The following is a 63460-nucleotide window of genomic DNA, read 5'->3' on the forward strand; positions in this document are numbered from 1 at the left end:
ATTTATAGTTATTATTAAGATATTGGCTATATTCTCTGTGTTATACAATGTATCCTTGTAGCTTATTTTATAAATAATAGTTTGTACCTCTTAATCACCAACTGCTATATTGCCCCTACCCCCTTCCTTCTCCCCACTGGTAATCACTAGTTTGTTCTCTATATCTGTGAGTCTCTTTCTTTTTTGTTATATTCACTAATTTGTTGTATTTTTTAGGTTCCACATATAAGTGATATCATATAGTATTCGTCTTTCTCTGTCTTATTTCACTTAGTATAATACCCTCTAAATCTATCCATGCAATTCACTCGTGGGTATATATCTGAAAAAAACAAAAACACTGATTTGAAAAGATACATGCACACCAATGTTCATAGCAGCACTATTTACAATTGCCAAGATATGGAAGCAACCTAAGTGTCTATCAACAGGTGAATGGGTAAAGAAGATGTGCCATACATATATTCAGATCCTTTGCTCATTTTTCAATTGAGTTATTTGTATTTTTATATACAGACATAAATACACCCAATGGAATATTACTCAGCTGTAAAAAAGAATGAAATTTTTCCATTTCAACAACATGCAGAATACTTTTATTGCACTATAAAGAAATCCTGTATCCTTTAATACTCATTCTGCATTGCTTCTCCTTCTAGTTCCTGGCAGCTACTAGTCTACTTTCTGTCTCTGGATTTGCCTATTTTGGACATTTCATATAAATGAAATGATACAATAAGTGGTCTCTTGTGTGTGACTTCTTTCACACAGCATAATCTTTTAAACGTTCATTCATGTTGCAGTACCTATTGGTACTCCATTCTTATTAATGGCCGAATAATATTATGTTGTTTGGATATACCACATTTTGTTTATCCCTTTATCAATTGATAGACATTTGGGTTGTTTCTACTTTTTGATGATTTCAAATAATGCTGCTATGAACATTTGTGTATGAGTTATTACATGGACATATGTTATCATTACTACTGGATATATACCTAGGAGCAGAATTGCTAGGTCCTGTAGTAACTATATCTTTATCTTTGAGGAACTACCAAGCAGTACTCCAAAGTGTCTGTATCATTTTATAAGCCTACAAGCAAAGTATGAGAGTTCCAGTTTCCCCACATTCTTGTTATCATCTGTCCTATTGATTTTAGCCATCAGGTGGATGTGAAGTGGTATTTCACTGCAGTTTTGATTTGACTTTCCCTGATGGCTAATGATGTTGGACATTTTCTCATGTGTTTATTGGCTATTTATATATCTTTTTTCAAGACATGTCTATTTGCTCATTTTTCAACTGAATTATTTGTATTTTTATTATAGAGTTGTAAGATTTCTTTTATATTTTAAATATAAATCCCTTATCAGATATGTGATCCACAAATAGTTTCTGTAACTCTTTGGGTTGTGTTAACACATCACTTTTTTGATGGTGTGATTTGCAACTAAAGTTTTTAATTTTAATAAAGTCCAATTTATTTTCTTTGTTGCTTGTGCTTTTGGTGTCATTATTTAAGAAACTCTGGCCTACCCAAGATCACAAAGATATATTCCTATTTTCTTCTAAGTGTCTTACAGCTTTAGCCCTTATATTTAGGTCTGTGCTCAATTTGGAGTTAATTTTTGCATGTGGTGTGAGGTAGGGGTCCAAATTAGTTTCTTTCTGTGTGGATACCCATTTGTTCTAGTACCATTTGTTGAAAAGATTATTTCCCCCATTTTAATGGGACCTTCAGCTTTGTTCTTCTCTAAGATTGTTTTGGCTATTCTTGGCCCCTTGAATTTCTATATAAATTTTAGGATAAACTTATCAATTCTTGCAAAAATGCCAGTTGTGATTTGGGTAGAGATTGCGTTGAATCTGTAGATTAGTTAGGGAAATATTGCTGCTAATAATAATTGTCTTCCAATCCATGAAAATAAAATGTTTTTTTAATTTATGTAGGTTTTCATTAATTTCTCTTAATAACGTTTTATAGTTTTCAGAGTACATGTATTTAATTTCTTTTGTTAAATGTATTCCTAATTACTGTTATTTTTTGTGATGCTATTGTCAATGGAATTTTTTTCTCCATTTCATTTTTGAACTGTTCATTGCTGTGTATAGAATTCAAGTTGGTATTTTATCGATTGTGTATTCCATAACTTCGCTGAACTTGTTTATTAGCTGTATTTTTTTGGTGGATTTTTATGATTTTCTATATATAAGATTGCATGATCTACAAATAGAGATGGCTTTATTGCTTCCTTTCAAATCTGGGAGCCCCCCCCCCCACCTTTTTTTCTTTTCTATTTTTCCTGGATAAAACTTCCAGTACGATGTTGAATAGAAGTGGTGATATCCTTGTATTGTTTCTTGTTTTTAGGGGGAAAGCAAACAGTCTTCTACTGTTAAGTATGTCAGCTATGGGTTTTCTGTAAACGTCCTATATAAAGGTAAGGAAGTTTCATGTATTCGTAGTTTAAGTGTTTTTTTTTTTTTAATTATGAAAGTGGTTGGGTTTTATCAAATCCTTTTTCTGTGTCTATTGAGACCTCCATGTGGTTTTAATCTTCATTCTATTAATTAATTTGGTGTTTTACACTGATTTTGGGATGTTGAATCAACCTTGCATTCCTAGAATAACTCCTACTTGGCCATGGTGTGTAATCTCTTTTTTTTACGTATTGCTGGATTCATTTGCTAGTATATTGTTGAAGCTTTTTGCATCTGTATTCATTAACAATAATGGTCTGTCATTTTCTTTTATTGTGGCATCTTAATCATTTTTTTCCATCTTAATCTAGTTTTATTGTGGCATCTTAATCTAGTTTTGGAATCATAAAACAAGTTGGGAAGTATTCTCATATTTCTTGGAAGATTTGTGAAGAATTGGTATCAGTTTTTCTCTAATTGTCAAGTAGAATTTATCACTGAAGCTATCTATCTGGGTCGGGCTTTTCTTTGCAGGAAGTTTTATAATTACTATTTCAATCTCTTTGCTTGTTACAGTTCTAGTCAGATTTTCTGTTTCTCCTTGAATCAGTTTTTTTTAGGTTGTATCTTTTTAGGAATTTGTCCATTTCATCTAAGTTGTCTAATTTGTTGACAGAATATTTTCATACTACTTTCTTAGAACATTTTATTTTTGGCAAATATCCAGGGTATAAGGCTTTCCTCACTGAGGAAATTTTCAATTAAATGAAATAAAGACAATCTCTGTGAATGGGACTTTCTTAGGGAGCTGCCAAATAAATCTAATACTGATAGCTCTCTGGGATGGGACTTTTGGGGAAGCTCCAAACCCATTTTGTTTCCTCCAAATGGCTGCTAGGCTGCTGGTTTTTTATAACTACCCTGGTTCTAAGACTACTGGTTTATAAACCTATAATGCAGCTGGGAGAGAAGCATGGGAATAGCACAAGTTAAAATGTCATGAAGTTTGTTATTCTTGAGATTCAACCATTTTTCTTGATGGAACACTCCTCAGATTGGTGAAAGCCTTTTCTTACTTTCCAGAGTTAAAAAAAGTTGATATTTACAATTTTTGCCAGTATTCTTGTTCTTTTTTTAGAGGAACTTTTATGGAGGAGTAGATTTTCAGAGGTCCTTACTCTTCCAGTCTAGATGTGCTTCTCTTAGCTGTACTTTTCAACCACCACTTTTTCACAGAGCCAGGAAGAAGCCCAAGAAAAGATTTTATCAGCTAAACATATACAAGCTTTGGACACAAACAAAAGAAGATCAACCTGCATATGATTTTCTTTGGTGTTCAAAATTTTTGTTTATGGTGTGTTTTTTAAGCTTTTTCCATGTGCCAACTTTTGTGTCATGGTAAGCAAATCACAGTCTTGGCTTTCTTCTAGGGCCCAAAGAATACGTAAGGTAACTTTAGGTAAGAAAGATGATAGCAGCTAAGAAATTTGAACTTGTAAGACATAGGGAAGTAGTGGAAGATTCCAAACAGAAAGACACATCTGAATTTAGTAAAGAGCCATGATGACAATTATGATCATGATTAAACATGGTGTTTGTAGAAGCAAGAAGAATCAAAGTAGCACATTGACATTTGATATAGCTGCTTTTATGCTAATCAAAGATATTTTGAGGTAATATGAAGGAAATATATAAATATTTTTAAAATATTTATTTATTCTTTTGGATGCATTGGGTCTTAGTTGTGGCACGTGGGCTCTTCCGTTGTGGCACGTGGGCTCTTCGTTGTGGTATGTGGGCTTTTCTCTTGTTGTGACGTGTGGTCTTCTTTCTAGTTGTGGTGCATGGGCTCCAGAGCATATGGGCTCAGTAGTTGCGGCACATGGGCTCTGTAGTTGTGGCTCATGGGCTCCAGAGTGTGCGAGTTCTGTAGTTGTGGCGCACAGGCTCCAGAGCACATGGGCTCTGTAGTTGCGACATGCAGACTCTCTAGTTGTGGTGCTCAGCCTCAGTAGTTGTGGCATGTGGGCTTAGTTGTCCCATGGCCTGTGGGATCTTAGTTTCCTGACCAGGGATCGAACCAGCATCCCCTGTATGGCAAGATGGATTCTTAACCGCTGCACCACTACAGAAATCCCAGAAATATATTTTTTTCTGCCTTGTTTTCCTTACCATAGATAAGGGAAAGTTTTGGAGTTAAGAGATGAATACGTGAAACCACTGGCTTCTACTGATTCCACCTAGAGTTAATCAACCCATGCGAATTCAAATATATCTCGGATATGTGACACACCTCCTTTTATAAGTGATGAGCTTCATTCAGAAACATGAGAAAAGGTTTTCTTTTTAAAGGCAAGATGAAACAAAAGAAGAGTCCCACCTAGGAAACAGTTTATTTCTATGCTGTTGCAAAATAAAAAACACTTAAGAACCTTATTTCCTTTCCTATGGTATAACTCACCTATGAATTTAAAATGTTTTGCAAAGATTAGTGGAGAGAACCTGTTCACTTTTAATCTCAATTCTGCTCCTGTTTCCATAGTACAAAGGGAGTCTGGGGAAAGTCACATGGCCATATTTGTTGGTCTCACTATTACTTGGTTTCTCTGAATGTAGTTGGTGCCTCATAGTTCTTGAGTAATCTTTTATTCATCTAAGTTGACTCCTTTTCACATTGATCTCATTTAGCCATGCAAATCTTTTTTGTTCTGCCAGGCTTGTATACTCATTCCTGATTGTTTAAGTGTGAGCTGACACAATTGATTAACTCTTAATGAAGGAAACTGTACATACTTATTATGAAATTTCCCAACTTCTAAACTATCCTTCTAAACTATCTTTGTGCTTTTATGCACCATCTAAACTGTCTTTGAAGTTTTATCTTCTGATTTTTCCTATTTCAAAAATACGTGTTTCTTTTCCTCTTCAAGACTGCCTAGGATGCCATAACCTCCATCTTTTTGGGGGCCTTGTCTAAACAACCACTCTGTTGCATTTTTTTAGCCATCTTTTTTTGTGTTTACTTTCTCCTAGACCTATACATTTCATTAAATTTCGCCCATCCGAAATTATAAACAAAGAACTACAAACAACTACTAGGATAAAAACGTTCCCCTCAAGTGTTTTATATTTTTGCTTTGTTTCATGGCCTAATCTTATTTTGAAGAGCATGTTTTTCTGATTACAAAAGTAATGTATGTACAGTTTAGAACATTTGGAAAACAGAATTTAAAGTAAAAAATTCACAGTTGAAAAATAATAATTATTAATATTTTAGGGTATATTCTTGCATCATTCTTTTCATACTACGCCTTTTTTTCTTTGATAAACATGGTACAATTCAGTTTATATACGTGTCTTTTATTGCATGTTACAAATGGCAATATAGTGGAAATATCTTCCTACGTCAATTTTTTTTCCCCCTGCAATTTGATTTTAATGACTACATAGCATGCTATTGTATAAATGTACCAAATTTACTTGGTGAATTCACAAATTTTCTATTGCTACTGGAAATTATATCATATATTTATTTATTTTTTAATTGTTGGTTTTCCCTACGATTATGGAAGTAAGGAACTTGATTGTCTTACTCCTCCCCGTTCAGTGCCTAGAGCAGTTCTTGGTACATAGTACTCAATGAAGGGATATTTATTTGTTATGAGTTAATATATTGATACATATTTAAATTATTTCTAGTTTTTACCGTTGTAATAATACTTCAAGATAATTCTTATACATATTTTTGTGCAGGTTTCTTATGATTTATTTAGTATTAGTTTTTACAAGGTGAATTTCTAAGTCAAATTTTGCAAAATTTAAGGTTTGTAATAAATTGTTTGATAAATTCTCTTGACTGTACCAATGTACACTCCCATTAGCAGTGTGTATTCTAGCAGTCTTTTCCAAGATTGTATTTTAGTATTAAAAAAATCATTTCCAAGTGAGTAGGTAGAAAATGTTATCTTTATTTTTAATTGCGTTTCTTTGATTATATGTGAGGTTTGAGGATCTAATCTGTGTAATTCCAATTCTTTTGTATTTGTTAAATTACTCAGAAGATGGCTTATCTTGTTGAATGTTTCATGTGGTCTTGAAAATCGTGTGTATTCTGCTGGTGTTTAGTAGTGTATTGTATAAATATAAATGAAGTTAAATAAGGTTGATAGGTCTTCTATTATATATCTGTATTGATTTTTTGCCTAATTATTTTTTCAATTAATGAGAGAGACATAAATCTCCAACTGTAATTGTGAATTCGTTTATTTCTCCTTTTATTTGTATTAGTTTTTGCCTTATGTATTTTAAGCTTTGTTGTTAAGTCCATAAACATTTTGGATTATTATTTGTCTTCTTGGAGAATTAACCCCTTTATTGTTATTTAACGTTTCTCCTCATCCCTAACAATATTCTTTGTTCTCATGTCTACTTTATCTGGTATTAATATTGGTACTCCAGATTTCTATCTTTAGCATTTGCATGATATATATATTTTTTTCCATTTCCTTTTTAAACTTATTTATTTTTGCAGTATGCGGGCCTCTCACTGCTGTGGCCTCTCCCGCTGCGGAGCACAGGCTCCGGATGCACAGGCCCAGCGGCCATGGCTTACAGGCCCAGCCACTCCGTGGCATGTGGGATCCTCCTGGCGCGGGGCATGAACCCGCGTCCCCTGCACCGGCAGGCGGACTCTCAACCACTGCACCACCAGGGAAGCCCTCCATTTCCTTTTAATCCATCTATGGCTTTATATTTAAAGTGGGTATCCTTTAGACAGCATATATTTGTGTTTTGCTCTTTTATCTTAATTTGACAATTTGTCTTTTAAATGGATGTGTTTGAACCCTTTACATTTAATGAAATTATTTATAAGGTTAGACTAAAATCTATCATCTTGCCAGTTGTTTTCTATTTATTACTTTCCATTTATTGTTTTACCCCTTTTCTGCCTTATTTTAGACTATTTTTATAAGCCCATTTAAAAATCACTATTGGCTTATTATTTTGTATTTTTCTTAAAGATTGTTTAATGGTTGTCCTAGCAGTTATAATGTTCATTTTAAAATAGAGTCTCTATTACAGCACTTTCCATGTAGTGTAAGGACCTTACAACAGTTTACCCCCTATTTCTCTTTCTCACTGTGCTATTGTCATACATTTTATTTTTACATATGCTATGAGCATACAATAGATTGCTACTGTTTTTGCTTTAGGCAGTCAGTTATCATTTAGAGCAATTAAAAATAAGAAACATATTTCATATTTTCATTTGTCATTCAAATTCTAGTGCTCTTCATTTATTTCTGTATATCCAAGTTTATGACTGGTATCATATTCCTTCTGCCTGAAGAACTTTCTTAACATTTTGTATAGTGCAGGTCTGCTGGCCATTAATTCTCTCTTAGTTTATTTATCTGAGGAAAGTCTTATTTCTCTTTTATTTTGATAAAAATTTCACTGGGTATAGAATTGTGGGTTAACAGGGATTTTTTTCAGCACCTTTTTGATGCCAGTCAGCCTTCTTCTTCCCTGTATTGTTTCTGATGAGCAGTTTGCTGTAATTCTTAACTCTGTTCTTCTGTATATATCTTTTCCTCCCTCTGGTTGTGTTCAAGACTTTTTCTTTTTCTTTTTCAACAGTTTTAATATTATACATGTAGTTGTTTTCTTTTGTGTTTTTGCATTTATCCTGCTTGGTGATCTCTGAGCTTCTTGGATCTATAGTTTGATGTCTGTCATTAATTTGGGAAACTGCCCAGTCATTGTTTCTTTAAGGTGTTTTTTTTTGTTGTTTGTTTGTTTTTTTCTGCCCTGTCCTCTCTCTCTTCTTCTGGCATTTTTGTTACACATATGTTAGACTAATAGTGTCCCAAGGCTCTTGGATACTCCGTTCATTGTTTGTCCAGCCATTTTCCTTTTTTTGTGCTTCATTTTGTTAATTTTTTTGACTTATCTTAAATTTCACTTATTCTTTCTCTGCAGAGTCAGGTCTGTTATTGAGCCCATTGATGGCATTCTTCATCCATGTTATTATATTTTTATTTCTAGCATTTCCATTTGATTTTCTTTGTTATGGTTTCAGTTTCTGAAAGTCTCCCTCCATGATCTTGCTTGTTTCCCAAAAGCATACTGGTGTTCCTTGCTACTCACCTCTAGTTGCATGTTGGGGTGTGTGTGTGTGTGGTTGTGGTGGCATATTCTCTGTTGTTTTGATTAAGATTTAGTTTTAGACAGGTACTGTGTACTGTGTCATAGGAGTGAGACCTCACGATATTGTTGCTCACCTAGCTGAAGAAGAGCTTCTGTGGTCTGGGCCAGCACTTGTTCTTACTCCTCCTTTAAAGGTAGAGAGTTGTTTTTCTATTTCAGTCCCTTAGCTACAGTGGGTTTCAACAGTGCCTTAGGGGAAGGGAGACAGGGCTTGTTTCCCTTCTTCAACAGTTGAAGGCCTTTGATCCTAGGAGAGATTGGAGAAAAGGATCCAAGTAGGGGTGTGCTTTTCCAACAGACTGTTCCCTCACCAGGCGTGCATCTCAAGGGAAGCTTACTTAATACTCTCACAGTGTTTTTGTGAAAATTCTGCAAGGTCTCTGCAGAGTGGGTCTGCAAGTGGGGGCAATTACCCCTTATGTTTGCAGCCCATAGGGGTTTTATATTCTCCGACTAGCCAACACTCAGCCTGTAACAATTCTTTAAATATTTTAGATGAATTCTTATTACATGTGTCCAGGAGCATCTACCCCCAGCTCATCAAGTTCTTGTTTTCCATTTATCCTTGGAGTGCATTTTTTTTTTTTAGATTTCAGGTTAGTTTGTTGCCCTCTAACCTCAGCCAAATGATGGGTTCAAGTATTGTAGATTTTCCAGCATCTATTGTTGCATACTCAGTGTGAGATTATATGGAACTTAAAAATTGAACCACCACACCTTGAGTATAGAATTGAAGCAGGTATTGAAGGCATAAGGACTCAAGCAGGACAGCCAATCTATACTGTTGTTCTATTCATAGCACTTGGCTGTTGGAGTGCTCCCAAACTGAAAATTCTTATTCCTCTTCTGGTAGAGAAGATACTTCTATTTAAGGCTCTGTGTTTAAGAGGTTGGAATAGTGATTCTTGACCTCTTTAGAGTAGAAACAGTGTAGTAAAAGAGTTGGATTTTGCAATATTCCTTGTTTTCAAGTATCCTTGATAGGAGATTTTTAAAAAAGCATAAAAATAAAAAAGAACAATGGTAAAAAGACAACTGAGTTCAGAAGTGTGCTGAACAGTGCTGGAAAACCTGCTGGCCATCTCAGTTCTCTCATATCATGGCATCCATTTACTGATAGTCTTAAAGGGTATTTGACCAATTGAACATTGATAATACATGGTGAGACTGCTGACTTTTTGGTCTGTTCATTTATATCATCTGATTTTACAAGCATGGAGCCTGGTTGGATCAGAGGATGGAGCAGCTATTATTTATTGCAAAATTTAGCCATCTCATTATAAGTGAATGAAACTCAAATTGTCAGAGTATCAAGTACAATAAAAGCTTTATCTGCTTTCCTGTCCTTCCTGCCAAATACACATGACAAACACACATTTCACTTTTGGAAAAGACTTAAAAGTACTCTGAGGTGAAAACTATTCAAAGGTCTCCAGTTTCTGCAGAAAGAACTCACAACAGCAAGGCAATTGCAGATCAGACTGATCTTCAAGGTAATAGGATACCCTTTAAATCCCTTGAACTATGTCTCTTTTGTATAAAACACTACAGAATTGTCAGAGAAGAGAAAGGAGAATCCCATAGTACCTTTGAACCTTAAGCTTTAAAAAGCTACTTCATTTTATATTCAGTTATTAAAAAATGTAGGTCCTTAAATCCTGATCTGTAGTTTTCTTGATGGGATTGTATTGCCACTGAACACTGACAATGACACTGTTTAAATAGTGTTCTTCTTTGTTCTACCTGCTCTCTCTTGCTTTTCTGTCACACCAAGGCCCCTCCTTTGTGGCTTAAAAATTCTATACAAACTCATCATTTTTATGCAGCTTTCACAGATAGATGTCCCCAGGGCCTGGTCTCTCAGCAACAGTACAGACCTCATGTCTGGTTCTTTGCACAGCTGAAACTAGCTGTGTGTGTAAGTATATGTTTTTATATATTCATATATTTATGTTTATCCTGTAAGACAGTAAGTCATATGCTTTTCAGATACCTAAAACATATCTACTTCCTTCACACCTCTGTACAACATCTAGTATACTGTTCTGCTTTATAGTGTTAGGAGTAGAATTACGAATAGAATGATATAAAATCAAGCTATGAAAGTACTGATATTTGAAAAAAATCTTACTTGCCAATTATAATTGCAAACTGGTTGGAGTGTAATATGCAAAGGAAAGATGCTAATTTTTATTGAGCAAAGGGTTATGGACAGGCAATGATTTAATATATATATATTTCTCTTTAAATTCTCTCTCTCTCTCTCCATATATATGTGGTGTTTGTGTATATGTGCATAATGCAGGCAGAATTAGAATTATTCCAGTTCTTATAGATGGGAAAAAATGAGCTCAAAAATTGAAGAGAGAATTTAAACATAGGAGTGTCTGCCTATAAAGCTAGTGGTGTAGTCAACCACTGACTCTGACTCCCCATATAGACTCACCAGTGAATCTCTTGACATCCGGATGGGCTTCCGTGAAATGAATAACCCATTAACTACCCCCCAGGGTAAGACTTTGGCACTCTTGGTACTTAAGTACCAATTTTACAAGAGCCCATATCGTGATACCAATTATGGAGCAATGTCCAGTTGGTCTTATTATTGAGATCTGATGGCTGATAAAGTCCACCTGGATTTAGAAATACCTGCTAAAGATAATACTTATTTTTTCTTCTCCCAAACAAACAATTTTTTGTTGATTTACAATGTTGTATTAGTTTCAGGGAAACTATAGCACAGTGATTCAGTTTTATATATATATGTGTGTATATATATATATATATATATATATTCTTTTTCAGATTCTTTTCCATTATAGGTTATTACAAGATATTGAATATAGTTCCCTATGCCATACAGTAGGTCCTTGTTGTTTATCTAGTTTATATATAGTAATGTGTATCTGTTAATCCCAAATTCCTACTAATTTATCCCTCCCCCCCTTTCCCCTTTGGTGACCATAAATTTGTTTTCTATATCTGAGTCTATTTCTGTTTTGTAAGTTCATTTGTATCATTTTTTAGATTCCACATATAAGTGATACCACATGATATTTTCTTTCTCTGACTTACTTCACTTAGTACAATAATCTCTAGGTCCATACATGTTGCTGCAAATGGCATTATTTAATTCTTTTTTATGGGTGAGTAATATTTCATTGTATATATATAACACATCTTCTTTATCCATTTATCTAACAATGGGTATTTATGTTGCTCCTATGTCCTAGCTATTGTAATAGTGCTGCTATGAACTTTGGGGTGTATGTATCTTTTCAAATTAGAGGTTTTGAATTTGTATGCCCAGGATTGGGATTGTTGGATCATATGGTAACTCTATTTTTAATTTTTAAAGGAACTTCCATACTGTTCTCCATAGTGGCTGCTCCAATTTACATTCCCACAGACATTGCAGGAGGGTTCCCTTTTCTCCACACCCTCTCCAGCGTTTATTATTTGTGGACTTTCTCATGATGGCCATTCTGACTGGTATAAGGTGATACCTCAGTGTAGTTTTGATTTGCATTTCTCTAATAGTGACGTTGAGCATCTTTTTATGTGCCTGTTGTCCATCTGTATGTCTTCTTTGGAGAAATGTCTATTTAGGTAAAGATATACTCAAAGGTGTTATTGTATTGGGTCTTTGCATATAAATTCCTAGTGGACAGTAACTAATACTAGTTAATAAATAGTTGTCCTAGACACACGTACAGCATTCTTTAACTGGGATGGAAAAATGCTGTTTAAAATAAGAGCCAACTACAAAAGCTTTTGCACACAAGGGGAATAGCCAGATCGATATTGGAAAGATGGCTTTGGTTTGGAAATGGAAGAGATAACAGATATGACAGACTCACTCTTCCTGAATTCATGGTCTAAAACAGGGGTTTGGAAACACCTAGAAAACTAAAAATTCTGATGGCTGGGGTGAGGGCCCAGGCATCAGTTTTTAAAACTCCCCGCATGATTTCAGTGTGCCACAAGTTTGGAAATTACTGGTCTAGAATCTTGCTACTAGGGTAGTATGGGGTGCTTATTAGAAATGCAGAATCTTGGGCCTTCACTTCACATCTACTGATCAGAATCTGTATTTTAACAAGATCCCCCAGTGGTTTCTATGCACATTAAAGCCCAAGAGGCACTGGGCTAGAAAAGTTTTCAACTTTGGCTGTACATTAGAATCACTTGGGGAACTTTTAAAGTGTAATGATATTCTGGTCTCACCCACAGAGTTGGTAATTCATTTGGTATAGGATGGGACCTGGTCTTTGGTATGCTATATGTTTCTCAGGTGATTCCAATGTACAGTCACTGTTGTGAAATAGAAGGCAAAGCTGAGTGCTGAATAACTTTGCATAAAAGAGAATCTAGTGGTAACTCAGGTAGCCTGGGAGATAGAAGTTAGGGACAGTATGAAAGGTGAGATTTAAGGATGCTTTTGCTGGTTGATGCAGCAATGTGTTAGGAAGCTGGGCTTTTTGAGAGGAAAGTTTTTCCAATGAGAGATTTCCATGGTGGTAGGGAGGGAAGAATAGAGGTTGATTGAAGGACTTTAAAAACAAAGATGTGTAATATTTGGTTTCAGGTTGTTGACTTTGCTATGAATCAGCATAAGAGGTGACCATGAGAGCATTTGACCCTAGTAGTTCTCAGAATTCTTGTGAAATATGTAAAATCCTCCGAGGATTATGAAGGATGAAGCCTTGACCTACTTAAAATATAAACTACAGGAAGAGTGACCCCAGAAAATTGGAGAACTTAAAGAGGGAGGCATCTTGTTATCAGTCATTTGGGAAATAAACTTATCGTATAAGGATAGTTTATACTTTGATCACCAGCTGCTTCTTCAGGAATGAGTAATATCTTTCCAGTTTGAATCTAGGTCAGTATATCATTCTTGCTTTTTTGTCATCTAGCCTTCTTTTTGCTCAATCATGCTGCCTTCTTCTTGAGTTTCAGGTTGTCCATTTATTGTTATATGTTGTCCAATAGTTGGAGGGACTTTCAGATTCTCATGTCTAGTTATTAAGGCAGTAAAACTTTTCATTCTCTTTTTAATTGAAGTAAAATTGACTTACAAGATTATATTAGTTTCAGGTGTACAACATAGTGAATTGATATTTTTATGCATTATGAAATGATCACCACGATGTCTAGTTACCATTTGTCAGCATACAAAGTTATTACCTTATTATTGACTATATTCCCTATGCCATACCTTACATCCCTGTGACTTACATTTATTTTGTAATTGGAAGTTAGTACCTCTTAATCCCTTTTGCCTATTTAGCTTATCTCTCCACTCCCCTACCTGCTAGCAACCACCAGTTTGATCTCTGTACCTATGAATCTATTTCTGTTTTATTATTTTTGTTCATTTGTTTTGTTTTTTAGATTCAACGTATAAGTAAATCATATGCTTTTTATCATTCTTTGTCTGACATATTTCACTTACCCTCTAGGTCCATCCATGTTGTTACAAATGGCAAGATTTCATTCTTTTTTAATGGCTGAGTAATATTCTATTGTATGTATATACCACATCTTCTTTTTCCATTCATTTCTCTGTGGACAGTTAGGTTGCTTCCATATCCTGGTTATTGTAACTAATGCTATAATGAACACTGGGGTACATATATCTTTTCAAATTGGTGTTTTCATTTCTTTCAGATAAATATCCAGAAGTGGAGTTGCTGGATCATATAGTAGTTCTATTTTTAATCTGAAGAAACTTCATACCGTTTTCCATAGTGGTTGTACATATTTACATTTCCACCAAGAATGCACAAGGGTTCCCTTTTGTCCATATCCTTGCCAACACTTGTTCTTTCTTTTTGTGTTTTTGATAATAGCCATTCTGACAGGTGTGATGTGGTACCTCATTGTGATTTTGACTTGCATTTTCCGGGTGATCAGTCATGTTGACAACCTTTACATGTGCCTGTTGGCCATTAGTATGTCTTCTTTGGAAAAATGCAGGCATGGGGTCTTGTGGTGCCTTTTGCTGGGGCCACCTTTAGGGGATTGCTGTAGCTGGTATGATCGAAGGGCTTGGGGTGCACTGGGGCAGCCTTGGCAGACCACCTAGAGTGTGAGCCATATTTCCACCTTGCTATCAAGGTGGAGGAGGAATGCAAAATATGGGGCTCTCTGGAACCTTTGACCACAGAGAGAGTTCCAGCAGTTCCCCACTTTTTTGGCAGATCCTCTGGGGTTAGTAAATGGATTTCCTTAATGTATAGTCTAGGTGCCCTTTAAAATCACTGTTTTTTCACTGTGTCCCAGGGCGAGTCTACAACCTGGCTTCTCAGTGATATCCCTCCCTAATGCAGATTGCTGTGTTGGGTGTGGGATTCCCATTGGTACCATGTCTCTGTCTTTCCTACCCATCTCTGTGTAGTCCCTCTATTGTTTGCTGTGCAGAATCTGTTATCAGCTCTCAGTTCTTCTTCAGGAAGAACTGCTTTATGTGTAGGTGTATATTCACTGTGTCTGTGGTAGGAGGTGAGTTCAAGGTCTTCTACACCACCATTTTTAAACTGGAAAACCCAAGACTTTTCATTCTAACTTTTTATCTCTGATTCTTTGTCATTACATCCAGTCACCCCTAAGCAGTGAAGAAACTTTTCTGATTGCTGAGTGAAGGATATATGCCCCTCCCTTTTTTTTGAAGGCAGGAAGGAAAAGCTTATTCTTGTTTGTCTTAAGTATTTGATATATGATTGAGTTAATCCTTTTCAGATAACATCTCTAGTTAATTCAATCAAAATGAGACTCACTTTAAAAAAATTTTTTATATCTTTATTGGAGCATAATTGCTTTACAATGTTGTGTTAGTTTCTGCTTTATAACAAAGTGAATCAGCTATACATATACATGTATCCCCATATCCCCTCCCTCCCTTTTAAGCACTTTAGATCTACACAATTCCAAGAAGCCATCTGTGTATTTTCTCAAAGCAGACAAATGGGGAGTGTATTACTTCTTTTAAATAATGAGACAAACATAAAAAAAGCCAAATGACAAACCTAGAACTCTCTTTCCCTCTGAAATAAGAGGGGTCATTTATCTACACCTTCTTATTTCAGAGGGAAGTATAAAAAACTCCCCTTGAGGCATCCAGGTCATCTGTATTAAGCTTAGGTATGCATTCATGTTTAGTGTAGCTGTATCTTATATCTATGACATTTAATCCAAAGGAAATATTAAGTATAGTTGCAAGGTTAAGATATTGAGCAAGCAGATTCTCAAGGGAGGAAATGCTTACTTCATTTCATCTAACCTCTCCTGCCTCCTTTCTGAAAGAAGGAACCATGGACTAGACATAGGAGTTGGGAAAGATTTTGTGTTTAAGGTGGTGACATGTTTTCCAAAAAATGCTATTTTTGTGTCTATCTTATCTTGAAGCACATAATAGAGTGGGACTTCTTCGGAGCCTTTGCTCTTGCACAGAAGTGTCAATGTGAAAAATTGGCTAAAGGCTGAGTGTGGACAGTATGCACAAGGGTGAGTGTAAGGCAAAAATCAGATGAGAGAAGGCAAGATGATAATGGCAAGGCACTCTCCCGCTACCTGTCAAGTAGTATATAATTTTCACTATCAAAATTTAGCATAAAATTTCTCTAAATCAGAATCAGCCTATGCATGAATCTCATACATTGTGCTGTTTAGCCGAGTAGAACCACATTTTTCCTTTGTGAGTCAGTATGACACAAAATGACTAAAACGAATTTTTCCTCTATCAGTCTTTATTACTTCATGTTAGGTTCCACCCAGAAAGTGAGCAAAGGATGTCTAGGAAGCCAGCCTAGGGATAAAGGAAGAAACTGCTTAAATAACTAGAGCAGCAGTCTGTGGACATTTAGTGAAGAGGCTGCCCTCCATATCATTAGACTTGCCACAGAGGAAGAGATGCTAAAAATTGGCATCTAGGCTAACTTAGTAGGTGGGAGGAATTCAGTGGGTCCGTTCTGAAATCCGAAGTCCTCAATTGCTATGCGACATCCAGAACATCAGCAGGATGCTCATGGTAAGATTTCTGTGTTACCAAGAAAAGGGTAAATCCTATTGTGTATGTTATTTGAGCAGGGAGGAGTCCTATATATCTCAGTGAGCTTTTCAACAAAATGATTGCGTTGTTTGTAATCACATGTAACGGGTTAAGATTTCATTACTCTAAATATTCACTTACTTGGATGACCTACCCTCCATCTTCCTGGATACTACTTTGGGTAACTTAGATGTCATGATATAAATATTTAGTTCTCTCTTAGTTACCAAATAGCATGCTTCTTCCTCATCTAATCTTCTGCTTGCATCTGTCCTTTTGACAGTGGACTAATATCACCATGGCAAGTTAATTTAAAATTATATTTATTTGGTTGCTTGTTAAAGTGTGTTGGTATGAACTTCTCCCTCTTTCCTTCCCTTTCTCAGGCACGTACTTCTTAAACGCGACCAAACATAATTTGATCAGACTGTTTCCCTGCTTCCTCTCTAGACTCTCCGTTCTGTTTCTCATCTCCTATATTGACACTAACACCTAGAGAGTTTGTTTCTCGGTCATTGTCACTGCTCACCTCCAATTTTAGCTCTTCAAATGATATCACCCTCCTCTCTCAACACATATGCAACTAATTTAGCTGCTCGACGTGTTTACTCCTTACATTTATACAAAACACATTGAAACTTTCACTTTTCATTTGCATCTGCATTTCATCCTCTTTAGAAGAAAGCTCACACAAGAGAAGCATCTGCCAGAGCTGCAGTTCTTCCTTCAATTTCATTGGGCTTGTTTTTTTCTTTTCTTTTTTCAACTCATCTAGTAACGAGAGAAACTACACCGGGGTTGCATAATACTTGGCTCTTAACATCTCAAACAAGGTCCTAGTACCTCCTTAATAAGTTTATACCTGTGTAAATATTTTGGGGAGTGATATTTCTCCATGTGTATGTATTTCACATGGATGGATGCACATGGTCATGTATATAACATATATTTATTATAAGGTTAGAAGATTGGCAACTTAGCTTTCTATTCCTGTTAAGCAGGAAACAAACCGGTCTCTTCTTTAGCACAAAACCACTAAAGAGTTAGTGTTGTCTGGCAGTTGCTTTCAGGTGAATGATCAATTGTTCCTCTGCTTCCAGTTCTACTAGTGAAATCTCTATCATGAACCAGAAATACTCCAAAGCCACAGTTTACCCTTTCAGTACTTTCAGACTCTAGCTCAGGCCCCAGATTTTATCTTAAACACTCAAGAGTTTTTTTCATTTAATTGTATCCATATAATAATTTCTTGGTCTCTACTTCAGAATTTGCTCCAGTATAAATAACTGCAAATGCCGCTGCTGCGGGCAGTATAAGGGTAAGAAGACAGGCTGGTGTGGTAGCCAAGCCACACGCCTAGAAGTGATCATTTATAATATGCAGTGCTTTGTGACCCTCAGCTACTTTTTGCCTAGTTTCGTTTTTGGTAAGCTGGGGCCAGTGTGGGTTGATAGTGAGTATTGACACGGCTTATATTAAATAAATAGACAAAAATATTATGTACTTCTTAAATCACAGAATCCTACTTTGTTCTAACCTTACTTCTTAAATCACAGAATCCTACTTTGTTCTAACCTTCGGTGACACTTTCTCAGATTATCTGGATTTTATGTTCATGGCTCCTTTTGTGCCTGAAGGATTTCTAAAAGTCATTCTACATGTCATTGTTTTTTTCTTCTTTGGATGTAGGGTTAGCCATTGATTCTATATGCTACTAACCTCATCTGTGTGACCTCAGGAAATTCATTAACCAGTCCACACCTTCGGGCTAGTATAGCTCCTGTACAATAAAATACACAAATCAATCTTTTTTTTCTGTGTACTTGCTTCTGTTCATTTGTCTTTCAAAGCACCTCAGTTTCTCTTTTCCCAGGTCTGTACTTATTCAGACCCTGGGTAACTTGTTGAGTGGAGGCTTTAACTTCTGCTCCCCTTCATAAAATATGAAAAGCTTCTCTTGCCCAGTCAACATAGCCTGTTATTAAGAATCTGTGTTGCAAGTATCTATTATACTCTACCTTGGTTTGGAAGAAAAGTTACCTTTTGGAAATGTAGGCACCTGGTGAACAAGAATTTTAGTGAGGGATTTTTAACATTTCACACCAATGGTATTAATAGAGGTAGGAAACACTGCCTTAGCTAGAAGGGAATTAAAAGCCTTCCAGTAAAGCTTGCTGCACTTTTCTCCTCAGGAAATTCTTGTACTGTAGCTCACAGTGCCTGTCAAACATGGTAATGTGTCTGTAAATTTCAGTTGACAGAAAACACATCATTTAATCAGCAACCTCAGAAAGTAAACAAAGCTGAGCCACAGAGAGCGACTGCTAAGCAGCCAGTGTGGTTCCTAGAGGTGATGTTAGGAAAAGCATACGGAGACCAGAAGGAACACCAAAGATAATTCTCTTTATCCTGGGTGGGAAACCAACTGCCCTCCAGTCACTCCCAGAACGCTGTGACATTAAATACTTGCCTGTCTCACATGGCTGGTAATTAGCTGGTAGGCAGTGTACCTTAATGCTCTACACCAGGGGTCCCCGACCCCTGGGCCTAGGACCACTGATGGTCCTCAGTCCTCGGTCCGTTAGGAACCAGGCTGCACAGCAGGAGGTGAGTGGTGGCCTGAGCAAGCGAAGCTTCATCTGCCGCTCCCCATCGCCCCCCATCACTCGCATTACAGCCTGAACCCTCCCCCGGCCCCCACCCCGTCAGTGGAAAAACTGTCTTCCGCGAAACCGGTCCCTGGTGCCAAAATGGTTGGGGACCACTGCTCTATACTTTGTCATCAAAACCTGTCCATTTTTCTCTTTTTTCTTTTTCTGTTTTAAAAAAGTACACACACCATCATTACCATAAAACTGCTGAGAATATAACAAATACACATGTACCTGCCTGGAATTAAAAAATGGGGCCATATTCATTCGCATTGTTTTGAACTTAAAGCACAGATAAAGTTGACTTTCTTTCCTCCACCTAACCAGTTCCATTTTCCTCCCTGCTTCCCTCACAGAGAGAACCATTTTCTGAACCTGATGTGATCTTTCCAGTCAGTTTTTTTAAACTACTTATAAATATAGCCCTGATACATATAATTTTTTTGTATGTGTAAAAAGGTACACGAATGTTAGCCTTGTGTTCTTTACCTAACTAATTATTTCCCTGCTCTCTATATTATACTTTTGTAGCCCTGTCTTTCCTTTTATTTTTTCTTACATATTCTTTCTCCTCATTTATACTTATATCTGTCTCATTCCAGTCCCTTCACTTTTCTCCTTCCTCATCCTTGCGCTATTATCTTACTTATAGCATGCACACACACACATACACACGCACACGCACATGACTATCTAAACTGTACACTAAAAAAAACCCCTTCATAGCAAGCCCTACCCATCTGCTTGCTGGTGGACCTTCCCATATGTACCAAAAGAGCAGTAAGTCTACACCACCAAAGGAGGATAAGTAAAGGAGCATGAAGTCTTCAACCTCTTGACTAACTCAAGTCTCTAATAAATCTTCTTATGGAAAATGACCACTTCGAGAGTGATATATAAGCCTTGTTGAGGATTGACCACTGCAGTGACTAGTGCGTTAAAATTAATGTGGCTGCCTCAGTCTTATCTTAATTTGCGTCTTCCCTGGTTATGGAAGCAGCTGAGTTTCTGACTACAACTTGCATAGGGTTGTAAGGGATTCGACATCTAAAAGGAGTTCACTTTTTCCCCAGTGATTTTGTGACTAGGTCTTAGAATTTCCCTAGAGAATAATCTCTGTACTGTATACACCTCCTGTTGTAATTTTCTGGTCCACTTACTGAACTCCCACTCAGATCAAAGGGCCATATGTATTGACTCACTAAATTCTTGACCAACTCCTGTCCTCTCCCAGGTTACCTGATGCTTTTACCATGTGTCTTCTTTACCACATGTTCCTACCCTCAGTCAAATACTGACACTCACTTGTATTTCCTTGTGCACTTTTGATTTACCTCTTCCTCTTGCAAGAGAACCAAAGAGCATGCTTATACTCAGACAAATGGCAAACCTCTTCCAAGGAGCCATTATGAATATCCTCCTCTCATTTTCACAAAACTTTCACATGCACAAGGGATACTGAAGAGGGGAGGCAGAGAAGTAAGGTATCGTTTCCCCCACCACTGATTTGCTCTTCTTAGAATACTTCTTTTCTGTGTAGTTGGTCCTTGATTCATTCACAGTTTAGTTTTGTCTGTCCAAGTGGATTTAATGTCTTTGAGCGTAAGGCTCATGGCTATGTCATTCAATGTAGTTGTGTGAAGCAGGTCCTACCTAAGGAGCCCTCTGTGCCACAGGCATACTGAACTTTTTTTTTTTTTTTTTTAGTTTCTTGAATACAGTATGAATATACCATAGGTCCTTGAACACACAGTTTCCCGTGCTTGGAGCATCCCTAAAATAAACCCTTCCCCCACTCCAACTCCCATCCCAGTTCACCCCAAATTTTCATCTGGATAACTCATCCTCATATATCATGTCTTAGCTTAGACAATGCTGTTTCCAAGGGATCTTCCTAGATATTCCAAGTCTGAAAAATATCCTCATCACTTACCGTATTCTGTCCTTATTGCTGATTTACTTTTGTGCTGTCCTGACGAGATTGCAAGCTCTGTGTCTGTCATGTTCAGATTGTACCTTGAACGCCTGGCACAGAGTCTGGTACATAGTAAAAATCTTCCAATGAACCAGTGGTCTAGATTGCGGGGGCTCTTATTTTTCTCTGTCCAACGACCTGGCAAAAGCATTTACCTTTTTCCCACTTCCCCTTTTTTCTTTTCCTAGACAGTTTTCTTGAGCGAACTGCAGAGGAAGGAAAGTTGTTTTGCTCTTAACCTTTCTATGAGTTAATACATTGTACCTCTGCCCACTTTAACCAAGGGAGAAAAACATCTTTACATGTTCTTAGCTACTTGGGTTTACCTGGCTTAAAACCTTGAGTTTAAGGAGTATGAAACTTACCTTGCTAAAACCCTCATCCTAAGAAATATGAAGCACCTTTAGCAGAACTCATATTTCATTTTAAGAAAACTCAAATAATGCTCCTGATGACACATTCACCAATGTCTCCTGTGTATAATATATATACTTTTTATCTTAGGATTTCACATGGCTTTATCAATACTAATTAACTGATGGAAACAAGGTCCCGTGTGTAGAGGTAAAGAGATGGCATCAATAGCTCCTTTTATCATTGTGAACTAAGAAACCCCTAGATTCTTATCCACTAATGAGAAAATGCACATCAAAAGTTATATTAGTCCAAGGCTTTTCTTTATCCAGGAGGCTTTCCTGTCTTCTGACAGTCATTCCTATGTAGACTATCCATGTAATTATTATTTGAATACTTTTGAAACTTTGACCCCTGAGTGGGTAGCCAAGCTGAACAACTTCTCGAATAGTTAAACAATTATTTTTTCCTGCAAGGTCCTTTGTACGTGAAAGGGGAAAAAAATCTGGTAGCTCATGTCAAAAAAGTAAAGAAAGGCCCTGAAATGTACAAAATGGCAGTATACTGACTTATCACATTTACACTTACATTGTAGCTTATTTTAATATAAATTCAAGCTGCTAAAAATTACTCCCACAGGCAGCTTGTGTAAAGTCATTTTTTTCCCTACACATTTCCTTGTAATAAACAGTCTTAGAGTAATTCCTTTAAATAGCTGTAGAGGAGAAAATGAAGATTGTGTGCAAATTTCCAAATTAGGAAACTTCACCTCAGTGCGGTGACTATTTCCTGAAGAGGGACTCCAGAGAGCTGAGCCTCCTCTCGCTTGGGAGATCCTGCTCTTGTCCAGCGTTAAGGCCTTGCCTCCTGCAAGGCCAGTCTCCTTACTGTGTAGAATAGGTGCCTTGGGGGAGCCTGGCACAAAAGGCTAGGTTCTGGAATCAGAGAATATTTGCTCAGATATTCTCTCTGCTGCCTTCTAGCTGTGTCACTTATAGTGATTTATTTGTCACTTCTACTTACCTCCCAGGCTTGCTGTGAGTGTCACATTAGATAATATAAGTGAGGTATGAAGTACTCTGACCAGCACATAGCAGTTACTCAATAAATATTAGTTCCTTCCTCTCTCCTCTGCTTGTGACTTTGCACATTATCTCTTTCGCTTGGTATATTCTCTTCTATCTTCTCACCTTCAAGGAACAGCACTTATAACACTCACTCTAAGAACTTCTTTATGAGTCCAGTCCACACTGAGTCACATCCTGCTTTAAGATGCACTTAATTTTAGTTGGGGTCACTGGTTTATTATTGCATTTTTCTAGTTATACATGTAAGTATATACTGAATACACAACAAAAATGTCTATAGACTTGTGGTGTTTTATTTTTATATAGTTACCCTAATATCTAACATTGTGGGTAGGTAATCTAGGAGTTCCAAACTATGTAATTGATTATTATTATCTAGGACTCAGGCAGATATGTCGAAGATGTCGAAAAGATGTCGAAAAAGCTAATCTCTAAAAAGACAAACACAGTGGTTTACCCACTTTGGGGTTTCAAGCTTCTAGTTAATTAAACAGTCATCCTTTCATTCTGTGAGCTGACCTACTTTTTATGATAAACTATCAGCTTGTTGAGTTTTCTTTTTTTCCCACATTTTTTTTCTGGAAAGATCAAAACAAACCTCAAATTTCTCAGCCTGTTATTGCATTTGAATTTCAGTGACTTCGGATAGCTAAGCAATTATTGTACAGTCCCTTACTCTATTCATAAGGATTTAGATGATGGGTTTAACTTTGGTGGTGTGAGAAACAAGCTTCAGGGAAGATAACCAGTAACATTCCTGCCAACTGTGATCAAATACACTGAGGGAAGACAACATAGAGAAGGTTCTTTGGGAGCTGCTAACCAACATAAATTGAAGATGAGAGTCAGGCTTAAATTTAGCTAAGTCTATTTATAAGTGCATAAAAAAGTTCGCAGCAAAAAGTTACAGATTGTTAGATAAACTAAAACACCTCAACACTTATAAACATATAAACAATTTCTTTCAATTGTTTATTTCTCTAAAGAAATTATCATCCATCATTAAATACACAAATCCCTGTGTGCCCCACCCCAGAGCACCTTAATTATATGGAGTTGCCCATTTGAGAAGCAACTTAAATGCAAAATGATACTTGTGATTCAAGAGTCGGGTACTGTGATTTTTCCCTTTAGGACTAAGGCAAATATATATTACAGTTTGTTCAGGATAGTGCTGGTTTATATCTGTTGTCTTGGCATAATCATTCATCGCACCCACTTTCACTATCGAATGTATTTTAGTTTGGACAATAAATTTTTAAAAATTCTTTTTAGGGTCCTAGTTGCAGCTTTGTTTGGTTTCTGTGTTCATAGCATCTTATAGCCCGGGTCCTGTCTCTCCAGATGGATATTTAAGCGCCTGGCACAAGCAGCGTTCTCCACCCATGTTGGTTAATGGTTCCTGTTTGTCGAATTTTGTCCCTCCAAAAGAAAGTTTAATGTTCTAACCTCAGTACCTTATTTGGAAATCAGGTATTTACAGATGTAATCAAGTTAAATGAGGTGATATTGGATTAGGGTGGGCCCTAAATCCAGTGACTGGTGTCTTTATGAGGAGAGAGAGATTTGAAGACACGGAGAAGACACAGTAAGAAGGCCATGTGAATGCTGAGGCAGAGACTGGAGTTAGGCTGCCACAAACTAAGGAATGCAAAGGATTGCCAGCAACCACCAAATGCTAGAAGAGGCAAGGAAGGATCCCTCCCTAGTGTGTTTACGGGGAACGTGGGCCTGCCCACACCCTGATTTCACTAGTCTCCAAGCCTGTGAGAGAATAATTTCTATTGTTTTAGGCCACTCAGATTGTACTAATAAGTTACAGGAGCCCTAGCAAACTAACACATTTTTTCAATTCACCTGTTCTGGAAGATGACCGATAGGTTCTTTGGGGTTCACAAAGTGAAATTTGTATATCCTATATAACCCGAGTCTTAAGTCAGGCCATCCAAAATGTATACTTCAAATGAGGTGAAAATATATCCTCAATTTTGGCTACCTTAGAAAGTCTCCCAGATTGAACTTTGCATTTGACACAGAGTCTGTATTTTAAGTCAGATCATCCCAATCATACCTTTCAAATTTGGTGAAAATCTCATATAGTATGGCAACTTCAGGTAAACTGACAAGTTGTCAGAAACTCTTTAAAAATGTTTGTATAGACAGATAAATATGGATACAGATTTATTTATTATAACTTTTTAAACAGGGTGTCTATCTAGTTGTTTGAAAAATTTTATATCTCTGTATAGATGCAGCTATAGATATGGATATCTATCTGTCTCATCTATCTGTCTTTATGTCTATATCTCTATATATGGCATTTTTCAAACAATTTCCATCCATCTGTTACTCTGACATATCTGTTTATCTGTCAATTGATAGATGGATCAATAGATGTTGATAGACATTCATATATAGATGTAGAGGTCATTATATATGTAGGAAATGCCATGAATAAAAACCAACTTTCAGAATACTTCACAATTGGATCTTGCTATTTACATTGTATAAAGATATTGTACTGTTTCTGAAGCTGTCTTCCTTCTATTGCCGACTTCTATTCCATGGGAATAAAATCTACATGCTTTACTAATCTGCTGTTAGGATTTAGGGAAAACATTCAAGGCCTGGTGGCATTAATGGCAGAGAGACCAGGAAGGGGTGGATGCTGCTGAAACCCTGCTGGGGAATAAGGAATGAGCCATCTGGACCTCCAGCTGAGGACAATTGGATCCAGACAAGAGCTGCCAGCAGGGATGGTCTGGATCTGGATGAGGGCCATCCCTGCCTAAGGAAGTGGGTTGGTCCTCGAGCAGAGGGAAAGGGATGCTCTTCTCAGGAGAAAGGATTTGGAAGATAAGTTCTTTCAGAGGTCACAGCAGGGACAGACATGCTATAATTATTAACTCTGACTGAAGGCAGCAAGATGATGAGCACTGTTGAGAACATAGAAGCATTCTTGATTTCTGTTCAGGGAATCATCTATTCTGGTAAAGAAGTCAACTCTTTGGCATTCTTGTCCCTTATATTTTAACTCTGCAGAGGTGTCATTTTACCTGAACCAAAGAGACCAACCTTTTTCTTCTGTCAGTCGTACCTCAGATGTTATGTTTCCATTGAAAATTTCTTTCTTCTGATGTTGCCATTCTCATTTCTTTCCTCTCAATTACTTTTGTATCAACTCTAGAAGAAAAGAAACATCCCCTGGTTCATCCATATCTTTCCTATTAGTATCTACAATATTTTGAAATGATGTAGTTTTAGTATAATTATTACTTCACTTTTATAGATTATCTAGTTCCTAGATTTGTATAAGCACCTCTTTAATTTTAGAGCAGGCAAAGGGTAACACTTGAACGAATTCTCATTATCTACTATAGTTTATTCACTGAGTTTAAAAATAAGCTCTTGGTGAAATTTTGTTAAAATATGTAATTTTTAAGTCCAGTTTAGATAAGAGGTGATTGAAGATGATTACTATACTTATTGAGTTGGCCTGTTCTTTTGCAGAATGAGTCTGTGGTGTTAGGCACTTCTCTGTGCATTAGTATCATGAAAAGCGTAAGTAGCCATTGTTGCTCTGAGCACCATGACAGAGGACCCAAAGGAAAAGTCCTGCCAATGAATTTTTAACTACCCTAAACCATTTTATTCAATTTTTTCTCATCAAATTAATTGGTTTGGGTACTAACTGGACAATAAGTAAGCAATGATTTATTGTTACCAGAAATGCGCATCAGATCCCCTTGGGGAGTTTGACTAATTGTTTTTAAAATACTTGTGTCTAGGCCACCTCTAGAGCTTTTGATTCATTTGTTCTAGGGTAGATACCAGCTATGTGTAATTTTGCAAAGCCATCTCAGGTGAACCTGATATATACCCCTGAATAAGAGCCATTATTTTAAAGAATGTTTTGGTGTATATCATACACTCAGCAACTGAAAGGTTTCAATACTCTCCTAGTTTTTGTCTCATTTTTTTCTTTCTTAAATTCTAAGATTATAGTCTGTACATGTTGTCTCTGTACATGTGGGCCTGCAAACTCAAGCCCATCGAATTATTTATTCCGGGTAGTCAAATGTTTCCATAACTATGAATATCAAAGAGTTTTATTGATATGTGAGCCTTAACCTTGTCCCTAATTTGATCTTCTGGCGATAGCAGGATGAACTAATCTAGATTTAGTCTTTTTTATTTCCTCCTTTACCCAATGCTGAGTAATAAAAGGGCCAAGAGGGAGGTTGGCAGTAGTGAGCTGAAGCAAGGATCCTCACCACTCAGATAACTAGTCATTGGACATCCATTTCCTGGGTAAAGGAGAGTAGACTGAAAAAGGCTGAGACAGATGCAGTAAAGTGAAAAGTGAGGTGGCTAACACAGTCTGCCTCAGCTGTAAACACAAAGCCAAATAAAAGAGCAACAAAGGATTAACAAAATAAGAGAGGGTTAAATAGTATTGTAATAGACTGTATTTCATTTGAGACTGTTTCTACCGGAACATATCACAGGCCTAAATTGGAAATAAAGTCTATTAAGTTTCAGTCAACCCATGAAATTATTACTGCAAACATTCATTATTTTTTGAAGCTGCCTATTGACAGCCCCTTGCCTGAAGAATGAATTATATACCCAAGTCACAGTGTAACACAGTCACTGAGTTTCAGATTATAAATTCATCACTGTGCTCATAAGCCCATGCCATTGTTTCAAGCAATATTAAGGTGAAATATATGTACATGTTGTAACTTTTTTTTTTACATTTTTAGTGAGATATGTTGCCTGATGGAAATCATAACGCTGAAAGTCAAAATGAGCCAGGTTATGCACAGAAGCACTTTGATGTTATGGAGATGGCGTCTTCTCTGAAGCCTCATGAACTAGCCTCTGTTAGCCTTCAACTCTTCTTCGGTAGCTTCCTTACCTTTCTCGGCCTTCATAAAATTAAAGAGAGTTAGGGCCTTGCTTTGGATTAGCCTTTGGCTTAAGGGACTGTTGTGGCTGGTTTAATCTTCCATATAGACCACTAAAACTTTCTCCATATCAGCAGTAAGGCTATTTCGCTTTCTTATTCTTCTGTTCACTGGAGGAGCACTTTTATTTTCTTCAAGAATTTTTCCTTGCGTTTACAACTTGGCTAACTGTTTGGTGCAAGAGGCCTTGCTTTCAGCCTATCTTAGCGGCTTTTGACGTGTCTTCCTCATTAAGATTTCTAGCTTTTGTTGTAAAGTGAGATATGTGTAACTCTTCCTTTTACTTGAACACTAGAGGCCATTGTAGGGTTATTGATTGGCCTAATTTCAATATTGTTGTGTCTTGGGGAATAGGGAGGCCCGAGGAGAAGGAGAGAGATGGGGGAATGGCCAGTTGGTGGAGTAGTCAGAACACACAACATTTATCTATTAACTTCATGTCTTATATGGGCATGGTTTGTGGCACCCCAAAACAATTCCAAGAGTAAAATCAAAGATTGCTGATCACAGATCACCATAACAAATATAATAATAATGAAAACATTTGAAATATTGTGAGAATTACCAAAATGTGACACAGAGATGTGAAGTGAGCAAATACTATTGGAAAAATGGTGCTGACAGACTTGCTCAATGCAAGGTTGCCACAAACCTTCAATTTGTAAAAGAAAATGCACTATCTGTTGAGGTGTAGTGAAGTTAAGCACAATAAAATGAGGTTTATACCTGCATAGGATGGGGAATAAATAGATCTGAAGATGCAATTTTGGACGTATGTACAGAATGATCTTCCCATTATACGAGTAGATATTGTTCATTTGTCACTTATTCAATCAAATAAACATTTATTGGGCAGCTACTGTGTCCCATATACTGAGCTAGGCATTGGGAAAACAAAGTTGAGTAAGTAATGCTTCTAGTTGTTAAGAACAAATAGATATGTATGTCAAAGACTACAGGGTAGAATAAGTAACTTCACCTTTATAGAGTTGTGTGTAATGGGCTATAGGAGCACCGAGGAGAGATGTTTCAATGGAACTTGGTAGTTAAAGGAGGACTTGCCAAAGAGGTGACATTAGAGCTGTCATAAAGGAACATCTTAAACCACATTACACTTTTGGTGGACATGGAGCAAAGGGCAAGAGAAAGTGAAAGAAAGTTACTCTTGGAGTTTGAATATCCACAATGCCTTATATTCTTGATCTTCTGGGCTACAAGTTTGTAAAAAATTCATTTTGAAAGTTGTTTTCTTAGTTTTATTTCTGAGCAATGTATTTTTGAGAGTGACAATTTCAACAAAGTATCTTTTATTATCTATATTCAGAGAGATTTATCAATTTAGTAGGATTAAAAATTTCTATTTTCTTTATTCATTTTGAGTTTGGTGGAGTACCTTATGCTGCAGTGCAAACAAACTAGGGAATGGATGATTCTCTTGTGTCACAAGGACTTTATTAAGTGATCTGATACATTAGTTCTGATTAGAACAAAGTAAACTTCAGTTCGAGCTGAGATATCTAGGGCTCCTATTTACCGCAGCAAGACAAATGCTTTTTATAGGTCAGTGTACTTTCAGAATAGAATTTGATACATTTTCAGCATAAACAATGTTAAGAGCATTTAGATTTCTGTCTTACATTTACTGGGTCAATAGAAACCCAATAAATTTCTGGATTTCTCTTTGACTTGGCAGGGAAATACAGAAAGCACTTTTGTTTCATATTTTATAAGGATAATAAAGCATATAAACAAGAACATCCACATTCTGGTAGTAATGAGGTAGTACTCAGGAAAAATATATTCATATTTAATTCTTTGAATAAAAACATAGTCTTTGAAAAGGAAATATTGGACATATGCTGAGTTAATTTGATTATCATGTACAGAAGAATCTTATCATGTAGTGTGGATATGATTTACTACAGTGATCACATTGTACATACAGCTTGTAGACCACAGATTTAGTGTAATCCTAGCCTGAGAATAAATTGAGTCACGAGATAAAGTATTTTGAGAAGTCTACGAATTAGGCTGAATTTAAAGGTCCCATATAAAGTTCAATTTCTGGCAGCAACCAAAGAGAGATTCATTTTCTAATTTTTTGGTACAAATTATGTACACCAAATGCATTTCTTCCTCCTACCCCATTTTATAAAGCTTTGGCAACATGTGCCAGTGATAGAATTTCAAGTGCCTTGAGGATTATATAAGTACATGGTAGATTTAGGATAATCTGTGGATTTGATTTCTCTAAGCTCTCATTTTCCTATTCTGATCTTCCTCTTCCCTTCCTTTCTCTTTCTTCAAGTCACATAATAAGTCAAAGTTAAAAACATCCCATTAATTTCTCATCTGATTGTTAGAAGATTATTTTTAAAAAGTCACCATCTTAGTCATATTGAGTATCTAACATACACGCTGCTAATGTAGGGGAATTGTCTTAAACCAAGAATGATCTTAGGAAAAGGGAGATGTAGATAAGCAGCTGGGAGAGTGACCTATAGTTTCTACTTTTTTTGAGATTTGAACCTTTTGCATCTCCATTTGTCATTTTAAAATGTTTCCGATCTCATTTTCTGTATCCACCCATGTGTTTGATGCTCTAAGCTCATTAGATTTTTTGAAGTTCACCAAGTTTGCAGTACACTTTCAATCCCCTGTGTCTTGACGCAGGTTGGTCTCTCAGTGTCCATCTATTCAAACCCTTTACATCCTGATGGATCAACTCAAGGGCCACTGCCTAGGTGTGGTGGAAGGACATGGCAGACATAAAGAGTCCTGGGCACAAGTGCTACCTCTCACAGCTTAGCTCTCTTGCGAGTTATTGGATCCCTTTGAACTTCAATTTCCTCTTCTGCAAATTAGGGATAATATAAGATTATTAAGTGAGGAAAAAAAGTATTTTCCTTTTCCTCCTCAGCCTGTTTCTTTTGTGAAGCTTTTTCTGATGACCCTCATCAGTACCTCATAGAGAGTCCTTCCTTCCTTTGTGTTACCATACTTGTTTTGCCTCAATAATAAAAGTACTCTCTTTTATTACAATTAAGTGTTTATGTGTCCACTTTCTGTAGTAAGCTGAAAGCCTCTTGAGGGCAGGGACATTATTTAGCCTAGTGCATACTAAACATTCAGTAAAAATATGATGGCATTTAGTAAAGTGGAAATTATGTAATACTTCTGTCCCACCTCTTCCAATTTTCTATACCCAGAATCATCTTTAGGCATTTTCTAGGATCTGATGTTATAAATACATATGACACTGAAGTTGTGACAGACAGTAGCATCATCTCAACTCATTTTGTCTACTTAGTGGTTTGTTTTGTTTTTTGTTTGTGTCTTAGGATCAGAGGATTGAATCATTCCTAAGTGAACACATTCTTAGGTTGTTATTACATTTCAGGATGCTTTGGTTTCTTGTTTAGGTTAGGTTTCTGTCTGTGACCACCTGCAGGTAGATCTAAATTGGGTACATTGTTAGGGCAGTGATGAGATAAAAAGCATGACTGGTTTCTTCCCTGGGCCCCGCTTTATGGGGAGCTATAGCACTGCACAGCAATGAAGTGTTCTTCCTCACTTTGCCTATGTAGGCCCCTTCCAGAAGTGCAGTGCAGGCGAAAAGGTGTGGGTGATGAGTGCATGTGTGCTATGTGTGTCTGAGAAAGAGACAGGGGCCGGGGGTGGGGAGGGAGTGCAAGCACACTGGGTGATGTGATAAAACATTTGGCGTGCTTCTACATCTGTTGGAAAGAGCCAGCCAAACCACCTGTTGTATTTCAGTTCTCCATTCCTCAGGGACCTGGCTGCTTGCAGCAAAAGGTTTAAGATAGCAGAAATCCACAAGAGTAGAGAAGTTATAGGTCACCCAGTTCTGTTCCCTGGGGATCCCCATCAGACCATTCTCAGCCATGGGCTCTTTGACACAATACAGAACATTTCTGAAACAGTACACTCTTTGTCTAGCTGAGTTTAAAACATTCTAAGGAACAAAGGTTTCACTCTTTTCTAAAGGAGATGAATCTGAAAATCCCATTGTTTACAATGTCAAGAAATGTGTCCTTGACTGTCAGCGACAGAGTCACTTTCAGAACTTCCTAGTATTTCATACCTCATTCTTTTTGTACGTTGCATCTTGAATGCGGAAGGCACTGACTTATCTTGGCCCCTAAAATACCCTGCAGGATGTTTTAACACACTGAAAAAAGGTTTAATCTATTTTTGTTAAAACCTGGAGGAAACCTTTCAGTCCTCTCCAAGAGCTACTAACCCTGGGATGCCTTCTTTCTCTCTCTCTCTTGTTTTCTGTTACCTGTTCTACCTTTCTTACAGTCTCTAAGCCCTCCCTCCATTGGTTTATTTTTAAAATGTTTCCTTCCTTCCTTCCTTCCTCCCTTTCTTTTTCTTTCTTTCTTTCTTTCATTCTTTCTTCTTTCTTTCCTTTTCTTTCTTTCTTCTCTTTCCTTCCTTTTCTTTCTTTCTTTCTCCCTTCTTTCTGTCTTTCTTTCTCTCTCTCTCTCTTCCTTCCTTCCTCTCTCCCTCCCTCTTTCCCTCCCTCCCTCTCTCTCCCTTTCTCTTTCTTTCTTTCTCTCTCTTTCTTTCTTTCTCCCTTCCTCTCTTCCTTCCCTCCTTCCTTCCTTCCTTCCTTTCTTTTTCTTTCTTTCTTTTCTTTCTTTCTCTTCTTCTTCTTCTCCTCCCCTTCCCCTTCTCCTTCCTTTTACATAGTAAAATTTTACAATACAAATATAAAACCTGTTTTTCCAGTTTCCTAACTCAAAGTCTTAGTCAAACAGAGAAATTCAGAGGTAAGCTGTTCCAACTCCCTCATTTTATAACATACGAAACTGATACTCAGAATGATGAAGTGCTTTTCCAGGAAAAAATCAGGAGGAAGAATTCTAATCTCCTAAAGCCTAGCCCAGGACAGTAGCAATAATGAGCCTTCCCAGCATGCAGAGAGTATGACACTGTCTCGCTCCCCCTCTGTCCAAATGAAGGGGATAAGAGCTACCCCAGTATGCTAACCTCTGTGAGCACTTGCCATGAAGTCTCAAAGACGGTGTGCAGGAGTTGTCAAGAATCTTACACCTGCCTCTGTTGGTCTGGCTGGATGTCAGGCTGTCTGCTCTGGGATGTCCTCTTGTTAGGCTCTGGAGATTCCCTGGTTCACTTTAGAAAGTGGGGTCCTGATCCCCACCTGGCTGTAGTGGATTCTCAGCTAATGTTAAACAGCTGCACCAATTCTGGCCTTCGTTGGAACAAAGAGCTTTCATTTAGCTTCACAGCAAGCCCTCCTGGTTCCTGCTATAGTACAAGCAAGTAGTCTGTGTACCTTAGTGGTTACCCATCAGGCTCTGGAACCTCACAGCTTGGGTTTGAATCTCCAGGTTCTCACTGATCAGCTTGTAGCCTTGGGACCTTAATCTGTTTAAGACTCAGGTTTCTCATCTATAAAAAGAAAATATTAGTACCTGCCTCACAGAATTGATTTGAGGATCAAGTAAACTAGGAAGTCAAAAGCAATGGCATGTTCAAGGCACTCAGTAAACATTAACTATGTTTTTTTCTACCCAAGGAATCCTGAGTAAACATGGAGTCACTTTGATAGTTTTACCATATTTCACTGTTTTTACAGGTCATTGCCGGACTCTCGCCCTCTAAACAGCTTTACTGCCCCAGCTCAGTATTTATGAGGAGGCAACAAGGGTATTTCTCTTTTGTGCTCAGTCTCAACAAGACTGAGTATTTATCATATGGTACATTTGCATGGAGATGCTTCACTGGGCCTCTTCTGCTGGGGGCTGCCACTGATGCAGGGGGTTATTCTATAGTGAATTGGGGTGGGGGGAATGCCTCTCTCCCATTTTTGGGAGGGTTATCTTTTATTAGAAATTCTTTAAAAGTAGTAGTAACTTGCATGCCAGTGTCTTTTTAGTTTTTACTCATAGCTTCCGTCTCCAGATCTGAGTCCTTGGAGGGCTGAAATGTCAGAAACCAAGCTGGTTTTATCAGCTGAGCCTTTGGGTCTGACTCCTTCTTTTCCTAGAAAAAAATAATCTTCCAAGAGGTTCCAGAGCCCTTCTGGAAAATAAACTTTAGCAGCCAAGTCTCTAGTTTATAAGATTTCCCCAAGCATGTTTGACTGTCATCTGCGGGACCTGTGCTAATGCTCATTTACTCTGAAATGGCAGAATTCACAGCAGTAATACTCATCTGAGTGAAGTTAAGGAAGATGTTAACTCATTTAAGAGGAGGGAGTAAGGCACAATGTCTGTGATCAGCCACCACCTGAGTCACAGTTAAAACTTGTCTCAGGCGTTAAAACCTGCCACACAAGAAAGCTATGAGACTTAACTTTCTTTTTATCTTAACAACAAAATCTTTTATCTGTCTCAGAATGGCTAATTTAAAAGTCTGGTCTGCCTAAAGCCTGTCAGTATTTCAAGGACTCGTATTGGCTCTCGGTTTTGGCTTCAACCTTCAGTATCTCTTAGAGCTGCCACTTACTAGTGGGCTAGGTGTGGGAGATGCCAGGGATAATAAGGAGGTGATTTCAGCTTACGGGATGTCACTGGTCATCAAAGGGCCTTTTTTCTTTGGTATGAGCTGTAAAATCTATCTGAGTCACAAAGTCAAACAGGTGACCCTTGGTACATGAACATTTATGCCAATTACAGACTCAGCACATGAGGAAGAACAGAACTGATTTAGCCACTAGATAGGTAACTCACCTTAGGGCTCTAAGAAAAAGAGCTTAATGTTAAGTAACAACCAAAAAAGAAGCTACATTTGACCTGACTAGTTCCAGTCTGCTGCCATTAATCTATTTATTTCTTTTAGGGTCATGGAGACAAATCCTCACAAAGGAGTGGATTCCCCAAAATAAGTTAATTAGTATTTTGTGAGGCAGAAATATGAATATTGATATATAATATTATGAGTTTAAATATATATGTAACAAGAAGTGCCACACAAGATTAACAACATATATGATGTTAGTTCCTACTTGCAACTTTCTACAATCTAGTTTGAATAAAGATATACACATGGAAACGGAACTGGTAATTCCACGAAATAATTCCATGGCAAATAAGTGGAAGAGACACTTGACACTTCGGATGGACTATTCCTTTTATTTGGGATGGCCAGGAGAGTTTCTTATAGGAAATGTGATCTAAGCTGGTCTTTGAATGATGGGAAAAGTGAGTATAGGTTGATAGTAAGAAGAAAGGAACTCTTCTGTTAGAGATATGAAGTAAAAAAACAAAAAAGAGGAAAATACCAGGTGTTTTGGGTGGGGGAGGGGAGGGGAGGGGAGGGACTACTAGTAGAGTGCTTAGGCTGGAGCAGAGGGGTGAATTAGGAGGAGAGCAGTGGAGGGAAGCCTGGGAATGCAGGTTGAAGCTGTGTCATGAATTCTTTTGAGTGCTAGGCTAAAGATTTTATATATTCTCAAACAGTCAAAAAGAGCACCATTGAACCTGGATTATTCTGTATTGGAGTCCTTTTTGAACAATTGGTATATGATGGCTTTGAAATGTACTTTCTTGGATATACACAAACTAGTGGTTTGGGGAGTCAATCTTGAAATTGTGAGAGATGGATCAGGGAGGTGAGACTAAAAATATGCTGGCCAGTTAAGAGGCTTGGAATATTGTGTGGGGTGAGCTTTGCTAGAGTTTATAATGGCTAATGGTTGATCTAGGAAGAAAAACCTCCTCAGTAATGTGGGAATAAATAATTAAATAAGTAAACATGTATGGAAAGGGTCACAGGCCTTGGTGACTTACCAAGATGAAGGAAGAGGGTGAATGAGAAGTGACCTCAGCGTTTTAAGCTTGGATGATGGTGGGACCAATAATAAAAGTGGGAAAATCAAGAGGGGAAAGGAGTTTTTGCTTGGAGTATTGCTAAATCTTCCTAAATGTCCTTTTTTAGAAATAAATCTTTCAACTTGGCCAACTTTAATTTCTGTACAAATCTCAAGACCTGTAAAGGCCATCTGTTGAGAACAATTAAGATTAGGTATGTGCCCTGAGAAAACCATAATTCAAAAAGAGTCATGTACCACAATGTTCATTGCAGCTCTATTTACAATAGCCAGGACATGGAAGCAACCTAAGTGTCCATTGACAGATGAACGGATAAAGAAGATGTGGCACATATATACAATGGAATATTACTCAGCCATAAAAAGAAACGAAACTGAGTTATTTGTAATGAGGTGGAGGGACCTAGAGTCTGTCATACAGAGTGAACCAAGTCAGAAAGAGAAAAACAAATACCATATGCTAACACATATATATGGAATCTAAAAAACAAGAAAATGGTTCTGAAGAACCTAGGGACAGGACAAGAATAAAGATGCAGATGTAGAGAATGGACTTGAGGACACAGGGAGGGGGAAGGGTAAGCTGGGACAAAGTGAGAGAGTGGCATGGACATATATACGCTACCAAATGTAAAATAGCTAGTGGGAAGCAGCCGCATAGCACAGGGAGATCAGCTCAGTGTTTTGTGACCACCTAGAGGGGTGGGATAGGGAGGGTGGGAGGGAGACACAAGAGGGAGGAGATACGGGGATATATGTATACTTATAGCTGATTTACTTTGTTATAAAGCAGAAACTCACACACCATTGTAAAGCAATTATACTCCAATAAAGATGTTAAAAAAAAAAGATTAGGTATGTGAAAGTGGGTTGTACAGTGTAAAACATTTAGGTAAAGTATTAAGTATATGGACATCATTGACTACCCTCAGAATTTGTTAGAAATTATTCTCTGAAAATGTCACCTTTATATGGAATTGCATTTATTTTTCTCTAATAAATCAGTACTGTCTCTAGAGGATTTGTTTTAAAAGATTAAGTAGCTAACTCCTTAATGAACAGGGCTTCAGCTAATTATTATTTTCTTTACAAAGAGATTTTCAAAATAGCATCTGAAATTTGAGATTGGTAATGCTAGCTGAATTCTATATTGCTAAACTGTTATTGAGTCAAATGGGACTGAGTTTGAATCCTTCCTCTCCACTTAATAACCGTATCATCTTTTATCAAAGTGGGTCCCTTTGTAGAGTAAGACATGTTGAAGATTAAGTGAGTTAATATGTGTGAAGGGCTTGTTGTAGTGTTTGGCATAAGCTGGTAAGCTTTGAATAAATGTTGTGATGTATTTTTACACAGACTCACCAGCAATTATGAACCCCAGAACAAAATAAAGTCATGTTTCTTTAAATATCCTATTCAGTATGACCTGGAGAAGCCATTTTGGCATCGTAAGAACAACTCTGTCCTCTCAGAGCCCAGGAACCCAGAGGCTATCTTAGATCTTGTGCTTAGTTAGGATTATAATCAAATCCCATCAAGAGGAAATTGGTTGGTTGTCTGCATCCTTTGGCCTCTCTGAGTAGGTGTTCACTGTTGAAAATGGTAATGCAGTCCCCCCTTATCTGTGGGGGATACATTCCAAGACCCCCAGTGGGTGCCTGAAACCATGGATAGTACTGAACCCTATAGGTAGTATGTTTTTCCCATACATACATACCCATGATAAAGTTTAATTTATAAATTAGGCACAGTAAGAGCTTAACAATAACAACTAATAGTAAAATACAACAATTATAACAATATAGTGTAATAACAGTTATGTGAATACTGTCTCTCTCTCAAAATATCTTATTGTACAAACTTGAAATCTTTTCCATCTTAGGCACTTATCATGGACTATGACCATCACTTTTGCAGTTTGAGGTATGACAGCAAAACTAGCATGAATTTCTTTTTCCTTCTTCAAAATTTCATGGAAAGAAGATTTGTTCTTACTGTAGATTTTAGCAACCTCAGCGTATGATTTTTTTTCTTGTAAGTCTAGAACTTTCACCTTTTCATTTAAAAGAATCACTTTATGGCTTCTCTTTGGCATATCAGAATTGCCAGCATCATTATTCTTGCATTTGGGGGCCATTATTAAGTAAAATAAGGGTTACCTGAGCACAAGCGCTGTAGTACAGTGGTGGTCGATATGATAACCAAGACAGCCTACTAAGTGACTAACGTGTGGGATAGGCCAGACAAGGGGATGCTGATTTAAGATTTTATCATGCTACTCAGAATGGCACACAATTTTAAGCTTATGAGTTGCTTATTTCTGGAATTTTCCATTTAATATTTTTGGACCGTGGTTGACTGTGGGTAATTGAAACTGCCAAGAGTGAAACTGCAGATAAGAAGGGACTACTGTGTTGCCTTTCCACTGTGCCCTGCTGAGGTGCCTCAGGGTGCAGGTCTGTAGAGGGAGAGGAAGTCTTCCTAGCCAGGGTCATCCCAGCCATGGTGGTCACCCAGTGCCATCAGATGACTGGACCTCCAATATCAGGCAGCTATTTAGGTTTGCATACACACACACTCAAACTTGCTCACACAGCTTTTTGTTGTTGTTCCCTGTGGCAAACCCACTGTGTCAGGGCGGCGGGTTCAGGCAATTTTTCCACAGAAGTAATACACGTCTAAGACAACTCAGGCCAGGTCGGGAATCTGGCTCTCTAGTTCAGAATCTGTTTCTCATATCAAGTTTTCTCTGAGCAACGAAAGCACCAGCTAACCTCAGCCATGTCAGCCGTAGTCAGCTAGAGGTGTTTGAATAACTTGCAACCTCAAAAGGAGCAAGGGTAAAGTTTTCCATCTCTTTTTTTCCCGGAAATCACCTCAGCAATTTGTACATTGCTACCTCAGCATTCTTTTTTTAAATTCTTTTTAAAGATTTTTTTTTTGATGTGGACCATTTTTAGTCTTTATTGAATTTGTTACAGTATTGCTTCTGTTTTATATTTTGGTTTTTTGGCTGTGAGGCATGTGGAATCTTAGCTCCCAGACCAGGGATTGAATCTGCACCCCCTGCATTGGAAGGCGAAGTCTTAACCACTGGACCACCAGGGAAGTCCCTATCTCTGCATTCTTAGAGCTCCTTATTCCAAGGAATTTATGGTGGAGCAGCTTCAGTCATGGGGGAAAAAGAAAAAGGAAGCCTGTTACACTTTTACCCCATAACACAGGATGCCTATTTGTTTTACACGTTTACACGTTTAATGAAAAACGGTTCTTCCCACAGCTAATGGATGTCTTCCCTTGTAGAAGCTGAAGGGATCGGCAGTTTTTAAAATACATATTCTCTCATTAGAAAACTTCAAGTTCTGCCTTACCAGTCATCCCTCTACACTATTATTTTTATTCTTATTATTGTTATTTCAGAATTGAGGAGCTAAATAGCCCCTTGGGAAGATAACTTGAGAGAAAGGCAAGTCTGATTTTTTAAAAAATCCTGTACTCAAGTCAATTACCATTCTAGCTTTGGTCTGTCATATGCAAGAAGATGTCCTAGCCTTATAATGAGGCTTTCTTGTATGGTATATTGAATTTTAGGTCCATATCAGTTGACCATAATTATAATTTTTTTTAAAGATTTTTTTGATGTGGACCATTTTTAAAGTCTTTATTGAATTTGTTACAGTATTGCTTCTGTTTTATGTTTTGGTTTTTTGGCCACGAGGCACGTGTGATCGTAGCTCCCTGACCAGGGATCAAGCCTGCACCTCCTGTATCGGAAGGCAGAGTCTTAACCACTGGACCATCAGGGAAGTCCCCATAATATTTTTTTAATTAAAATTTTCTCAGTAGTTTGTCCCTTTAAAAAAGCCTTAGGAGGGGCTTCCCCGGTGGCGCAGTGGTTGGGAGTCCACCTGCCGATGCAGGGGGCGCGGGTTCGTGCCCCGGTCCAGGAGGATCCCACGTGCAGTGGAGCGGCTGGGCCCGTGAGCCATGGCCGCTGAGCCTGCGCGTCCGGAGCCTGTGCTCCGCAACGATCGTAGTTCATATGAAAACCAGATAACCACCTTCTACCTGTGGCTTTAATAAAGGGAGAAAAAGCCTTGTTGTTACAGTATTATCACTGTTAGTTTGACATTCTCATCAAAGAAAACAGCTCTCCAAGCAAGGCTGTCCTTAAAGCCAGAGACAGACTTGTCAGCGACTCAGAGCCAGAAAAACTTGATTTTCAGAACTGTGGTCAAACTGTCAGGACAATGCTGCTTACATGGGAATCAAGACTAGCCCACCTGTCTGAACTTTTTTTCCCAGATGTAACTAAGAGCTCCAAAGATAAACCAACCAGCTGAGTGAAAGACATCAAACAATTGCATCACTATTTCCCTTAAGGGGTTTGGTCCTGAAGACTAAGAAAACTCTTAAATGAGCTCTAATTAAATGCTGTGGATCTACTGTTCCACCATTCAGAAAATGGATGGCCTCATTTTGTTTTGTTTTTGTTTTGTTTCATGTTACTAGTGGAGTAGGATAATTGAGATTCTTTAAAAGAAGATTAAAAATATGGAAGGGACAAAAGGAAGTAGAGTAAGAAAAAAAAAGGAGAAAAGGAAGTAAGGACAAGGTTATTGTGGATCTCTTGTGGACAAGTGGATGGTGGCCCTAGGTAACCATTCAGTATGTGTTACGTGATCACTCAGGTGGTACATGAGCCATATTGATTATGGAGTGATATGTATAGATTATTAAGATGACTGATAGTGCCTTTCTCACTGGCTGACTACATGTACAGACAAGATCAAGTTATTTTGCATAGGCTATTTCTTAGGATGTGTGGCAGGGGAGGTGGCAATAGGGGGATTCACCAGACACTCTGCTTTAAGTTATCCTGACAACATAGGGTTATTTTCAGATTTATCATAAAGTGTTTCTGCACAAAGGAAATGTTTTGTGGAAGGAATTCATGACACCATACAAGCATGTTTCTTTAATTGGAAACTGGATACACTCTACTAAACATTTTATTGGAATATTTATTTCACACTTTAGGAATGATCCTGAGAGAAATGCTTTGTGATTAACTGTGATTGCCCACATATGAAAAATGAGTAAAGGGACAAAAATGAATATGCAATTCGTAGGGCAAGCTTCCAATTCTTTATTCATTTTCTAAGATTTCTACCAGTACCATTTCTCCCAAAGTTAATAATATTAAGCACCCAAACTAGTTAGTTTGGTACCCTGTTATCTTTTATTGTTATTTCAATCTTTAATACTATTTGGCTATAAGTAGGAAGCTAGAGATACCATTATAATCCTATAAGCAGTTTCATTTGAATAGAGAGAACAATGAGACCCAAGACCTGTGCTGTTTTTATGTTTACTCCTGACATGCAGACTAGTGGCTTTTTTCTTTAGTTATAGTTTTATCTTTTTGAATGAATAGATCCTGTACACTATGCCAGTACAGTCCCTAGGTGAGCAGCATCAGCATCACCTGGAAACTTGTAAAAAGTTCAGATTCTCGGGCTTCCCTGGTGGCGCAGTGGTTGAGAGTCCTGCCGATGCAGGGGACACGAGTTCGTGCCCCAGTCCGGGAAGATCCCACGTGCCGTGGAGCGGCTGGGCCCGTGAGCCATGGCCCCGGAGCCTGTGCTCCGCAATGGGAGAGGCCACAGCAGTGAGAGGCCCGCGTACCGCAAAGGAAAAAAAATAAAAAGTTCAGATTCTCAGGTCAATCCCAGACCTACTGAATCAGAAACTCTGTGGGAGGAGGCCCGGCGATCTCTGTTCAACAAGCCCTCCAAGGTGCTTCTGAAGCCCACTGAAGTTTGAGAACCACTGAACTATGCTACCCAGCACCTTCCTGTCCTTGCTTTGCATTGTAAGCATAGCGTGCAGCCATGACTTAGAACAAAGTGTAGTTCACCGCCTCTCACTAAACCTTTGTAGTTTCATAAGGACCATGCTCCAAACAATTGAGCTAAGCAGTCAATGATAAAGGAAATGTGTGCGTTTCCCCCCACTTTTCCTTTTTTGGAAAGAAGCATGGTATTTAAAGGCAGGCCTTTAAAGGTCTCATTTCGAGTTCTGATGTGTCTTAGTAGTTGTGGGGCTTGAAACCAGTCGCTTAACCCCTCTAACTCTCGTGTTCACCTAGAAGCACATTCTTAATGGAGTTATTTTGAGTATGAAATGAGATCTGGCAAACTCTAGCACACACAGTGCCTTTATGTGAATTAGAAAAAGGTGCCGCACTGCGGGGTGTCGGGGGCTGGGTAACATTGTCCATGTGTCTTCCTAAATTTGGCAAGGAGAACCTGGCCTGGATTTCAGCCCTGACTTCTGTCTGCTTTTCTGGACTCCTCTGTCCAGGGCACAAGTATATGCAGAGTTCTTGAATGAGATAATGTGTGTAAAGCACCTGGCATATGAGTTGCTTTTTATACAGTATATTACATACATAACACATATTACATGTGAACATAATCTTCTTATATGTATCTGTCACAGTTCATGGAGAGGATAGTACTTGGTAGTCATTTGGTTATCAGTGAAGATGCTTAAACTGCCCAGTGAAAGGTTAAGAAGAATCATCGCATTTCTCAATGCTGTGATATATGGATCAAATTAACAGGTTAATTGAAATCATTTAATTTTACCTTTCATGCAGTATAGATTTAGCCTCTCTGGACCATTAAAAAGCGACATCTGGAAAGAAAACTGGTTTCACATTTGCTACTCATATACCATCCATGACTTATCTACAGACTGATGAAATAATACAAATAGGGGACTGACATTGCAAAATAATAGATAAGACTTAGATACATGAAATGTGGAGAGGATATTCCCTGGCATGATATCATCTAGGTGCTGAAGACTGGTTTCAGTTCATTTTTTAAGGGCAAAGGTCAACAGGGAGAAAAGCCTGGACTTCTGCAAAAAGAGGATGAAGAGGGAGATATAAGAAGGGGAAGAGTGAAGTTTTTGGCTTCTTCACAAATTTCCATAGGGTTGACCATTCCTGGATTTTCACATTTAAGAACTTGAGTGTTCTCACTCTAGGAAAGGCATACAACCTCCTGTCATGTTTGGTGGTCTTAGACTTTGGTATCCACTTTTAGCACAGCTCGTTACTACTTATTATCAGTTCCCTGGTGTAAGGTGCTGGGATCCTGCCTAACACTCATCATTACATATTAAATTAGCACAATGAAAATGATGGAACAAAGCACTGGCCTTAAAAGCAACAAATTCTTTAAAGGCTACACTAAATCCTTGTCCATGCCTTACTAGGTTACAGTACTGCTACCATAATTAAATGCTATATGAGAAAATGTAGCAAGTTATTATGTGGCCAAAGGAAAATGCTAACCTAAATAGCATCGTTAAAATGTAACACAGGAAATAAAATTGGAAATCACTATTAGAACACTGCTCATGTTACAAGATGTCAGAATCATGCATAATGCAAGAGTGGAACTGCTTACAGAGACTTTACACAAGATAATTTAAACTTGCTTCTATGGACATGCGGAACTGCTCTTTGAAGCATGGGCTCTGATGAGATTCTGCCTGGTGCTAATGACATTCCAAGGGAATGTTCTCTTTCCATCTGATGCATATTTATTTATAGGGTGCTGAATGAAGGAGTGTTCATACTGCATGGCAGATTGCACCTCCACCATATTTTTCATTAATCACCTTTTCTTTGGCATTTTCACCATTGCTTTATTATTGATCTGTTTTTTGAACCCTCTTTGTGAATAAACCTACAATCACAAAATTACCCATTGATCAATGTCAGCAAACACATTCCTGCAAACACAACCTTTAACTCCTTTTCTCTCTGAACCGTCATTCCATTTCATCTCTCGGGCAAAGGACTGAAAAAACAGATGATCCTTGTATTATTCCCTGAAGGTCAACAAATCCAGACTTTGCTAGGTTTACAAGGCTGAACATAAAGTCCATCTCAAAGAGAATACTTCTCCTCTGCTGCTCAGACTTTAAGTCAAAAGGTCTTTCTTATGCATTCTAACATTTCCCTCTACTGTGTATAAAGACTGTAGATCACATATTGGTTTTTGTTGGCACATACAGAGAAATCACAATCTCTGAATACATGTACCAAATACAAACATATTTATCCACATACCAACCTCTCTAATTTGGACATAATTAGAGAAAGGGCTATTTAATTAGTGAAAAGTCTTAAATTATAGATGGCTGATTACTTCTGAGTACATAAAATAATGGCAGGAAATGACTAACAAAGTGTTGCCAAGTGCAAGACCTGCCAGGCCTGTTTTAATGAATAGCTAAAGATCATTGAAATTAGCACATTAATTGTATGCATGTAAATTGCTTCTGTTAAGTACATTAAAATGTTGTTCTCTTTGTAATCATGTTGAAATTATTTATTTGGTTTATATACCCTTTTTACAATTATTCATGAAAGACAAAAATGTGAATTTCAACATAGTCCTTGCCTAAATCGGAACACTACCAATTATGAGCCTCCTAATTTTACCATGCACACCAAGGACTCATGACTTAGTTTAAAAAAAAACAAAATGCACATCTAATAACTTCATGTCTTTCTTTCAGACTCTCATGGACAGTAAGAAAGATCTCAGGGTCCAGATCAAACTCCCCAAGTGTGCCATCCCCTGAGTGCTCTACCACTTCAGAGCCATGTGACTTTGGGGACATTGCTAACTGTCTCTGAACCTTAGTTTCTCTTCTGCCCTCCAGGATTGTTATGAGAGTTAAATGGATAAAATGATACTTTGAAAGTGTTTCTCAAACTTCCATGATGATAAAAATCACCTGGGGGCACTTGTTAAAACCAAAAGTTTCCCAGGCTCATCCTCTGAGGCCTCGGCACCTACGGATTCAGTGGGGGCAACCAGCACCCTCCCCCCCAGGAGATTCTTATCATCTGGGAAACACAGTTTGGAGGCACCTGGCTTATAGTAGTTTCTTTTCTGTCATACTCTGTGCACTATATGTTGTATTGGGGAGCCAAGAAAACCAAAGGAAAAGTAGACTGAAGATACAGAACCAAACAAGTCATCACAGCATGTCTGGCAAATTTTTTCAACACCTCCAGTAAAGAGGAGTTCACCATCTTATAGAGAAAGCAGTTTTCTCCACAGTTGAACAGTTGCATTGGTTCAAAAGACAAATCTCTTATTGTGTTGGAATCTCTTTCTTTTGAAGTTCTGTCTGTTGTTCTTGCCTGCTATTTGGAGCAACATGGAACAAGTCTACTTACTCGTTCATTCGACAGACTTTTTAAACATTAGAAGAGGTCTCTTATCTCCTCTTGATCTTCTCTTTCCAAGCTAAATATACCAAGTTCCTTCATCCATTATTGGTCATAGAACATGGTTTCTATAGTTCTCACAGCCTTAGTCACCCTCCTTTGGATCCAACTTGAGACCACCAATTTTCCTCTTCATATGTGTTTTGTGACAGAATTGGATTGAATGCTATAAATTTCTGAGTAGCACAGAATATAGACAAAACATATTTCTATAAAAAATGCTCAAAATAGATTATCTGAAAAGAATGATGCACTTAAGTTAAAAGAAAGGTTTCTAATGCCAGTTTGCCAGTTCATTGACTTCCTGCATGACCTTATATGAGTCATCTAGCATATCCAGACGCTGGATGACTATCTCTGAAACTGGGATAGCGATCTTCCTCTGTCTACCCGTTCACCTCCTAGGATTGTTCAGAGGATAAAATATAAAAGAAAGCAGTCTGAATAATTATGTGCTACTTTTATGACCAAATCAACATAGCTATGAAGCTATGTTAAAAATAATAGTTATTTAAATGTTAAGATATATTTTAAGGGCTTCCCTGGTGGCACAGTGGTTGAGAGTCCGCCTGCCGATGCAGGGGACGCGGGTTCGTGCCCCGGTCTGGGAAGATCCCACGTGCCGCGAAGCAGCTGGGCCCGTGAGCCATGGCCGCTGAGCCGGCACGTCCGGAGCCTGTGCTCCGCAACGGGAGAGGCCACAACAGTACCGCAAAAAAATATATATTTTAAAATAAAAAAAAGAAAATGGCTTGTTACCTGAAAATTCCATATAAAATAAAAGTTATTAGGCTTTTAAAGTTTTTTTCTCTTGCTTTTATAGAAAAACATGTCACACATAGGCTCATATCAAGCTCATGTCAATTTAATAAAAATCCTTGATTTTTTTTTAACATAGATTTTTGCCAAGCCAGGTTACCTTGAGTTTGCAAACTAGAATTTTGAACTTTAAAAAAAAACAAAAAACCTTTCATGCTTCCAGAATGAGGGTCAATAGCCAGGAGACTGGACTACTAAAAAATCTTAACGACTCACCTGTTAGGTCTGAAGAGAGAATTGGACACCACCCTCACCTCTCTTGAGTTTATTGGAATTCTTTTCAGGGAGGAAAGTGCAGCTGCAGGAGTGTTTTATTCCTCAATTCATTTCAGAGATTTTATTATCAGTACTTTCCTCTTCTTTTCTTCTTTTTCTTCTGGTGTTTAGAGGAAATGAGAAGTAGGTCTCTCTCTGTCACAAAAGATTGGGGCTTAGATTCATGGGAGAAATAACCTCATTATAAATATAAAAATCAGCCTTGCTGATGTTTTCAAATAATATTTAATTATACAAGGACATGTTCTTTTGTCTAATGGTGAGAGTAAATAGAAAAATAAAGAACACTGGATGGAAATAAACCAAAATATAAAAATGATTAGTTCTAGTCAGTGAGACTAAAGGTGTTTTCTTCTCTTTACACTTCCCTGTATTTTCTAAATTTTCTACAATATTCATGTATTACTTTTGTAATCAGAAACATGTTAGCAAGAAAATGAAAGAAAGCAAAGTTCTTTAACTATGCTGCTGGTGAAAAGTTGATGTTTGTATTAGAAACACAGTTTCGTGAATACATTTTTTACTAGCACCAACTCCTGAAGGTGGGAAAAGGACCTTCTTTTATTCTTCTTCCCATTTCATTTCATCTGACATGTAGGAGCCTCTATTAATGATAGATTTCAATGAGGGAAAGGCACCTGGGGCAACAATCAAGGGAGATTGAATTACACTGTGACAAAATCTTTAGAAATACTTTTCTGTTTGTGCCAGCAAACAGACTGCAACAGGTGTAAATTCTTTTTCTTTTTTAAAGTAATTTTCAAGCAGACTTCTTATACATTGGGATACACATTGATTATTTTTAAAAAGTATTAAGATTCTCACTTCCACATTAATTTCTGGTCTTTTATCTAAATTTAGGAAGTCAGGGCAGTGGTACCTGACCACTAGACTGAAAGCTCTATGAAAGTAGGAATGATGTTTGTCTGTCAGTTCTTAATTCATCTCTGGATCTCACCTCAGCATCTGGCGTAAGGCCTAACGTTTAGTAAGTACCAATAGAACAGGGTAGAAACAAGCCCTTAAGCCAGCTGACCAGGATACAGAATAGAGCTCCTTTCCCTTCTCCCTAGGGAAGGATGCCTGAATAAAGGACAGAGAAACCCTAAGAGACTTGGGCAAAAAGGGACTGAGTAAACTCTGTCAGAATATGGACAAACTGGGGAGGAGTTGGTAGAGGCAGGCTAGGGAATCCGGCTGGAATCTCCTCCACATTGTTACTGAACTGTGGAAGCTTTGTGCTTGCTCTTTGGCTTATTGCTTTTTTTTTTTTTTTTTTTGGGAAAGGGATGGGGTGGATTACAGATAGCTGTAAATTCACTCTGAAATGTTTGAGAAAGGGTTAGGACAGGGCCTGGGCTGACAAAGTGACAAATATCAGAGTCAGTAGGCCCCATTTCCGCCAGAAATAGAGACAGGGACTTTGGCATATACTGGATTACCAGAACAGGTGAGCAAAGCAAGGAGGGGCCAGGCCTTGGGAACAAGAGGCTCAGTGTGACTTCAGATAAACTCCTTTGTTATTGGACTTAAACTCTGTTAGGAATGACCTTTGGGTTTGGGATGTGGGGAAGGGCAAATGGGAATCAAGTAACTAAAGCTCTTGGGACATTTAGTCTGGAGAGACTGAGAAAAGAGGTGGATGGTGTGGGGTGGGTGCTCAGAGGCCTTGGCTGCCTGACCTGAAACAATAAAGCAGGGAAGATCCTTCGAAGGCAAGCTAGAGAAGACAACTCAGTAACCACCACGTACCCGCAGTTTGCTGACATGCATGTAACTTGTGTTCCAAAATTCCTCTCCATGTAGTAAAGCTGCAGAGATTTTTGCATCTTAAATTACGGGCTGGAATGCGTGAGGATCCAGATGACTCACTAGGAAAGACAGCATGAGGGAGATCTGCCTTCCCAAAGCTAGGGTTTCAAGAGAAAAAACACTTTTGTCCCTTGATGGCAACAGAGGAGCAAGAGTTTCTAATTGAGTTGCATGATAATACACGCTAAATTAAACAGGGTTTAGGGAGTCAGCACCTTGACCTAAGTGGTGACTTGTGGTGGGAATTTTAAGTGAGAACCTTGAGAGGAATAATGAATTGGGGCCGCTGAACCTCTCATATCTGGACAATCTGGACAGCTCCATATTAAGGCTAGATGTGGTTTCCAAGGGATTATTTATCCCTAGAGAGATTTGGACACAGCATTGCTAAATTAACCTACTCAAGGTTCCATCCTGTGCATCGGGAATCCTTTTGAGCTAAAGTTACCAAATAGCCAATTTGCTAGTCCAGTCAATTCTGCGCTAGTCAGGTCAGTTCTTTGAAATCCAAGTCTTCTGGTCTGTACCGTTGCCCTTCCTGGGGCCTGCTGTAAATCTGTCAACCTCCTTCTAGTTGATCCTACCCACTCTTTCTAGATTAACTTAACAAAAACACTGCTTCCATCATGTTTTTCTCCTGTGCAGTAAACTTTGGTGCAGTAAACCCATGGAGCATTGGGTCTCAAGATGTGGCTCTTGAATCAGCAACATCAGCATTACGTGGTAAGTTGTGAGAAATGTACATTTGGTGGCCCCATCTCAGTTCTACGAATTAGAAACTCTGGTAGTGGGGTCCACTGGTGTGTTTTAATAAACACTGATGCATGCTGGAGTTTGCCATTGAAGACAGCCTGGCATTCACAGCACTCCTTCCTCTTCAGTCTTCTGATGCTTGCCTCTTGTATTTGGTGTTCCTTGATCCTGCCTTGTATTATGGTTTTTTTGCTAGTGTGATCTGATTTCAAATTCAGAATTGTAAACTCCTTGGGGTCCTGGTCTGTGCGTTTTCTGGATTTACTAACTTGTGAAATCATAAAACTGGAAAGGACCTGGAAAAATACTATCCAGCGTCTTCATTTTGCAAACCTTTGAACAGTACCGTGTGCATAGTGGACATTCAATTAACAATTGCTAAATGAAATAACATGTCCTCAGGGGTCACAGGGGTGAATTAAGACTGCTGAGACCTCAGTGTCATTGCCTTAATTTAGATGGTCCCTTCTGGCACCCTCTAAGGGTTTGTGAATGCCTGGGGAAAGCCTTGGATGCCTTTGCCAGCCTTTCCCCCATGGTCCTTTGCAGGGACTCTGTAATTTGCTTGCTGAATACAAGGCAACGTGGTGTTTTGAGATAAAAATGGCAGAGCAGTTGAATTAAGAAGAAAATCAAAACAAAAACAAAATTGGTGTTGTTTTCTTATTGCTGCTTTGAGACTCGGCATGAAGTATGAATCTGTCATAACCAAGAAATAATATCTTGCCCGAATATCTAAGGCATAAATAAAAATTAATTGCAGCACACAGCTGTTAATTATCAGGCTTTGGCGCATTCCAGGAGCAGTTGTTCATGAACACCTATTTAGATAAAGATCCCTTGCTCATTAGGACATGCTGACATCAACTATGGAGACATTTGCCAGTTGTTGATTGGTTGCATCTGCATAGTCTAGAGGTCCAGGCTGCCGGTGGTCATGGCACTTGTAAGGGATACTCTTTCTCCATTTCACAAACGTTCACATCTAAAAGAGGAGATTCTTGACTTCGAAGGATGGCTTTGTGGCGATTCTTCTTCTAAATGAATTGGGCCATGGGTGTGACAGACATTTGTGTGTGTTTGTCACTTTGTGGCAGGCAGCAGATCATAGTGGTGTGCTAAATACATAAATAACTTTTATATTGCATTTTTATTATCAGAGTTTAATGCTTTAGGGCCTTGTTAGAATCTGTTTCTCTCAAAAGAATGGCCAAGACCTGAAAAATCTCTTTACTGTTCTTTAGAAGGAGGACAAAGACAAAAAAAGCCTTTGTGTCTCAGAGATGAGAAGAAATTCAAAAGGTACTTCATTCTTATAGGTTAAGTTCACATACTAATGAAAAGGAGGGAAAATAGGAAAAGAGATGCTTTTTCATTTTCTGTGGGCAGGGCAGCTGTACCAAATTTAAAAAGCCTATCATTTCACTCTAGGTCAAGTTCTTTAAGACAAACTCACATGGACTTTCCTAATTTTTGTTTTGTGGTTGTCGTACTGGGATTTGGTTTAAAGTGCTGCTACTTGGTGTTTAGAAAGTTTCAGGGTAATTATACTGATTGTAATCTCCGAACTGTGGGCCTGGTTTTCCTGATCTGGTTATTGTCAGGTCCTTCCTATTCTCCAGTTTCTGCCGCCCTCCTCTCACCATGACTGAGCCTTCTAAGCTCGCTGTGGCCAGACTTGACCTGGGAGAGGAGGCATTCAAGGAACTCTAACCCAGCACTTTTGTTCCACAGCATCGTTAGTTTGGCTTCTAGTCTGCCTTTGGCTTCTGCCATATTTCTAAAATCATATATGTCTTTTGTTCCTTGGATTCAGTATCTACCTTGTACTTCAGTTCTTGTGCCCAGATTTTTGTCTCATTACCAAGGACTGAGTTCCTGTCTCAGGAATTTGCCAGGTGTGCCCAAGTCCTCTAAGGACACGTAAGACTCAACCTTACCCTTGCCATTCCTCCCCTTTCTCAGTCACCAGGGTCCAGCCTCTGCACCATAGGCGGACTGAGGCTCCCCTATCACAGATTAGGCAGTACGATGCTGCCTGCCTGAATCCTGGGGTGTTTTTCACTTCTGGATCTCTCGGCACCACGCTGTAATTTTGTATTGAGTGAACTTCTACTGTTTTATGTTTGTCTCCTGATTCCAGTTTCCTGGCTGCATTATCAACTCTTACGGATTGCATATTCTTCAGCTACTTTGTTCTGTCTGCCAGACTGGACATCCTACCAGCACCTGCAGCTGGGCCATCCTCCCTGGTGGCAGGTTTAGTTTCAGGTCCCAGATTCTTCCACTATGACCTGTCCAGGCCGAGCTTAACAAATTCAACAAATGTAAAATATGTCCTTTAAAATGTTTCTGTTTCAAATACTGTAGTTTAATCATTTTTACTCCAATTAGGTTGTTACACTTAAAGAATTATTTCCACACTTTTTTATTATTCTATGTGGATTGTGAAAATGGTTGCCTTTACCTATTTGCAGGTCTTTTAAATAATAAAATGCAAATGAACCTTGCTTTTTATGGACATTCTGGGCAAAATTCTTCCAAGAATAACTTTATATTTAAGAGTGATATGATCTATTGAAATTGTGCCTATTTCTGTCCTGTTGTCCATGGGAGAAACCCTGGGCCTAATTATTATGCTTATCTATTGTCCTCAGTCCTAAACTAAATGTGAAGAGTCATCGAACAGGCAAAAGCAAAGAAAATCTATTTGTGCATGAGTGTGGCTGTGTGTGTGCGCGCCTGTGCGCACGCCTTGAGAGAGTAAACGGTGAGAAAGGGCAGGGCAAAGCAACTCCATTCACTTGACAAATGTATAAAGGATCCCTGTTCATATGATAGTTATCAATTATGTGAATACTTCTGTTGGATCAGGCAGTATGATGGACACTTGAATTACCTCATTAAAGCCCCCTTAATTAGGTACTAATTTTGTTTCCACTTCACATGAGAGAAAACTGAGGTTTAGAGAGGTTAATTAATTTACCTGACTCCACACACAAAATGATTGCTGGATTAGAGATATGCTTCCCTGCAGTGAGGTCCAAATTTGTATCCTCTGGATTATCCTCTGCTTTCCTGTTCTTCACTAAGACGTCTCCAGGTTATTTTTGCGTAACCGGGGAAGTAATAGAGAATGTGGGAGGAAAATAACTAACGTTTACTAGTTACAATTTTCCGAGGATTTTTACATACAATATCTGCTTAATCCTCAGAAAAAGTTAAGTGTTATTGTTGTCTCCATTTAAGATGGCAAAACAGAAACATCAGATGACTCCATGTTGTCCTAGGTAGCTGTAGCTTCTTTACCTGACTATCGTTTACTATTCCATTGTGAGACTCTACCACATTATCCTAAGAATGGACGTTTAGATTTTTTCAAACTTTTTGTATTGTAAGTAGTTCCTCTGTGAACATTTATATGCATATTTCTAGTGCACATTTTGCATAGCCTTTTCTTAGGTATATACCTAAGAGTATATATGTTGAAACTGAATACTTAAGACAATAAGTAAAGAAAAATGCCATGTGTGGAGCAATGATGAGAGTGTGTCATGAACCAGCAATTTTGATTAAATTATTTCTATGCACCTGAGGTCAAAATTGAATTCTGTAAACCTGAGGTCTCACTTTTCTCCCCCAAAACCATCACCTAACTTGGTAACTTACCTAGGGCAACAGAGTGGTGGAGCTGGGACTGACTGCACCTAAGTTCTGTAATTCCAGACAGTTCCCAGGCCTGTCCCACCTTAACACAGGAACATCATTCTCACCATTCTACTTGGGTGGCCTGAGATCTACAAACTTCACAGGAGGATTTTACACCATTGAGTTGCAAGTCTGTTTCTGCAGAAGAGATTTGGTTTTGAGAGATTACTCAAGAGTGTTTATATTGCTTCACCCATGGGCCTGTGTGCTGCTAAGCTTGAAATGAAAAGAATGGCTTCGTGGTTTCGTTTTATGGGGGAACCAAAGCCATAGAATTATGATCCAGTGCATATAACATTGAAGGATAACAATTTAAAGTCCAATAATTCTTTGCTATTTATCTTCACTAGAGGATCTCAAAGAGTTTTATGAGAAATTATAGACTAAGAATTTGGAAGAGTTATGAGCAATTTATAGTTAAAAAAAGGAAGTGCTAAAGTTTTCTGGAATGCTCCAAGGCTGTCATTAGAGAAGGCATGAAGACAGCCCAGGATCATTGACTCTTTGGCTAGGAACCCTGGCAGGACTAGATGTGACCAAACAACTCGGTGATCCTGAATGGCTTCAGCTTGCTTTGTGTGGCAGTGTTCCTTTTCCAGGGGTCCTGCTGCTTGAAGGAGGACTTAGAAGAGCCGGGATGAATTAGTTCCCCAGAACCTTTAAGAAACAGGTGGTGGTTTATATTTAAGAAAAACTGTGGTGGTCATATTAATACAGCTTTTGTAATGTACTCTCTTTCTGGTTAGTATTTCTCCCTCTTCAATTGGAACTTTAAGCACCATAATGATGTGAGCCAGCTGAAGTTTTTAAACAGCGCAAATATAAATGGTTATCCTAAATTATATTAGGGAGAAACTCTACTTGAATTATTTAGGTTAATAAATAAAGACACTACATTAATACAAGCTTAATACATTTTAAGACTAAATATGCAATTCTATAAAACTTTGGTGATTTGTATGCTTTCTGTTGGCTGGCCGTAGGATTTTTAATTGAATTACTACAGAAAATTCAGCACAAAATATTATCAGATTTAACCACCCACTGAGTGTGTTATTTGTTACTGTTTTACTAGGCTAAATCAAAGGTCACACATCTCTTTTTCTGCATTGATTTTCAGCCCAGAGGGGTAAAGTTTTAAAATGAGATGATGAAATTTTAGAAAAGAGCAAGAACTTAATAGAAAGATAATACTCAATTATTTTCCTTAGAAAAATAAAGCTTTCATGACTACTTTATATGTGCATTCCTACCTTTTTAATAGTTCGCTTCTTTGACGTTCACATTCTGAAGCTTGTAACTAGTCTGAGGTTGAAACTGGAAGCAGAGTTGTAGGGGCACAGAGGTGCTAATGGAGAGAAAAGACCTGTTGGCAAACCCAGTATCCACATTTCAAGCATAGTGCCTTCTGGCCATATCCCTCTAAAAGTTCAAAATGTGGGTGGGAAGGCAGCCTGGCTGGAGGATTCAACCCAGCAAATAATCTTTTCAGAGTCTATATGTCTTTATTAGTCATAATAAGTGGTTAGGAGCGGCCCCTCCCTTCTTTAGCTTATTATGAGTCAGTGCGTCTCATTTTACACCTGAGATTATTTAATTCAATGGTTCTCAAAGCACAGTCTCCAGACCAGCAGCATCACCTAGGAACTTGTTGGAAGTATTATGTCCTCATTTGTTCATCCAGACCTACTGAATCAGAACCACTAGGGATGGGGCTCAGCAATCTGTTTTAAAAGCCCTCCATGTAATTTTCATACCTGCTAAAGTTAAAAAACAACTGACTTATGTTGATCAGTGTATGCTTTTTGGTAACCATATCAAAGAGTGACTTTCCCAATGTCTGATTCATAGTAGGCTCTCAATAAATATTACCCTGAAAATGAAAATATACTTAAGTTGTAATGCTACATTCTGTAATGCTTACTATCATATTTTAGTCCCTTTGTAACTGTATACTCAGGAATGAGTAGTTGCCCTCAGATTATTCAGTTTCTTTCCCTTTAAGATTAGCTCTTCGGCCTTTTATTTAATATGAAAGGTTATCTTCAGAGAAAATCGTTGTCCGATGCTTCAGTTATTTAATTCTCTGGAGAGTCACTGAGAAGCAAAGTTGGCTCATGCCAATTATTTCTTTCCCATTTTTAAAGAGGGATAGTCACTTCACTGTCAATAATGATTAGTGAATTTTTGTCTAATCTCTTCTGCAGGACCAGCCAGAAGTTCAGTGGCCACGAATTTGTTGTTTTAGAACTTCTAAGTTGGCTTTGAGTCTGCTTAGACAGCAAATTCATCCAAGGGCTTTAATAGTCTGAGCTTTGCTTCATGTAATATGTGAAATGAGGAAAAATCAATCACAGAGAATTTTGAACTGCAATAGGTTTATGGAGACAAAGGGGTTCATACTGTGACATGTGAATTCATGTGTATTATATACCCAAATAATTTTTGATTTGTGAAATCCAGAGGGATCATGGACTTGAGATTGAGTGACATTCATGTGGTACAAATCTCTTTTGCATCTTGTCAGGCAAATGCCCTCTGGGGGTGGGGTTGAACAGCATCCCTGCATATGAGCACATCTAGCTCTTGTGGAGAGGTTCCTCAGGTTGGAGCATCAAAAGGGAGAGTCGGCCTGAAATTGTGTATGTGTCCTATGGGAATGAAATAGCAGATTCTGGGTAAAAATTTACAGTCCAGGGATCACTGAGATTTGGGGGAGGCCCTGCATGAAGCAGGGTGGGGACGTAAGGATGGCCAGGGTGTGCTGACACTCTACCAGGAAGATGAAAAAGTATGGTAGGGGTGGGAGGGAAATGGGCCTGCAGGGACCCAGGGATCTGAATAACTGTAGGGCCTCCCTGGGTAGCATTCCTTGTGATTCTAGGGGGGAAGTGGGTGGGAGAATGCTGCTAGTCTAGAGTTGTGCTGAGTAGTGCTAACCACTCCCTGAGTAGCTCTTTTTTTTTTTTTTTTTTTCTGAGTGAAGCCAGCTACTGACATCACAGGCTCCGGATTGGTAGCTGGATTTACAGCTGAGCCCTGGCCAGCACTGCTCAGTTTTGTACCCCAAACTTCAGTTCGTTCAGAGAGAGGGGAGAATTGAACTGTAGAGCCCAGGCTCTGGGAGGCAGCCTGTAAAGACCTGCATTTTGAAGTCCACAAACACTGAACACCTTCCAGGTGCCAAGAACCTTGGAGACACTAGGGATGAAGTGACAAGCAAGACTTCCTGCCCTCAGGGAGCGCCGAGCCTAGTGAAGGAGACAGATATCTAAACAGGTTATTATAATCCAGTGGGTTGATTTTTGTAGACACAGAATGTTACCTGAATCAACTCAGTTTTTTTCTGCCTGAGGAGGTCAGCTAAGTCTTCTTAGAAGAGGTGATACTGTCACTAGGCCAGGTAGCAAAGAGGGGAAGGGGCACTGCAGGCAAAATGAAGAGTGTCTAAAGAAGTATAGTGCTCTCAGGAAATGGCAAATGTTACGTTTTCACAGTAGCAGAAGATACCTGAGGGTGACTGGTGGACCTGGAGTTGGACAGGTGATGTGGAGTCAGATCACAGAGGACCTGTATCTTTCTGGGAAATAGGGAGCGGCAGAGCTTTACATAGGAGAGAGACATGATCAGATTTATTTTAGAAAGATTATTCTAGCTCATTTGTGGAGGGTGAATTAGAGGGAGTAGAGCCTTGTCAAAGTATGGTTGAGGCATGGTGAGGGTTTGACTCAGGGCGATTTCAAGGCAGTGGAGAAGTCAAGTTGACTTTTGGACTCTTTGCCCAGCTGACTTCTCTTTTTTAGTTCTATCCTCACCTCTTTGGGGGATGCTCTGGCTGCTGCTTCTATAGTTACTGTCTCCATAGTTGCTTCTGATACAGCAGATAGATAGAACTTGAGCCTACATTCTCTCATTTATTACATGGAACATTTTTGTCTCTCAGAGATTTTACAAACTTTCCTAAGAGTGTGGAACTAAAGCTAATTACAAAGAATCCTATGTTAATATACTAGTAAATAAATTCTGTCCTTAAATACCATCTTTTGTGATAAGCAGTATTCTTTGGACTTGACATGTAATCTAAGTGGCTTACACCAGATGCATTAATTCATTCATGAAACTTTTATTGACATTTACCATGTGAAGGCACTGTTAGCTTTACTGAAGGGTAGCATAAAAAGTCCTGAATGACCTCTTGCAGAATGGACCAACACTGCTTTATTCTTTACAGCTATAATGCAAGGAATTTTCTAAAAGCACTTGGTTCATTCATTCATACGTTTACTCATCCATCCATTAATCCATCAGTCAGCATATATTGGTTGAGTATATGCTTTGTGAAGGCAAAGGAATGAAAGGAGGAACACATTAGGGGTAGAAATAAAAATAGAACAGAATTTGGGTGGAGCTCACAGTTCTCAGAAAGTCCAGAATATAAAAATAACCTCAAGATTCTGGACAACTTACTCTTTAATACTAGGGTCATTTTCATTATTAAAAAGCATCTTGGTTTAGAAAGTGAGGTTTTAGCTCCTTAGATAACCTCTCCTATCTTTGCTTCCATGTTTCTCTGGTAGTTACTTGAAGCTTTTGATCACTGGACTGTGGAACTATGTTCATCAGGCCACAATAATTTCAAGAAATGAATAATGGAAGTATTTTCCATTATCTTTCTATAGGATTTTCTCCTCAGTCAAAAAGGGACCAAATAGTATGCTTTTCTAGGCAGGTGTGATAGAAGATATTCAGTGTGCTCCCCCCACTTCCCAACTGATGGATTCGTTTGAAAAGTGACCCAGTTTCAGAATTTAGCTACTAGTTGTTTGTGTAAAGGGTCATAAGAGACCATCTTAGAAATACTACATACCCAGACATATTTTGATCTTTTCCTACTTTAAAGTCCTGCTTTTAATTGAAGAAGGCCTTTCTCTTTCTGTAGTCTTCTACTCTTCTATGGAAAGAGCACTTGCTTGGAGTTAGGTGACTTGATTTCTAATCCCAGCTATGCTGCTGACTAGCTGTATGACTTTAGGCCAGGGGTTGGCAGGCTACAGCCTGCTGCCTAATCTGGCCTACCACCTGTTTTTGTAAATAAAATTTTATTGGAACACAGTCATGATTATCTGTTTACGTACTGACTGTGGGTGGTTTCGTGCTATAGCAGAGATGAATATTTGTAACAGGGCCATATGCCCCACAGAGCCTAAAATATTTACTATTAGGTCCTTTATGGAAAAAAGACTCCAAGCTCAGCGTTACGCAGGTCATTATCTTACTTGAGTCTCAGCTTCCCCATCTGTAAACTTTAGGAATTGGATTAGGTTTTTCCCCAGGGCCCATGTCCTTCTTAGCATTCTGTTACTCTACAGCTCTTCCCACAGAAAAGCCTCATCTAATACAATCACTGTACACTGGGATATAAACCTATTCATGTTTTCATTCACTTATTCAATTCATTAGGCACCTGGCAAGTCTCTGTAGAAAACTAACAAGTCTAAGAGACTCCCTGCCCTTGAGAAGCTTATAATCTGGTTAGAGACATAGATACAATGTTCAGAAGTTAAATTATAATAGAAAATAATAAAGGATAACATTCCAAATTTAGTGATTATTATTAAAGGTGTTCAGAAGAGAGAAATCATTATGGGCTGAGATGATTAGGGAAAACCTATATGGGAAAAGTGGAATGTTTTTAAAGAATAGTCATCTCTATGACTCCATAGAATACTGGATTTAGTGTCCCTCTAAGGTAGTAGTTTTCAAATTTTATAGTGCAGGAAAATCACTTAAGTTACTAGGAAAAAATGTAAATTCCTGGAACCCAGCTTTAGATATTCTGAATGTAGGTCTGGGGTATGTCGCAGAAATCTGCTTTTTCAAAATGTACCCCAGGTGATTCTGATATACATGGAGAATACTGCTCTGGAAATTTGGCAAGTTTCTGCCTAGGAATTTATGCTAGGTTTGGCCGAGTCTTATTAAATCATGGATTTTGTGTGACCAGGAGGAATTCCACTGTCCATGGAGCAATTACTCCAGTGACTTGCTCTCTCCTTTTAGGGAATATGAGATCTCCCAGGCCAAGAAGAACAACCTGAGGACTCTATTTCTGAAGGCCATTGAACTCCTTTAGATAAGTCCAGAGGGGAAATCTGAGATCAGTACAGCTGTTTGTCTGTCATAGCTGAGGGTAAATCATTGGAGTCAGGGAACTAACTACTTCCATTAGCATTTGACTGTTGGTCCTTTTGTTGTGAGCTCCTTGTTTCTGCAAAGATGGCTGGGGTCAGCATAGTGGGTCAAAAAAAACCCCTAGATGAGAGAGGTTGGGAATCTCCAGTCTGCATCCCAAACCATGTCGCTGATGACTTGAGCATATCACCAGATACTCAAGATACAGAGGATAGATTCTACCCATGGGAGAATGACCCTCTGAAGAGAAGTTTGGAATTATCATCAGAGCCATTGGAGGGACATCTGGAAGTCATGTGGGTGATGTTTCACAAGATCCTGTCAGGCCTCCAGTCCAGAAGAGAAAGCTAGATCCACTTCCAAAAAAACATAGACATCTTAGAAAGGTCATAAGGACAAAGAGAATGAAAAAGAGCAAGAGGAAGTAGAAAGTGGAGACCCACTGCCCTGGCATTCTTCCAACGCCTTTGTTACCACCACAAAGTGAAGAAGATGAGGTGGTAGATAAAAAGCTGACCCTACTCAGTGCCAAGGAAAGTGATCCTGACCTTCCCAAAGAGGTAGGGATGAGGCATGGGGTAGAAAAATTCTGGGCTTGCCACACACACACCAAGCATATACCCAAACGTATAATGGCTCGATACTCTAAAAATGTACCTCTTTCCCAAATAACAATTCTAAGCGGTTCCAGGATGGAGGCTGAAGGAAGAGGACGTGGGTACCCCAAAGCCATTCAGTGATCCAGGCTGATTGGTGCCTCTGCCAACCTCAGCATGCAGTTTCCATGGAGGATCCTGGGTTACTCCAGAAGGGAAAATAATGACAGCTCTTCACCCGGGGTGGGAGGAGCTGGGGATAAGGAACTTGAGAAACAAACTAGGATCCTTGGGCCCAGATAGAGTATGAAAGAACTGGTTCCGAAGGTCAGGTTCTTTCTGTATAGTGCGTTTGCATTGAGGGCTTTTAAACTTTTTCTTCTACTTGCAGGACAGATTACAGAGTCAGCAGGATCAAGGTACCTGTATGATGCATCAGGAATGTCAGATCCAGCCCTGTGAGCTCTCAGTGTCCCAGGAGCTCGGGCCCTCTTCTCCTGCAGTGACATCCTTGGCATCATCACCGCTCTGTCTTGGTCGTTTTTTAAGCTGTGTCTGCCAGACCTTCTCAAGGTCTAGGAAGAGGAAATCTCCTGGAAGAGAGGGCACCAAGCAAGCTGAGACAGGAGGTGATGCTAAGGCTCTGAGACCTGGTCTGCTGAGGGTTCTAGGCAAAAACAAAGTACCGCCTCACTAAAGTCTGTAGCAAGTTGAAATTGATTTAGGTTTCCCTTGTGTTTAGTTTAATAGTTTTCTCTCTGTCTTTGTTCCTGTTAGTTGAGCTCCTGTCTGTCTAAAAGAGCTGCTTTTAAGTTGAGATCCTCAAGCCTAAAGAGGTAGTAAAAGCAAAGTAACTTTGAGGCTTTTAATACCGTGCCCAAGAGTGGGATTGCTTCTTACTTCCTCCCATTAGACTGAAGTAGGATTCACTCTGGAGCAGTGGTTCCCAAATTCATGCATATTTCACTCATGTATTTAGTTGGCTTAATTTTCACTAACTTCCCTGAGGATGGAAAGTTGTACAGTTTCATCATTTTGAGTAATGTCTCCTGATATCTATCACCAAGTAGAGATTTCTTATGCCCAGCTCCTCTCATTTTTTCTTTTTAACCTTTAGCTAGAGATTCATTTTGCGTTCTTCATTTTCAGTACTTCGTTGAAATTCTGCCACTTTCTACTTGATTTGGCTATGCCAAATCAGCGGTTGGTGGTTATTACTGTTCTTTCACATGATGCCACAATTACTCTCCCATCTCTAAGCATTGTTTAATTTTCTTTTTCTTACTTGTTAGTAAGATACCTGGCTTCTGAAGTGTGCCTGCGGTGTTCTCTCTGTATTGAAAACATAGTCACACTAGGTAATGCTCCTTCCTTGTCATTCTTTAGCCAGACTCTCACAGAATCCTGAGTTCTTCTGAGAATCCCAAATACAATAAGTACTTTAAAAAAAAGTTCTAGATCGTTTCACTTCCCCCTTGTTCTGGTATGCTAGGTTAATCCTCTTCCCAGGATAGAAAACAAGAGTTTAAACTAATCTTATACCCTCCTAGGAGGAGGGAGTAGGTTTAAGAAGAGTTTGAGAGTTTCTCTGTAACTTTACTTACCTATTGTTATTTCCTACTTGTCCCAGTTTCCCAACTCATATAAGATTAATAAATAAAAGTGGAAATATCAATAAGTGTGTAAAGGATCTGCATAGGAAGGAAGTTGTATATTTTCTTGCTTCCTTAAGACTGACCTTGATGGTTACTATATTGGAATTAGAGAAGATGACCAATATGTTTGTTTTGTTCTTTTCTCTCCTGGAACAGGGCTTTGTACTGTTGAGAGAATGTAGTTGGGAAGGGAATAGAATGAGTTGCAAGAGCAGTGGCAAAGATCCTTAAGACTCCCTTGGAGGTAATTGGTAAAAATTGACCTTGAAGAAGTCTTTTGTGTTATGGTGTGTTGACGATTTCAAAGTAGAATTAGGAATTTTGCTAAATGTCATACACAGTGCCTGGAGTAAAATGGGGCCCATTTCTAAATCAGTCATGCTTTGAAACCTTTATTTTTTTAAAAAAGTCATTGATTTCTTGTTTTATAAAGTATGGAGGTTTAATAGAGTTAATAGACCATTATAAATGGGCTCAAGCTATTACATGAATTTCAAATTATCCAAACTATATTTATGTGCATGTTTTCTCAATTTAATACAGGCAAGGCATAATGTACATAAAGTCTTGAGTCATAGAGCCTATTATTAAAGGCTCAAAGGAAGGTAGATATTAGTGTTGCTATTAATACTTTAGTACTGTTATTGTTTCTTATCATAAGATGTTTCAGGATGAGCTGTTTTATCATAGAAAAACTATCAATTGGAGCCTAGTTTGCCATATCTCCAACCCGTCTCCCATACTGATTTTCACATAAGGTTTATTTACTCCAAATTTAGAGGACAGGTTTCAGATAAGGAAAGATCTGTATAAGCACTTAGTTTTGAAACTCGTTTGCTCATGTGTCTTGACCCCTTGCTTACAAACAGGAGAGAGGGTGTCCACCTCTCTTCTGATGCATTTGTAAATGAGGAAGTGCGTGTTCTCTGGTTTCAGATTTTGTGTTGCTGTCTTTTTTTTTTAAATAATAAACTTTATTAGAATTTGAGTATCTGTTAATTAGCAGGCAGCTATATAACTTAACTATAAAGCCACTACAATTCAAACATTGTAGCATTACTACATGAATGAGCACATATACAAATTAAACAGAAAAGAATAGCCACAAGTAGTTCTAAGTATGTCTGGGAAGTTTGATTGTGACAAAGTCAAGGTATAATCTTTAAAATTGATGCCTAGAAAACTGCACACCCATTTAAAACTAAAGTCTGCACCTCACACTACATACCAAAATAAGTAAAACCAGTTGCTCATGTAAGAAGCTTGCAAGTTGCCACTTTATCCTAACAAGATGCGTCTTTTACAAATGTTTTCTCCCACTCTGTGGCTTGTCTTTTCATTATCTTTTTTTTATTTAACAGGTTTCTTCTTTTGTTTATTAAAATTTAATACATATTAGATGAATAAGTTCACACGATTTTCCTTGACAGTGGCTATTATCCTCACGTTATGTAGGATGCAATGGTCGCATTAACCATGACCTTCTTTACCCGAGAACAAATAACCATAGTTAAGAAGCCAAAATTCCTGGCTTTAAAAACATGTATTCTTGTTGTAAAGATAATGGAACATTTTTTTAAACAAACTAAAAAAAAAAAAAAAACACTTATAAATCCAAATCTCCATCCCCAGCGCCCAGTACAATAATAGCCTTGGTCTATTGTCTTCCACTCCAGATGCTGGTGTCTAGGTCTTGCTCTTTCCCAGTTGTGGTTTATGTTCCACTGCTACACAGCAGTTTTCTAAGTTTGCAGATGGTGGAAGGCTCAAGGAGGTTTTTTCTCTACAGCTTTATCAGCACTGATGAAATACTGGCAGGGAGAAGAGATGGGAGCTTCCATTCTTTCTATTTTGTAGCTCCAAGGAAAGAAAGTTTAGGGAAAGAGGGGTAATTCACATTTGGAAGATTAGAGGATAAAAGAAAGTCTATTTTCTTAGATGAACAAGGGTTGATAGTCATAAATGGTTTCTGCAGGTTCTCATGTTTGTGAAGAGCCTTGTGTATCCACTCACTTCTCCATGCCATCTCCTCATGTACAGTCTTCAAAAAGAGATAAAACTTGCCCACAGTGATCTAGAAGTCAAGGTCCCAAATAAATTCTGACACTGATGGTTCTGACAAGCACCAAACAAAAGGAATTAAGATAGCACAGGTAGCAGACAAATAGCAATAGAAAATGAGTTAGGCAGTGATACAATAATTTCTTGTTGATTTTAGTCCTTTGCTCATAAAGAAAATTAACATAAAGTGTTTATTTTTATTTTTTTACATCTTTATTGGAGTATAATTGCTTTACAATGGTGTGTTAGTTTCTGCTTTATAACAAAGTGAATCAGTTATACATATACATATGTTCCCATATCTCTTCCCTCTTGCATCTCCCTACCTCCCACCCTCCCTATCCCACCCCTCCAGGCAGTCACAAAGCACCAAGCTGATCTCCCTGTGCTATGTGGCTGCTTCCCACTAGCTATCTACCTTACGTTTGGTAGTGTATATATGTCCATGCCTCTCTCGCTTTTTCACAGCTTACGCGTCCCCCTCCCCATATCCTCAAGTACGTAACCCAAGATATGATCTATCCTGGAGAATGTTCCATGGGCACTTGAGAAAAATGTGTATTCTGTTGTGTTTGGATGGAATGTCCTATAAATATCAAATAAGTCCTTCTTATTTAATGTATCATTTAAAGCTTGCGTTTCCTTATTTATTTTCATTTTGAATGATCTGTCCATTGGTGAAAGTGGGGTGTTAAAGTCCCATACTATGAAT

At 38.3% G+C, this 63460-nt stretch overlaps 1 pseudogene; it reads left to right on the forward strand.

The window, feature by feature from the left end:
* The first annotated feature begins 27528 nt into the window (after positions 1-27528).
* On the forward strand, positions 27529-59829 carry LOC112393214 (uncharacterized; annotated as a pseudogene).
* The last annotated feature ends 3631 nt before the right edge of the window (positions 59830-63460 follow it).

This window comes from Neophocaena asiaeorientalis, unplaced genomic scaffold, assembly GCF_003031525.2.
Source record: "Neophocaena asiaeorientalis asiaeorientalis breed wild unplaced genomic scaffold, Neophocaena_asiaeorientalis_V1.1 scaffold136, whole genome shotgun sequence".
Lineage (NCBI taxonomy): Eukaryota > Metazoa > Chordata > Mammalia > Artiodactyla > Phocoenidae > Neophocaena > Neophocaena asiaeorientalis.